The sequence below is a fragment of the Aulostomus chinensis genome, chromosome 4 (genome assembly GCF_037954235.1).
Source record: "Aulostomus chinensis isolate RoL2024-O1b breed Wild chromosome 4, RoL_Achi_v1.0, whole genome shotgun sequence".
Classification (NCBI taxonomy): domain Eukaryota; kingdom Metazoa; phylum Chordata; class Actinopteri; order Syngnathiformes; family Aulostomidae; genus Aulostomus; species Aulostomus chinensis.
In genome coordinates, this window is record NC_141323.1 from 7,614,452 (window position 1) to 7,686,129 (window position 71,678).

General features: G+C 47.9%; 4 protein-coding genes and 1 pseudogene across 13 annotated transcripts in view; 3 read left to right on the top strand and 2 right to left on the bottom strand.

The window, feature by feature from the left end:
* ipo8 (importin 8) overlaps nt 1-4,149 on the top strand; it is a 20,835-nt gene extending 16,686 nt beyond the window's left edge. For 2 of the 4 annotated variants that reach the window (XM_086201402.1, XM_086201403.1), the window contains exons 21-25: nt 501-721; nt 960-1,165; nt 1,709-1,945; nt 2,487-2,616; nt 3,609-4,149. In XM_086201402.1, coding sequence (XP_086057528.1) covers nt 501-721; nt 960-1,165; nt 1,709-1,945; nt 2,487-2,616; nt 3,609 — 795 coding nt within the window. In that variant the 3' untranslated portion in view covers nt 3,610-4,149. Of the gene's footprint in view, nt 1-500; nt 722-959; nt 1,166-1,708; nt 1,946-2,021; nt 2,460-2,486; nt 2,617-3,608 lie in introns of those variants that run through there. The other 2 variants (XM_086201401.1, XM_086201399.1) reach the window with 2 other exon arrangements.
* Nucleotides 4,150-6,671: 2,522 nt separating this feature from the next.
* Nucleotides 6,672-33,475, top strand: tmtc1 (transmembrane O-mannosyltransferase targeting cadherins 1). Of its 2 annotated transcripts, none has more exons than XM_086201404.1 (19): nt 6,672-7,102; nt 12,801-12,978; nt 17,726-17,799; nt 18,270-18,446; nt 18,831-18,912; nt 19,117-19,220; nt 22,115-22,304; nt 22,957-23,078; nt 24,454-24,621; nt 24,767-24,880; nt 27,556-27,699; nt 27,911-28,019; nt 28,109-28,211; nt 28,577-28,712; nt 29,863-30,007; nt 30,265-30,402; nt 30,962-31,084; nt 32,295-32,372; nt 32,639-33,475. In XM_086201404.1, exons 1-19 carry the CDS (start codon nt 6,807-6,809, stop codon nt 32,762-32,764), a joined length of 2,607 nt encoding a protein of 868 aa, XP_086057530.1. In that variant the 5' UTR covers nt 6,672-6,806; the 3' UTR covers nt 32,765-33,475. The 2 variants fall into 2 exon arrangements, with proteins under 2 accessions (XP_086057530.1, XP_086057531.1); XM_086201405.1 differs by having other exon boundaries at nt 22,115-22,193.
* A 1,543-nt stretch (nt 33,476-35,018) lies between these two features.
* On the bottom strand, nt 35,019-37,868 carry LOC147262492 (uncharacterized; annotated as a pseudogene). The gene is made up of 2 exons (XR_015112669.1): nt 37,507-37,868; nt 35,019-36,614 (listed from the first exon to the last, which is right to left on the bottom strand). The product of XR_015112669.1 is annotated as an uncharacterized LOC147262492 (transcript).
* A 2,958-nt stretch (nt 37,869-40,826) lies between these two features.
* Nucleotides 40,827-71,678, top strand: part of cog5 (component of oligomeric golgi complex 5) — a 60,562-nt gene continuing 29,710 nt past the window's right edge. The window contains exons 1-8 of the mRNA XM_086201412.1: nt 40,827-41,201; nt 41,393-41,558; nt 60,411-60,599; nt 60,786-60,925; nt 61,375-61,432; nt 62,055-62,109; nt 64,192-64,261; nt 64,351-64,471. Of these exons, the coding sequence (XP_086057538.1) occupies nt 60,476-60,599; nt 60,786-60,925; nt 61,375-61,432; nt 62,055-62,109; nt 64,192-64,261; nt 64,351-64,471 (568 nt within the window). The 5' untranslated portion in view covers nt 40,827-41,201; nt 41,393-41,558; nt 60,411-60,475. The remainder of the gene's footprint in view (nt 41,202-41,392; nt 41,559-60,410; nt 60,600-60,785; nt 60,926-61,374; nt 61,433-62,054; nt 62,110-64,191; nt 64,262-64,350; nt 64,472-71,678) is intronic.
* Nucleotides 68,600-71,678, bottom strand: part of LOC147262494 (G protein-coupled receptor 22-like) — an 11,855-nt gene continuing 8,776 nt past the window's right edge. For all 5 annotated transcript variants that reach the window (XM_086201411.1, XM_086201409.1, XM_086201408.1 and 2 more), the window contains one exon: nt 68,600-70,750. In XM_086201411.1, coding sequence (XP_086057537.1) covers nt 69,698-70,750 — 1,053 coding nt within the window. In that variant the 3' untranslated portion in view covers nt 68,600-69,697. The remainder of the gene's footprint in view (nt 70,751-71,678) is intronic.

A 71,678-nucleotide genomic window follows, 5' to 3' on the forward strand; every position in this document is an offset into this window, starting at 1 on the left:
TGACTGGTAGTTGGTTGGATTTTAAAAAAGCAAACAACAAAAAAACGTCCTCTAACTTTGTCACACAGTTTGATGTGAAAATCAAAATAAAAGCTGAAACAGATGAGGGCACATTAAAGAACCCCTGCACACTTGTATTGAAATGAACAATATTCAATAACGTGACACAAATTCAAGCATGACTATAAAAGAGTTCCATGGGGGCGATGCTAGGAAAGTCTCCTGTTATTTTTAGAGCAGGAGGCTGGAAGGATTCATTGTCAGTCCCTCGCATCATCACACTGAAACGTTTTCTTCTTGTTTTGGAACGACAAACAAACCTAAGTGACTCCAGAACGGTGAATTCTCCATCATCTTGTGTTGATTTGCGTTGTCTGAGCGTCGTCCTCCACCGGACCGGCAGACGATGTTGTGTCACACTCCTTCAGAGGGCGTTTACGTCGGGAAGCCTGAACGTTCTCCTTGGTGATCAGCTGTCGTTTCTCTGGTTTCTCCTGCAGTGCATCCCTCTGTTCGTGGAGGCGGCGCTGGAGCGTTTGATGCGTGGCGTGAAGTCCAGCGAGCTCAGGACCATGTGTCTGCAGGTGGCTATCGCTGCTCTCTACTACAATCCCACCCTGCTCATCCACACTCTGGACAACATGCACTTCCCCCACAACCCACAGCCCATCACAGCCCACTTCATCAACCAGTGGATGAATGACACCGAGTTCTTCCTGGGGTGAGAGGAACCACATGACAGACTCGTCATTCTCTCTGTTGTGTGTCTGTGGGATGCACTATCATATCGACACATCATCAAAACCTAGAATGTAGCGCTATCGCTGCAACGGCAGATTCTTCTCGGCCCAGTGTAGATGAGGCGACAGTAAATACGAGGTGTGGGGCGGTGCGCCGCTCCAGTGGTCAGGGGTGAGTGTCCTGTCTCTGGGTAACACCGCTCTCTGATGCGCTCTCAGGCTCCACGACCGCAAGATGTGCATCATTGGCCTGAGCGTGCTGATGGAGCTGCCCAGCCGGCCGCCGGCGCTGGAGGGAGTCGCCGCCCAGATCGTCCCCTCCATCCTGCTCCTCTTCCTGGGACTCAAACACCTCTACGCCTCCCGTCTCATCAACAAACCAGACCTACTGGCCCACGCTGGGGCTCAGGATGAGGATCAGAATGGTGAGAGGTGAACAGAGAAGAGGCAAGGCAGTTTATCTGTCAAAGGGGAAGGAATGTAGAGCAGAACCAGGCTCAAGTTAGTCACATGTAGCTATGAGGCAGAAGGAGAGAGGCCCAGTGCATCATGGGAGATCCCCGCCAGTCTAGGCCTATATCAGCAGAGCTAGGGGGTGGGGCTAGCCTGATCCCCCTTAACTCTCAGCTTTATCAGAAAGGGAGGTCTGAGTCTGGGTCCTGGACTGAAACTGGGAGACGGCTCCACAGGAGGGGAGCCTGATAGCTGAAGGCTCTGGCTCCATTCTACTGTTAGAACTCTAGGAACCAGCAGGAACCCTGCATCCTGGGAGTGAAGGGTTCTAGCTGGATCATAGGGGACTAGGAGCTCTGTCAGGGATGAAGGAGCCGGATTGTTGAGGACTTTGATGGTAGAAGGAGAGTCTAGAATCCTGTTGTGGACCTGACAGGGATCCAGGGCAGAGAAGCAGTCCAGGAGAGACATGGTCTGGTCGACTGGCTCTGTTTCTGTTACACTGTTGTTTGTAGAGGAGATTCCCAGTGATGAGGATGAGGTTAACGAGAGCAGCGACGCCATGCAGCAGCAGTCTGGTGTGCCGATGGGCCTGGGAGACGACGACGACGACGAAGACGACGACGACGATGATAAGGACAACTACTGGGATGAGGACGGTTTTGAGGGGACACCGCTGGAGGAGTACAGCACACCTCTGGACTACGACAACGGTGAAGACGAGTATCAGTTCTTCACGGCCGCCCTGCTCAGTGAGTCTTTAGAAGTGATTTCAAATGACGCCACAGCCCCAGCCAGAAAAACCCTAATACTCCCAAAATCCTTCAGGTTCCAGTGGCAGTAAAACCGACCAGTCAAGCAGCCGCTGCAGTCACGCTGTGTGGCGTGAACCCGCTACACCACAGCATCAATATCAGACGTGGACTATCAGTCAGAGAAATGCAAACCACCACGACAGCACCAGCTGTTATTGTTGGGATATGTAATATGTTTCATTGGGGTCAAGCAGTGAGACATATGTGGTCCCAGGTCTAAAGCCCGGTCCAAATGTTTCTGAAGATCAGTTAGGAGAACATCACTTTTGATCCAGACTCAGCTCAGCTCCCCTGATTAGCCTCCTGATAAGTGTCTGAGTTTCTGGCCCATCTCCAAACTTAAAGCACAGCACTCATCTTCTCCAGAACCCTCTAGAACTTAACGGTTGTTAATGAATGATGAATAGATGATAAATTACTAGGATCAGTGCCCTGTAACCCCTTACTCTCCTGCTGATTGTGTGTGTGCGTGTGTCAGGGGTCCAGAACACTGATGCTGCCTGGTACCAGCTCCTAACAGCGCCACTCAGTGACGATCAGAAGAAACAACTCCAGGAGATCTACAGCATCTCCCAGCAGAGGAGGAGCACCGCCACCAAGGGCCAGTGGTGAGGGACCCACACACACACACACTCACACACACAGGGTTGGGGGGGGGGAGTTAGGACGATTCTAAGGGCCCATGACTGACAGGGGGCCCAAAGAAAAAAAATAAGATATTTTTTAAAGTCTATAATTAATATTTTATTCAAAATAAAATAATGAAACCAACAATGCCTTTGTCTTCTTAAAATGTATATCAGAGGTCTCTACTTTATTTGGGCAAATTCATATCCATCCACCAACCCCCCCATCTGCATGAAATGGTACAGCCCTGCCTGAGTGGTGCTCGTCAGCTGTGCCGCTGCTGCAACAGTCAGACAGGAGATGCACACCGAGATGTCTTCAAAAACAAAGTCTGGGTCAAAGAAAAGGAGGGGAAGAAAGGAGAGAGGAGGGAGAGGAGGGCGCCGCGACGTCCCAGGCTCCTCTCCCTCCTCTCCAGGAACAGGGGTTCAATCTGTGAGGGGTTGAAAGACTCCTGTTTGCTGGTTTCATGTCCACAATGAGATGAACTTCGTTTTAGCTAATTATACTAAATGGGTCGTCCCCACCCGCCCTACCAGACAGCCGCTGATGTGCTGCCTCCCCACAACTCCCCCAACACAATGATCCACAACAAGGAGGTGAGCAGGTGGCGTGCAGGTAGCCTTGTTGAAGGAGGTCTGTGGGAGCAGGGAGAGGTAAAAGGCAGAGCTGTGTGAAGCTGGGAGTGAGTCGACTGGACCCTGGAGATGTGCTTGCAACCGTAGTGGCCTTGGTGATGGGACCCAATGTGACATTGTTTCATGGGGCCCAAAATCCCTGGCGGCATCCCTGCACACACACGCACACGCACACGCACACGCACACACACACACACACACACACACACACACACACACACACACACACACACACACACACAAGGCTGTATTTCTACTCATCAAGATTTGCATTTGACAAAGTCTTGTAAACATTTCTGAGCCCTGAGAGACCAAATGGATCCTGGTGTTTTCAGAGCGGTAAGGAAGAAGAGGAGGAGGAGGAGGAAGAAGAAGAAGAGGAGGAGGAGGAGGAAGACGAGCTGGTCTGACCTGATCGAATCTGAGTCGTCTAGTAATCTCAGCCCAGATGAGACCACGTCAGCGAGGGTGAGGCAGGACGACGCCATCACTGATGCACTGTAGACTGGAAGCTTCACCAGGACAGGACCACTGGCCTGTGTGTGTGTGTGTGTGTGTGTGTGTGTGTGTGTGTGTGTGTGTGTGTGTGTGTGTGTGTGTGTGTGTGTGTGTGTGTGTGATGTCCTGTAAATTCTTAGTCTCTATAGCAAAACACTTTCATCTCATGAAGTGTGGGCCTTCTTCATTTCTGTTCGGGGGGTCTTGTGTACAGACTGAAGATGGACAGGAAGGTCAAAGGTCAGAGACTTGTGGCCTGTGACATCACACATGAAATGTAAATGAGAGAGGGATCCCAGGAGCTTTCTGATTCCCTGGGTTTGTTTTTGTAATGGTTTTCAGAACTAATTTAAGAAAATCATAAAAGTTCATGTAACATTTCCTGACTTGATGTGTTTTCCTTCTTGATTTCTTCTACTGTAGTTTCTTCGAGCAGTAGTGGTGGTACTAGTGTGAGTTCTTTTTATAGTATTCACCATGACACCCATCAGCCAGAGCTGTAAAATCACAAACAGGTTTGACATCACTTCATTATTACGATGTCCTTTTTGAGGCTGTATTTCTACTGTAGTTGCACTTTTGAACGCTACAGGCTTTAAGTGGCAGCTGCTCCCACGACCATGACACCTCCTGGGATGGCGTGTAACTATGAAGGTCAGTGGGGTGCAGGACTCACATAACGTAAGGGATAAGTACCAAGGTTGCTTGGACTGAACTACGAACATCACTCTGAGAGTACTACGAACATAACTGGGTGTACTACGAACATAACTGGGTGTACTAAGAACATAACTGGGTGTACTACGAACATAACTGGGTGTACTACGAACATAACTCTGGGTGTACTATGAACATAACTGGGTGTACTATGAACATAACTCTGGGTGTACTAAGAACATAACTGGGTGTACTACGAACATAACTGGGTGTACTACGAACATAACTGGGTGAATTAGCAATTCTAAATCTGGGTGTACTACAAAGCAAATCTGTTCTGGATTCAAACCTGTTGATCTGATACATTAACGCCAAACAACACCGCGCAAAAACTGTAGTACAAATTGGGATGAAGGTACTGTGCAGTATCAGACTCTGGATGGTCCTGATTTACTGCCAAGTCTGTTCACACTGCTGCTGAAGCTACAGGGTTAGAACAGGAACACGCCTGTTAAACCCAATATTCAAGAGAGAGATCTATAGATCCAAGAATCTCTATATATGTAGAGAGAGAGCTAGATTGATCTCTCTAGTGTAGAGAGAGAGAGAGAGATTTCTGAAGTCATTCTTATGTATAACTACACATAAAACTGCAGAGGAGCTTTTCCCATCCAGGACCGCACGCGCCAAACCGGCCACATGATGCACACCGGAACTTTCAGGTCTGAACAAAGTTTGCTTTGGAGAAACTTTGTTCTTCTCTAAGTGAACAGACAGCGGAGTCCAACTGGACGCTTTCCTTCGCCTTGAGGGTCCTGACTGACGTTCAGTGACGTCTGCCTGTGCCGATCTATGGTGCGGATATTCAGCGGAGATAACGGTTGCTCCTGCGCATGCGTCAGTAGGCGGGTCCTCTGTGCTTCTGATGCCTTCCCTATCACTAGAGAAACTCGTACATTATAAAACTTCAATGTCAGTTACCACCCATCATCCACCCATCCATCCCTCCATCATCCATCATCCCTCCATGTTCTCCCCCTCCTCCTGTTGAGGGTGGTGGGGGTGGAGCCTATCCCAGCAGCCTTCCCCCTGGACAGGTCACCAGTCCATGGCAGGGCCAACACATAGAGACAGACAACCATTGGCTCTCCCAGCCACGCCTACGGTCAATTTAGAGTCTGGATTAACCTGGTCCCTCTTGATGTCTTTGGACTGTGGAGGAAGCTGGAGTACCAGAGAGAACCCAGCAGGAACAGGGAGAACATGGAGACTCACCCAGAAAGACCCCGTGCGGCAGCCGGGGCTCCACCCACAACCTTCTTGCTGGGGGCCACAGTGAGGACCGCTGCTCCACCCACAACCTTCTTGCTGGGGGCCACAGTGAGGACCGCTGCTCCACCGGGCCGCACCATCCACCTGTACAGGCTCCACCAGACTAACCCAACATAGATGTTTCTCAGTTAGTTACTGCCAGCTGACGCCCGTCATCAGTGCTCATTGCTGAGAGTTCAAGTCCATGCAGATGGAGGAAGATCCTTCAGCTGATCAGATATCCAGGACTCAGACCAGGATCACGTGATCTGGATCACACACAGAAGATCCGATATGAGGAAGCAGCTGATTCACAGGAGAATCTCTGCCTCTCTGACTGCTGTCTCAGTTGTCACACACACGCTGAAGAGAGACGGGCGTCTTCATCCTCTGGTTGTTGGACTCCTTGTCATGAGATTAATGGCCATTGGTGACCACATGTGTCAACAAAGGAAGAGTCAGTGGATCAGTCTCAGCTACCTGAGAGCTGAGTGCTGCAGTCCAGGGGAGCTGCTGTCTCATCCTGACCTGGGTGTCGGCGCCACAGAGGTCCTTTCTCCCAGTGGCAATAAAACTGTACAACACTTGTCAGTGATTGGACTGTCGACCATCCACACCCACTGTTCTGTCTCCATTCATGTCAGCTCTGATTGTTCTTAGTTTTGCTCTTTGTGAATCGTTTTGTCTGTCACGATGAACTGAGCCTGGTTCTCTCTTCATTCACTGTTGGTTGTTGTTGACAGGAGCGCTGTTGGGAACAGAATTTCCCCTGGGGAGGAATAAGGGATTCTGATTCTGGTTCTGATGTAACTGCGGGAATGGGAGATTTAAACTCAGCACCTAAAACAACTGTCAGTGGACCTGCAGCCCTCGAGCTGAGGCTCAATGTCTGTATTACCGACGTTCTCCAGCAGCACCTGAACGCGGCACAGCCGCCAGACATAGAACGGTCCCCGCAGTTCTCCGCGGTCACACAGCCCCTACCTGTACGGCGGAATGGACGCGTTCCGCGGTGTCCCCGGCTCTAACCTCGGCCCGCCAGAGCCGCGGGTGAAGCCCGGGCCAACATGACAGCCCTTGGCCGGGAGAAGAAAGGCCGCCCGCAGCCGCGGGAGGGCGTTCGGCCGGGGACGGCGCGGGCTGCGGGTCGCTACGCCGCGCTGGCCGCCCTTTGCGTCCTGTGCTACGGGAACTCGCTCGGCGGGGAGCTGGTGCACGACGACGTGTGGGCGATTGTCAACAACCCGGACGTCCGCCCGGGCTCCAGCCTCCGGAGCGTCTTCACCGACGACTTCTGGGGCAAGAAGATGTCGGACAACACCAGTCACAAGTCCTACCGGCCGCTGTGCATCCTCTCCTTCAGGTGAGCCCCGAGTCCCGGACTCTCGGATGCGCGGTTCCTCGCTAACCGTCCCCGGGTGGGCGCCGCAGCCTGGGCTGACGTCATGCAGCTGTCACCGGACGGCAAGAAGCAACTTTAGAGTTGTACTCCACCATGACAGTTCTCCATGTAGTGCTCTAATGAGTCGAATACTGCCAACGGTTACTAGAGGATTCTTTCCCGGTACTGCTCGGGCTAACATGGTGGGCTTCCGGTGACAGGAGTGAAGTTTCAGGAGGAATACATTGGTGTGTGTCTGTATGTCACACAGAGAGAGAGAGAGAACCCACCCTTGGTCCTCACAACATGAAAGTGCTGGTTGAAGTCAGGTTTTGGTTTTGGGGTCAAGGGGTCATGGCCAGGCCTCAGGTTGCTTTTCAAAGATAGAAACACAAGTGAGTACGTGTGTTAGACCGCTGTAATCAGTTATGGTGATTGTTTGGGTGGGGGGTTCTGGTTCCGTTTGTGCCGGTGGGAGCATGGCAGCGGTCCAGAACTTCGGGAGGGACTGAGTTCCAAATGTGTGTGTGTGTGTGTGGTGTGCCCTCATCCTCCCTCACCCAGCGTCAGTGGTCCTGTGATAGTCAGGGAGGGTGTTTGCTGGATTTCAGGGCTGTTGGCCATCAGCGTCTCCCGGGTGCGTCGCTCACATGACTTGCTGACATGTCTGATGTCAGCAGCCAGGCCTGATCAGATAATCTGGGGGATAATCTGAGAGTCGGCTGAGGTGTCGCGGGTTGATTAAGGTCGCCTTCAGCCAGATTTCCCTCCTCACGCTTCCTCTAAGCCTGATTGTAGGAAATGATCAGTTACTCCCAATAATCTGAGTGCAACCTATCAAATATTGGTCTGACAAACTAACGACACACAGACTTGAACTCGTCTCCTGATGTCCTGAACTGCCGGCGTGAGACTCGGGTTCATGAGTGTCATCGTCACTCACTGACTGACAGCTGATAGCGGCAAGCAAGTCAGAGCTCGGCCGGCCGGGAGCTTCCAAAGATCAATACACACACATAATCCCAGCATGTGGGATGATTCTATTGATCACTTACAGGCCATAATTCTACAGATCAGATTAAGAAGAGCATGTGTTCATAGGTGTGAGGCAGTCAGAAGTGCCGATCAGTTAATCCATTGTCTGATCAGCTCCTCATCTGCAGATAAACAGCTGTTATTGATCAGATGAAATCACTCACTTCAGTGATGGTGTCATGTCAAACAACACTGACCATTTAACCCAGTATAACCCAGTATAACCCAGCTGTGGCCTGTTGGGCTGGTTGTGTTCATTGTGCTGCACAACTGCAGTGGCGCTTGGATGAGAATGCAGGCTTCCTTCCTCATAAACTGCGTTTCCATCATTGATGGAGGTTTGAAACACAAATGTTCAGATGAAAGTGACAGAAAGTCATCGATCGATCAGTTATCAGCTCCTTCTGCTCCTTGCTCGTTACTGCACACCTGGCAGAAGTAAAGATACTTCGGAATCGCAGACTATGATCTTGGAAATAAAAGCACATGAAGACCAGTTTCCTCCTGGTCATCCCTCTGTCACCAGACTCACGTCTGAGCACACGCGTGTCCTGGTCATCCCTCTGTCACCAGACTCACGTCTGAGCACACGCGTGTCCTGGTCATCCCTCTGTCACCAGACTCACGTCTGAGCACACGCGTGTCCTGGTCATCCCTCTGTCACCAGACTCACGTCTGAGCACACGCGTGTCCTGGTCATCCCTCTGTCACCAGACTCACGTCTGAGCACACGCGTGTCCTGGTCATCCCTCTGTCACCAGACTCACGTCTGAGCACACGCGTGTCCTGGTCATCCCTTTGTCACCAGACTCACGTCTGAGCACACGCGTGTCCTGGTCATCCCTCTGTCACCAGACTCACGTCTGAGCACACGCGTGTCCTGGTCATCCCTCTGTCACCAGACTCACGTCTGAGCACACGCGTGTCCTGGTCATCCCTCTGTCACCAGACTCACGTCTGAGCACACGCGTGTCCTGGTCATCCCTCTGTCACCAGACTCACGTCTGAGCACACGCGTGTCCTGGTCATCCCTCTGTCACCAGACTCACGTCTGAGCACACGCGTGTCCTGGTCATCCCTCTGTCACCAGACTCACGTCTGAGCACACGCATGTCCGTCACTCTACATACAGACTGACACTCTGGACACGTGCCCTGTTACAGCTTGTCAAGGATTCCTGGAGTCGTCACGCCACTGCTGCAGTGTCACTTCTATATGTTTGTGTTACATACAGAGACACACACACACAGACATACAGAGACACACACACACAGACATACAGAGACACACACACACAGACATACAGAGACACACACACACACAGACATACAGACACACTCACACACAGACATACAGAGACACACACACACAGACATACAGAGACACACACACACACAGACATACAGAGACACTCACACACAGACATACAGAGACACACACACACACACAGACATACAGAGACACACACACACAGACATACAGAGACACTCACACACAGACATACAGAGAGACACTCACACAGACATACAGAGACACACACACACAGACATACAGAGACACACTCACACACAGACATACAGAGACACTCACACACAGACATACAGAGACACACTCACACACAGACATACAGACACACTCACACACAGACATACAGAGACACACACACACAGACATACAGAGACACACACACACAGACATACAGACACACTCACACACAGACATACAGAGACACACACACAGACATACAGAGACACACACACACAGACATACAGAGACACACACACACAGACATACAGAGACACTCACACACAGACATACAGAGAGACACTCACACAGACATACAGAGACACACACACACAGACATACAGAGACACACTCACACAGACATACAGAGACACTCACACACAGACATACAGAGAGACACTCACACAGACATACAGAGACACACTCACACACAGACATACAGAGACACTCACACACAGACATACAGACACACTCACACACAGACATACAGAGACACACTCACACACAGACATACAGAGACACACTCACACACAGACATACAGACACACTCACACACAGACATACAGAGACACACTCACACACAGACATACAGAGACACACACACACAGACATACAGACACACTCACACACAGACATACAGAGACACACACACACAGACATACAGAGACACACACACACAGACATACAGAGACACACACACACAGACATACAGAGACACACACACAGACATACAGAGACACTCACACACAGACATACAGAGACACACACACACAGACATACAGAGACACACACACACACAGACATACAGAGACACACACACACACAGACATACAGAGACACACACACACAGACATACAGAGACACACTCACACACAGACATACAGAGACACACTCACACACAGACATACACACACACACAGACATACAGAGACACACACACACAGACATACAGAGACACTCACACACAGACATACAGAGAGACACTCACACAGACATACAGAGACACACACACACAGACATACAGAGACACACTCACACACAGACATACAGAGACACACACACACAGACATACAGAGACACACTCACACACAGACATACAGAGACACACACAGACATACAGAGACACTCACACGCAGACATACAGAGACACACTCACACAGACATACAGAGACACACACACACAGACATACAGAGACACACACACACAGACATACAGAGACACACTCACACACAGACATACAGACACACACAGACATACAGACACACACAGACATACAGAGACACACAGACATACAGAGACACTCACACACAGACATACAGAGACACACTCACACAGACATACAGAGACACACTCACACACAGACATACAGAGACACACACACACACAGACATACAGAGACACACACACACAGACATACAGAGACACACAGACATACAGAGACACACACTCACAAATACGCAAACAGATACTCACACGCATACGCATTCACACACACTCACACATACGTATACTCACACTTATGCACACACACTCTCAGACAAACACACACACATGGTGGTGCTGAAAGTGCAGTCAGAGCCTGTCCTGTCTGCCGTGAACCCTCCAGAGCTCCAGAAAGTGGTGCCAGTGAAGGACGCGCAGGAACGGAGAAGACAACCTCACGTGTCCTCATGACCATCCCGTCCTGATTGTGGTGATGGTCAACAGAGTAGAGGTCAAGGGTCAAGGTCACCATGACCTCATGAAACGGTGATTATAACAAAGTAAATGGAAGCGATAGATCAGTTAGACTGGTGGTGAGATCACGGGAGGGCCGGTGAGTGGAACTGAGAGGGAGGACCTGGGACGGGAGGACAGGGGACGGGACGGGAGATGAAGAGGCAATGATGAAGAGCAGCCGGCCAGGAGCCGGTTCCTCTGGCCTACAGCGTTCAGCCCAGCCTGGTTCTCCTCGTCGCTCAAACACATCAGCGCAGTGGTGAGATACTCGTCCGATGTTCCTCCGAATAATTAACCTATTTTTAGAAGGCATACAACCCTCCTTGGGGTCATAGCCCAGTCCCGGGTGCAGCAGGAGGACTGGAAGAGGCTCCACCCACTGCTCGGGGGGGCTCAGGTCTGTTACATGGGTTTTCACCACATAGTGGGTTGACATTTAGAGATAAAGTTACTTTCTTTAGTATTAGGAGGCGTAAACCTGTTCAAGAGTGCTTGGTCCTGCAGGACTCGGACTGGTGGCGGTCCACGCCACAGATGTGGCACGAGGAAGCTGCTTTACAATCTGATCAACAGGGTTTGATCAGATTGTAAACGTGGTTCAGGTCTACAATGGACCGGCCTGTCCAACTTGAGCCTCTTCATGGTTGTGTTCCTGGCCGGGGCCTTCATTGATCCACATCCTGCTCTGTCAGGAGGCGCCGTGCAGGAGCAGGTTCTGCGTGTTCTCTTCACCTGAGCACCGCCTCAGGTTCAGGCACACCTGGACTCAGAACCCTTCCAATCAAAAAAGTTCAATTCTAGTAGAATACAGCGACATGTACTTGTACTTGTCAGTATCATCAGAAGTACTGCTGTTATAACACACGTGACACGATACAGTATTATCACCATGTGTTGCAGTACTACAGCCTGGAATTACAACCATGGAAGTATATGAAGTATCATGGAAAGATACTGCAATACACTGCTGTGCTGATTTGACCGAGCAGACGAAGCCCAGTTGGAAAACGTTAAAGAAACTCTTCGCTTTTGAAATCAGAATTAAAAAGATTTGAACTTTTCCCTCACCGGCTGGTCTTTTCCAAAGAAGAAGCAACTGTAGTCCAAAAATACTACATATCAGCACAGAATAAAGTATTTTGTAGGTAGTTCAGGAACATCAAACTGAAGGAAGGAGGAAAAGATCTTTAAATATTGGACTGTTGTTAATTTTGTTAAAGTCTCAGCCTGGAACCCAAGGGTGGAACGTGTCTCTTGACTCCTCCCTGCAGGAGGAGGAGCGGCGGTGTCCCCGATACTGAAGCTGAGATTCAGTTTAGTGATGTCACATAAAAGTTATTTACTTGATGAGGTTGGAGAAATGGTGCCTGCTAACATCTTCCTCCTGTGTGACTGCGGCAGGTTGAACATCCTGCTAGGTGGAATGGCGCCTCTGCACTTCCACGTGGTCAACATGTGTTTGCACGTGGTGGTGACCTGCCTGCTCCTGCACACGTGCGAACGCTGCGTGTTCAAAGAATCCCACCTGGCCTTCGTCACAGCTCTCCTGTTTGCAGTGCACCCGGTCCACACCGAGGCTGTAAGTTACACACACACACACACACACACACACACACACACACACACACACACACACACACACACACAAAAACCTCAGGTGGACCCTGAGCCAGGAGTTCTTTAGTGGGACCAGACCAGACAAACAAACCTGGGTCCCCTTCAGCAGGGGATGCGGTAGCTACTAGATACCACAAGTTGTGCTGTTCTGGTTCTGAACCTGGGACCAGTTTAATGAAGAATTTTCCCAAAGGGAAAACTGAGGGTTGTGAACATCGGGCCGCACGAGGCGCTGAGAGAATCGAGCACTGACACGTGGCCCGGAGCTCATTGGAGTCCATGAGGACGTCGGTCCGGCCTTGTCAGCCATCATGATTCTGTTTCTGTTGTGAGATGGTGTGAACAGGAAGTCAAGTTCTGCCTGACCTTAATCGGGCTCTGCTGCCTCCGTGTGCTGCTGTTTCCTGTCAGGAACACGCAGACGCCTTGTGTGTGTGCGTGACTGCCAGGAGTTGACGTTTGCCACCCATCCATCCATCATCCTTCCATCCATCATCCCTCCATCCATCATCCCTCCATCCATCATCCTTCCATCCATCATCCCTCCATCCATCATCCCTCCATCCATCATCCCTCCTTCCATCATCCCTCCATCCATCATCCCTCCTTCCATCATCCCTCCATCCATCATCCCTCCATCCATCATCCCTCCATCCATCATCCCTCCATCCAACCCTCCATCCATCATCCTTCCATCCATCATCCCTCCTTCCATCATCCCTCCATCCATCATCCCTCCATCCATCATCCCTCCATCCAACCCTCCATCCATCATCCCTCCATCCATCATCCCTCCATCCATCATCCCTCCATCCATCATCCCTCCATCCAACCCTCCATCCATCCCTCCATCCATCATTCCTCCATCCATCATCCCTCCTTTCATCATCCCTCCATCCATCATCCCTCCATCCAACTGTCCATCCATCCCTCCATCCATCATCCCTTCATCCATCATCCCTCCATCATCCAACCCTCCATCCATCCATCATCCCTCCATCCAACTGTCCATCCATCCCTCCATCCATCATCCCTCCATCCATCCATCATCCCTCCATCCAACTGTCCATCCATCCCTCCATCCATCATCCCTCCATCCATCATCCCTCCATCATCCAACCCTCCATCCATCCATCATCCCTCCATCCATCCCTCCATCCATCATCCCTCCATCCATCATCCCTCCATCCATCATCCCTCCATCCATCATCCATCCATCATCCATCCCTCCATCCAACTGTCCATCCATCCCTCCATCCAACCCTCCATCCATCCATCATCCCTCCATCCAACTGTCCATCCATCCCTCCATCCATCATCCCTCCATCCATCATCCCTCCATCATCCAACCCTCCATCCATCCATCATCCCTCCATCCAACTGTCCATCCATCCCTCCATCCATCATCCATCCATCCATCATCCCTCCATCCCTCCATGTTCTCCCTCTCCTCCTGTTGAGGGTGGTGTGGGTGGAGCCTATCCAGCAGCCTTCCCCCTGGACAGGTCACCAGTCCATGGCAGGGCCAACACATAGAGACAGACAACCATTGGCTCTCCCAGCCACGCCTACGGTCAATTTAGAGTCTGGATTAACCTGGTCCCTCTTGATGTCTTTGGACTGTGGAGGAAGCTGGAGTACCAGAGAGAACCCAGCAGGAACAGGGAGAACATGGAGACTCACCCAGAAAGACCCCGTGCTGCAGCCGGGGCTCCACCCACAACCTTCTTGCTGGGGGGCCACAGGGAGGACCACTGCTCCACCCACAACCTTCTTGCTGGGGGCCACAGTGAGGACCACTGCTCCACCCACAACCTTCTTGCTGGGGGGCCACAGGGAGGACCACTGCTCCACCCACAACCTTCTTGCTGGGGGCCACAGGGAGGACCACTGCTCCACCGTGGAGTTGACGTTTGTTCATGTTTTATTCACAGGACCAGTGAGGAGGATCAGGTGACATATAGCGCCCCAAACAAGGATCTCTGTGTGCTTCACGTCATGTAACACATGTAACATGCAAGTGTTACAAGTGTGTTAATGATGGGCTGAAGGGGTCCAACATGCGAAATGACAGCAAAGGGCTCAGATGTTCACTGCAGCTGAGATGAAAGAGAATTTATCAAGGGGGGATGTGAGTGAGCCCACATCCAACTCCTGTCCCCAGATGTCTCCACCAGTTTGTCCACCAGCACAACCAGGAAGTCCTCTTTCACTTCTTGTGTCAGTACTTTGTTGGATAAGTTTGTAGTGCTGTGATGTGACTGGAGGACAAGGCTTGTAAACTCAGGATGTCTTTGTCAATGTTATGCAAATGAGCATCTCTGCTTGGACAAATGCTCCAGCTCATAGCAGCCCCTCCCCCAGAACTCCACTGACCTTTCACACACATTCCCCCTGCACACTCCCACATAAACCTGGCAACTCTGCTATTTAGAGTTTCCCCCTTTTATATTTCCAGGTTTGTCACATTCAGCAACAGAAACACAGCCACCTCGTGGACAGAAGTGATGGGTGATGTCACCATGCGTGATGTCACCATGCGTGATGTCACCATGCGGGATGTCACCATGCGGGATGTCATCATGCGTGATGTCAAGCAGAATATCCTGGGCTTGTAGACCACCTCAGGTAGCAGCATGGAGGACAGGGACGAGTTTCTGTCACCCTGTTTTTCAGTCTCAGCAGCGACTGAATGATGTCAGAGTGTCGCTGCTGGAACGGCGTCATGGGTGCGACCAGCTGTCTTCCTCCACGGATGCTGTTGATGGTGGAGCTCCGCCCACTCCTCGCACGTGTCTGAGAGCGAAGGCGGCTGCAGGCCGCCATGTTCACCTTAGTTTAGTCCTCCCATCGATGCACAGATACCTGTAGGTGCAGGGTCACATGACCCGGGACCGGCTGCTGATACTGCTGCTCCTACTGCAGGTTTTGGGGCCAGTGGGGGGGCTGTCCTTGTCCACGGTCTCTCTCTCTCTGTCCCTCTCTTTTCTGTCCCTTCTCCATCTTTGTCTCTGTCCCTGTCTTCCAGTAGGTCAAAGCAGACCTCTGTCCCCATGAGCCTGCGTCTGCTCCACCTTCCTGCGTGGTAGGGCAGGTTCCTGCTGCAGCACCAACACACACACATTCTGCTTCTAGACAAGTGTGACATCAGTGGAAGTTTGCTTCACTCCTCAGCTGCAGCGCTGAGGCTCTTTGTTGCCAGAGGGGATGATTGTATTCACCTCTCGCTGCTGATCATCAGCGGCTGGGGGCTCAGGCCGCTCTGCCTGTTTTCTGTGTCCAATATGGCAGCCGGTCTTTCTGTCTTTCCCTCTCCTCATACACAGTGAAAGGGGGTCCTGTTTCAGAGATGAAAAGCCCCCATTCATCCGCCCCTTCTCTTGTTTCTGCTGATAGCATGCAGGCCATGTGTGGATGCCATCAGCCATAAGTGCTACACACACACACACACACACACACACACACACACACACACACACACACCTCTTTGCCAGTGTAGTCAAGGAGAGATGATGGAGATACACAACCCCTCACACACAGGGAGTGTCTCTGAGTGTTTTTTGGGGGGGGCACTGCAGCTCAGATTCCTGCTGAAATATGGAACGAGCCTGGATGAGCGAGAGGAGGGGTTGCAGCGACTCATCATGTAACGCTGGCTGATCCTGAGAGAAAAGCATTGCTTTATCACCATCTTCACCTCTGCCACTGGATGGATGGATGGATGGATGGAGGGATGGAGGGATGGAAAATGCTCTTTAACGACTCCAGTCCCCCTCCTGTTCCCTACTCCACGCTGTTACTGTAGCGCCACCTATGTACAAACCATAGTCAAACACAGGCCTCTGCCTGTCAGTGAATTCTAAGTCGTCCGTGTGCTGGTGTGGTCGTTGTGGACTTGATGCTCCACCACGTCTGGCAGAAATGTTGTGATTCTGCTTCCACACAGACAGACCACCAGAGGTGTTAGCAGAACCTTCCACCCTGCAGGAGTGGCAGAGGTGAAGATGGTGGTAAAGCAATGCTTTTCTCTCAGGGTCAGCCAGCGTTACATGATGAGCTGCTACAGGGGTTACGTCCTTCGTCGCACTCATTGAACCAATGTGGAACCTTTTAGTCCACGAATAATTGGCTCAATTATAAAGCAGATCCTCCCTGATCACATTAAAGGGGGCTTCCTGCCAGACCTGTTGCTCCTGGACTGGAGCCAACAGCACCAGGTTTGGACCAGGCGTTCACATCTTCATGTAGTTGGTTCTCTCACTGCTGGAGTTGCTCTGACTGCAGCCTCCAGCTGTCTCGCATCCCTGCCAGGTCAATGTCCAACATGACTTCCCCTACTGGGTTTCACAGTAGTTCTAAGCCTGGTTCTAATATCCAACTATAGATCTGCTCCCAGAACCGGTAAGGATGCTTTGATCAGTGTTTGGATAAGAGTGACGGATCTGCGAAGCAGCACTGTACAGTACTTGACTAGATCACCTCGTATTAGAACCTCAGCTTGAGTGCAGCATTGGGCCCATCATGAGACTGTTTGGTTAGACCATGTTGACAGCTGTATTACCCTCATCCCACCAGCAGGGTGGCCTCAGAAGGAGCTCTGGAGCCACTCTTAAGAGCAGAGCTGCATCTCCCCGAGGATATGCAGCACTCAAGTTGAGCGTCTGTCTGTAGCGTAGCAGCTTTCTCTAAACTGTGTGTGTGTTTTGCAGGTGTCTGGTATCGTGGGCAGGGCTGATGTCTTGGCCTGTTTGCTGTTCTTGCTGACATTCCTCTCCTATATTAGGTAAGATGACTCCGCCCCCACACCTTGTGCACACGCGTAAAAGACGGTGATGGATGAAATAACACACAGCTGTCATGCACAGCCCTGAACAGCAGCTTTTCCTTTTGGCTGAGGACTCTGATTCATGTGATCATGTGTGTGTGACCACTATTTAATTTCCCAATATGTGGTCCTTCCTCTCAGTCATGATCTCAGTTAAGGAGAGAGACCCTTCACCAGGGAGCCGAGACCCAGGCTAGTTAGCTTAGCCCAATGGCTAGTAGTGGGTGGGAAGTGTTAGCATCAGCTAGCTCATGTCCAGGCTAGTTAGCTTAGCCCAATGTCTGGTAGTGGGTGGAAGTGTTAGCATCAGCTAGCTCAGGTCTAGAATGCTGGTGTGTCCAGCAGGAATCCTCCTCCTCCTCATGATCAGAAGCAGCAGTCGCTCTTCTAGTCTGAGAGCTCATCTGTCCTCTCTATCTGTCCACCAGGAGTGTGGGTCTGGACATTTCTGAGGACTCGCTCCCCTCCACCGTCTCAGTCGCGTCTCTACTGGCCAGTCTGCTGCTGGGCACCTGTGCCATGCTGGTGAAGGAGACGGGCATCACTGTGCTGGGAGTGTGCGTGCTGTATGACACACTGGTGCTCTGCCGCAAGCCTCTCTTCCAGTAGGAACTCTGACTGCTCTTCATTTATGTTCCTCATGATCCACACACACACACACACACTCACTCACACACACACACGGTCACTGTGTGTGTGAACCAGTGTGGTCTGATATTAGATCAGACTGTCAGACTAGTAAGTACACTGGTTCCAAGGTAATTATGAAAACGTGTGTGTGTGCGTGCGTGTGTGTGTGTGTGTGTGTGTGTCTCTCTCTCTCTCTCTCTCTCACACACACACACACACACACACACACACACACACAGGTAGCTTCATCCACCTCTCCATCAAGAACGGAGCTCATCCGCTCCCACACTGGACACTATGTTTGTGTGTTGACGTTCCGGCTGACCTGACCTTGACTGTGTCCCTCTGTCCATCCTCAGTCAGCTTCCTGGATCCCGACTCAGACGTCTCGTCCACACCTGCAGGCCCCTGATCAAACGAGCCGCCGTCGTCTCTGCATATGTGAGGATTCTCTCCATGACTGCTGGTTTGATTCTCAGTCCTGATGTACTAATACTGCTCCTCTTGATGTACTGATGTACTAATACTGCTCCTCTTGATGTACTGATGTACTCATACTGCTACACTTGATGTACTGATGTACTAATACTGCTACTCTTGATGTACTGATGTACTAATACTGCTACTCTTGATGTACTGGTGCAGGTTGTGGTCATCATGTCAGTCAGACTCTGGCTGATGGGAGGATCCATGCCTCTCTTCTCAGAGCAGGACAACCCCGCCTCCTTCTCACCTCACCTGCTCACCAGGTCAGTCTGACACGCACACACATGCGCACACACACACACACACACACACACACACACACACACACTCACAGTCACAGGAGGGGTAACAGAGTGTTGAATGAAAGACTGATGTGAGGTGTGTGTGAGAGAGCGAGAGATCATCAATGAATCTGAACTGTGCTGGAGGGCCGAACCAGCACTAACCTGAGCTTAGTTCTGCTCAATATTAGTTTTCTCCCATGTTAGAAGCAGTAAATCATATACTTTGATTAGCTGCTACCAGTAATCAGAAGTACAAGAATATTCTGTCAATATTCATGTCAACTTATGCATTGGGTTGTAGGTCGAAGAGTAAAATAATCCTATAAAAGGAATAAACAGTTTTTATTACATTTTATTTTTAATTTGCAAATCTTCATAAAAACTGACAGGTGATGTGCAGTTTGTCCAAGAGAAACTGATCAACTTCATCAAACAGCAGCAAGTGCTTTGATGTTCTCAGGTCTGTTCACTTGTGCGGTGAGAAAAATCCAGTCTGTGGCGTTGCAGCGGTTCAGATCGAACCTCAAACACAGCGACTTGTGGACCAAACGAAGAGCACGGCTTTACCTTTGACCTCTGGAAAGACATGTTCAGCAGTCCGTGTCTCGTTGAAAGGTGGCATTCAGAGTCAACCCCTTGTTTTATCGTGAGCCAACATTTTTAAGGAGTGAGGGGTCGCTGGCTCACATCACCAGTCGCTATGCAGACAGACACATATACATGCGCCCATACGCATTAATAAAAACGGCAGGCGTTTCAAAGTAAAAGCAGCACAGCTGATTCGGATGCACAGCATAAATACTTGTTCATTTGTGTTTATGACTGACGCACCGCGGGCCATGAAATGCCCAGGTCTGGTCTAGAGTGTGACAGTTTGGTGCTGTGTCTCCATACATGTTCCCATACGTGTTCACATACATGTTCCCATACGTGTTCTACCATCTGCATGACAGGGGTGAACAAGATTTGGATCCACAGACATACAGGCCTGTCCTAAGATCGCTAACAGTGACAGCATCATGGCACCGTAACATCAAATACAGAAGCAGCTGTATGGACCCAGTTCTTCTCCAGCTGACCCAGTTCTTCTCTAGCTGACCCAGTTCTTCTCCAGCTGACCCAGTTCTTCTCTAGCTGACCCAGTTCTTCTCTAGCTGACCCTGTACTGTTCTCTCTGACCCTGTACTGCCCTCTCTGAACCTGTACTGCCCTCTCTGACCCTGTACTGCCCTCTCTGACCCTGTACTGCCCTCTCTGAACCTGTACTGCCCTCTCTGACCCTGTACTGCCCTCTCTGACCCTGTACTGCCCTCTCTGAACCTGTACTGCCCTCTCTGAACCTGTACTGCTCTCTCTGACCCAGTTCTTCTCTAGCTGACCCAGTTCTTCTCTAGCTGACCCTGTACTGCTCTCTCTGACCCAGTTCTTCTCTAGCTGACCCTGTACTGCCCTGGACACTGTACTGCCCTCTCTGACCCAGTTCTTCTCTAGCTGACCCAGTTCTTCTCTAGCTGACCCAGTTCTTCTCTAGCTGACCCTGTACTGCCCTCTCTGACCCAGTTCTTCTCTCTCTGAACCTGTACTGCCCTCTCTGACCCTGTACTGCTCTCTCTGACCCAGTTCTTCTCTAGCTGACCCAGTTCTTCTCTAGCTGACCCTGTACTGCTCTCTCTGACCCAGTTCTTCTCTAGCTGACCCAGTTCTTCTCTAGCTGACCCTGTACTGCCCTGGACACTGTACTGCCCTCTCTGACCCAGTTCTTCTCTAGCTGACCCAGTTCTTCTCTAGCTGACCCTGTACTGCCCTCTCTGACCCAGTTCTTCTCTCTGACCCTGTACTGCCCTCTCTGACCCTGTACTGCCCTCTCTGACCCTGTACTGCTCTCTCTGACCCAGTTCTTCTCTAGCTGACCCAGTTCTTCTCTAGCTGACCCTGTACTGCTCTCTCTGACCCAGTTCTTCTCTAGCTGACCCAGTTCTTCTCTAGCTGACCCTGTACTGCCCTGGACACTGTACTGCCCTCTCTGACCCAGTTCTTCTCTAGCTGACCCAGTTCTTCTCTAGCTGACCCTGTACTGCCCTCTCTGACCCAGTTCTTCTCTCTCTGACCCTGTACAGCCCTCTCTGACCCAGTTCTTCTCTCTCTGACCCTGTACTGCCCTCTCTGATCCAGTTCTTCTCTAGCTAAGCCTGTACTGCCCTCTCTGACCCAGTTCTTCTCTCTCTGACCCTGTACTGCCCTCCCTGACCCAGTTCTTCTCTCTCTGACCCTGTACTGCCCTCTCTGACCCTGTACTGTTCTCTCTGACCCAGTTCTTCTCTCTGACCCTGTACTGCCCTCTCTGACCCTGTACTGCCCTCTCTGACCCAGTTCTTCTCTCTCTGACCCTGTACTGCCCTCTCTGACATTGTACTGCTCTCTCTGACCCAGTTCTTCTCTAGCTGACCCAGTTCTTCTCTAGCTGACCCTGTACTGCCTTCTCTGACCCAGTTCTTCTCTAGCTGACCCTGTACTGCCCTGGACACTGTACTGCCCTCTCTGACCCAGTTCTTCTCTCTCTGACCCTGTACTGCCCTCTCTGACTCTGTACTGTTCTCTCTGACCCTGTACTGCTCCCTCTGACCCTGTACTGCTCCCTCTGACCCTGTACTGCTCCCTCTGACCCTGTACTGCTCTGTCTGACCCTGTACTGCTCTCTCTGATCCAGACCTGAAGGACTGATGCCAGTGTAGATAAATCCCTCCTGCTCCAGGCGTGACCTTGAGAACCTCCTTCTCTCCTCAGCTCCTATCCTGAGGAGTTCTGGCACTTGCCGATGACACAGTTTGAGTAATAGTTGTCTGTCTCTCCCCTCTATCATCTCTCTGTCTCAGGTTTTTGACCTACTCCTTCCTGTTGTCCTTTAACGCCTGGCTCCTGCTGGCTCCGGCCGTGCTGTGTTATGACTGGCAGGTGGGCAGCATTCCTCTGGTTGAGTCGCTGGGTGATATTCGCAACATGGCCACATTGTTGTTGGCGACGGTGATGGTTGCCCTCTGCATCCAATGCATTCTGTCACTGCAGGTAAGACCAAGACTGCGGCCTCAGCTGGAGGGTGTCTGAGACCACATTTCCCATGAACCCATCTGGTTCATGATGCTTGAACTGGTCTGAAGGGTACCCCTCCTCGACCTTAGCATGCAGTAAAGTTTTGACGTGGCGTTATTGACCTCACGGCGAGTTCTGAACTGTGGTAGGTCCTGCTACTATGTACAGGAACCGCTAAGAGAGATGTGTGTTTGTGTGTGTTTGGCCCGTTCACACCTGAGTGACCCAATCACTAGTGGTCAACCTCAATAGCAGGTGTAAACACACTCAAACCATCCGCTGGTCTGATTGCTAAACCACATTCAGAGCTGGTCTGGACCATCTGGAGACGTTCTCCCAGTGTTGAGAACACTAACGTGTCCTGGGGCACGTTGAAGGAGCCTCATCAGCAGGTGAGGAGGAAATACCACCACTGAGTAGGCGAACGGCGGTGGATCACTCCAAGGCCTCGGCGGGTTGGTTGGCTAGAAACGAGCATCGCTGTGCTTTCTCTCTTTTCTGCATGTCTCCAGCTGCACTGCCTGCTCTCCTATCAAAGGGTTAATGTCTCTGACCCATCAGCTGATATCCCTCCCTCTCCCTCTCTCCCCCTCTCTCCCTGTTCCTCTCCCCCTCTCGCCCTCTCCAGAGGCAGGAGAGCAGGGAGGTGCTGGTGGGAATGTTGTTTCTGGTGTTTCCCTTCATTCCTGCCAGTAACCTTTTCTTCAGGGTGGGCTTCGTGGTGGCTGAGCGGGTTCTCTACATGCCCAGGTGAGTGTGTGGGGACGTGGAGGTGAACCTGGATCAAAGTCTCCAGATGTTTCATACAACACACTCATGACACAAATGGAGCAGGGCCACAGTGTCTAATTCATTTTGTTTGGAGAGACCCAACAATTGAGCAGGAATACCTGAGACAGCAGTGATGACATGAGGGCGGCCATCTGCCTCGACCAGTTGGCCTGAGGGAGAGACGGGAGACTTAGCCTGACAACAACGAGCTAGGCATAGTTGGGGGCGTGGCCTCCTTGAGATGCTACAGTTTTCGTCTCCATCTCAACCACTTATGGCTACCTGCTTTTCTCCACAACCATTGAATGATGTCACACTAGCTCCACCCACTTCCTCTACATATACGGTCTTAGTGAAAATCTTGTGATTCATTCTGAAGAGTTCTCTCACTTTAACCACCCCTGCATGTTTTCCCTCTTTAGTTTCACTGAAATATATTTTCTTTGACGTTGTTTTATTTTGGGGATCAAACTCGTGAATGGAAGGCTTCGTCAGACGCCTTGTGGAAAGGGTGAGGTGTTCTCTAACGTGTGTACATCCCGTTTACACATTTGTGAGCCCAGGTCACTTTTCCTGACGAAATTACAAATTCCGTTGTCTTTTTTATTTCCACTGTTAATTTCAGTGACTATTTCACATGTTGTCATCATACTTTGTAGATGAATATGTCATTTTTATCCTTCAGTGTTTTAGTTGAGGTCAAATTTTGTTTCAGTTTCCATCCATCCATTTTCTATACCGCTTATCCATGAAGGGTCGCAGGTTTGTTCGTTACAGTCTAGTTTAGTCAAATTATAGTTAGTTAGTCAAGAGAAGTTATTTCATGAAGGCGACTGTCTACTGACTGAAATCACTGTTGTGCCAATGTAGGCTGTTGAATGTTTGACATTTAGTTTAAGACAGTTGTTGTTCATTAATGGTGTAACAAAACCAGGTGAGCTTCGTCCTCGGGGCTAACGAACCAGACAGGAGAGCAGAGGGCACACCACTAAAAGGATAGACAGTGAAGAGCCAGAGTTTTTACAAGTGGCAGACGACACGAGAACTTGACTTGAGTCTTGAGGAGTTTTAGTATTTATTTACCTACTAACAGCCTAAATGGAGCTGGTACCTGGACAGGTACTGCTCAAGTGTGGGAGTGGGGCGGGGGGGTCGTCGATCAGGACGACCAGGCATTAAAACAGCAACCCTTTGTGTCAGAAGGTCACTTTCGCCATGAAGTGACAACTTTCCTGGCATCATAACTCAGGAACACACTAGGCAGATCTCAAACCTATGAAGTGTTTGAGTATGTTGTTCTGCGGTATCAGCTAATAAGGAGCTCCGTCCTCACCTGTGTCCTCTGCTCCTGCAGCATGGGTTTCTGTATCCTGGTGGTTCACGGCCTGAGTCGCTTGGGCTCGGTGGTGGGCCGTTGGGGGACCACACTCCTCAGTGTGTCCGTGCTGCTGCTGCTGCTGCTCTTTTCCTGGAAGACAGTTCAGCAGAACCAGGTCTGGCTCTCCAGAGAGGCTCTCTTCAGGTGTGTTTCAGTATGTGACCCTCCTACCAACACCGCTGTCTTGGTGCTAAATGACTCATGAATCAACGAGATCTTCGTCACACCATTAATACATCACCTCTCATATCAAGTCTGTTCCTCTCCCTCCTCTTCCTCCTGATTTTAGATCTGGTATCCAGACTCTTCCTCACAATGCCAAAGTCCACTACAACTACGCCAACTTCCTGAAGGACAGCGGTCGGCACACAGAGGCCATTCACCACTACAGCACAGCGCTCAGGTCCGACTGCTCCCAGGCTCTCAGTTGTTACTGAACTGAGACAGAAAAGAGAGGGATAGAGACAGAGAGCAAGAGGAAGGAGGAGAGAATGATGGACAGACGGGGACACGAACAGACTGGAAGGAGAAAGGCGGCATACAACAACAACTCGCTACCAATAACCACATCTACAGGTTCAAAACAAGCAATCAGTTCCAGCATAGCATGAGCAGTTCTATGGTAGCGAGCACAATGCTGAAGCTAATGCTAATACAGTACTGAGAATACTGATATAAATACTACTTGTACTAATACTAAAACTGGAGTTACGGGTGGCAGCTGGAGCCTCTTCAGGTCTGGAGCCTCCTCCAGCAGCACCAGGATCTGGGAAGAGGGGAGAAGAAGAGGAGTTGGTAACACGTATGAGGACAGGAGGAGGAGAGAGAAGCCCAGTGCATCATGGGAGATCCCAGCAGTCTGAGCCTATCGCAGCAGATCTAAGGGCCAGCCTAAGCAGTCCTGACTATAAGCCTGATCAACAAGGAGGTCTTAAGTCTGCTCTTAAACCTAGAGAGGGGGTCTGGGTCCTGGACTGAAACTGGGAGACGGTTCCACAGGAGGGGAGCCTGATAGCTGAAGGCTCTGGCTCCATTCTACTGTTAGAACTCTAGGAACCAGCAGGAACCCTGCATCCTGGGAGTGAAGGGTTCTAGCTGGATCATAGGGGACTAGGAGCTCTGTCAGGGATGAAGGAGCCTGATTGTTGAGGACTTTGATGGTAGAAGAAGAATTTTAAATTCTGTTCTGAATCTGACAGGGAGCCATGCAGAGAAGCAGTCCAGGAGAGACCTGGTCTCTGCTACCAGTTCTAGTCAGGGGGGCAGCAGAGAGAGACAGAGACAGAGAGGCACAATGTGGGGAACCTACAAGGTCCTGTCTGACCGTGCAGCAATAGTCACATTCCTATTTGTTTGGTAGTTAAAAAGAAAAATCCCCATCTGATAGATTCTGAAGTCAGCATTTCTTTAGACTCACAGTTTTATTGGACTGTTTGTCCCAGCAGCGCCAGATGTGTTGCATTGTTTGTGGGCCTTTTGAGGGTCTTGGTTGAATGAGTGCAGCTTCAGAATGTTCCCAGGGTTCGCTGCCATCCTGCAGCAGCAGGGCTACCGAGGGGCTTCTGCTCATCCAGCAGCTTTCATCCAGCTTGTAAAACCCAAACCCACCAAAACTACGGCGATTCTCTTTAAATACCCAGCCTCTGCATCTTTTCTGCCTCTTGTTTTCGGTCCCCGAGAAAGGCAGTGAGTGTCAGGTGTCCCTCCCTACTCCTCTTATTGCAGAGTGTTGTGTCGATTCCCAAAGTTCCTCCTCTCGTCAGTGTTGTTTGCTGCAGCTGTAGCAGCACAAGCAGAGGGCCGGCTGTGACAGTCAGGGCAGCGTGCCTCCTCTAGGTGGCGTCATCCTGAGCAGCAACGTGCGGATTGTCTCATTGGGGTTTGTTGCTGTGTGAGTTCAGGTTCTGCGATGATCCGTCCAACATTCGTCAGGGACATAAGTGGCACATCTGGCTCCTCAGGCACCGAGGCTTTGAGCTCCTGCTGCAGACACAGATCAGGCTTGACCTCTGACCTCCAGGTCAGGATCAAAGGGCATGTGGCGCTGGCAGGAACCACAAACACAAATCAACACACACTCACAATCACACACACTCACAACCACACTCACAATCACACACACAATCACACTCACAGTCACACACACACTCACAATCACACACACTGACAATCACACTCACAAACACACTCACAACCACACACACACTCACAATCACACTGACAATCACACACTGACAATCACACTCACAATCACACACACTGACAATCACACTCACAATCACACTCACAAACACACTCACGATCACACACACACTCACAATCACACACACTCACAATCACACTCACAATCACACTCACAAACACACTCACAATCACACTCACAATCACACACACTGACAATCACACTCACAATCACACACACTGACAATCACACTCACAATCACACAATCACACTCACAATCACACACACTCACAATCACACTCACAATCACACACTCACAATCACAATCACACACACATACAATCACAATCACACACACACAATCACACTCACAATCACACACTCACAATCACACTCACAATCACACACAATCACAATCGCACACACTCACAATCACACACACAATCACAATCACACACACACAATCACACTCACAATCACACACAATCACAATCGCACACACTCACAATCACACACACAATCACAATCACACACTCACAATCACACTCACAATCACACACACTCACAATCACACACAATCACAATCACACACACTCACAATCACACTCACAATCACACACACACACACACACACACACACACACAGTGGCTCCTGGGTTGAGCTGGCAGCCCAGTAGGACTTAGTCCAGATCTCTGTGTGCTGGCTGCCAAGGTTTTGATCTCAGAGACACAGAGGTGAGGCTGAGGTGGTGTAAAGAAGAAAGAGCGAGGAGGCGCGGCAGGCAGGTCATGTGACAGCTCGTCTGGACAGGATTCAGGCGCTCTCTGATTACCAGTGCACAGTAGAGACTTTCATTTCCATTTTGAATTCAAATCATAATAACGTCTTCTCTCAGGTTATACCCCCGCCACGCTAGCGCCATGAATAACCTGGGGACGCTGACGCCCAACCCGGAGGAGGCCGAGCGCTTCTACAGGAAAGCCCTGGACATCAACCCTCAGCACAACAGAGCTCTCTTCAACCTGGGAAACCTCCTCAAGTAAGACGTCCAGCCTGCTGTCACGTCCATAGATCATCATCGCAGGTCTACAACCACTCAGTTCAGTGTCTAGAACACAAGGCCACTCCAGCCAGCTGTCTGGAGGAGGCGGGATCAAACCAGCAACACTCCCGTGGCAGTGGTTGTTCTGATGATGATATCTGTTACTCATGGGGACGACGATGCTGATGAAGATGATGTTGTGATCCAGGTCCCAGGGACACGAGGAAGAGGCAGAGAAACTGCTGAGGGACTCGATTCACTTTGGTCCATATTTTGCTGACGCATACTCCAGTCTGGCGTCTCTCTACGCTGAGCAGGTGAACCCTCTCACACACAGGAGCAGCACACCTGAGCTAACCACGCCGAGTAAGTCTTGTTTCAATCCTGCCTTTATTGTGTCCCTCAGAAACGCTTTCCTGAAGCCAATGACGTGTATGTGAAAGGGATCGAGAACTGCCCCGACAGCTCGGACCTGCACAACAACTACGGCGTGTTTCTGGTGGATACGGGTGAGTCGGAGAGTCCCGATCAGGACTGATTGATGAGGAGCTCTGTTTACCTGCTTCATTGGTTTGTTAAATGCAGGTCAGTCAAATGTCGGCCCTGACTCGGCCGTTGTTGTGGAGCAGAGGAACTCCTCATGGTAAAGCTGATTTTTAGGTGAGGCCACGCCCCCTGGCGGGCTCCCAGGCCTCTGAGCCCCATCCCATCATTCACTGCATCAGACAGAAGCTCCTGTGTCTCTCATGTACAAGGGAATTGAACGTGTGTCTAAACAAATGTGCGGATATTAAAGATGGCAGTAGAGCGGTACCGGAGCAGGTCCCCTGGGCCGGCTCGACTAACACCACCTGGGCTCATTCATGTCCTCCAGGAGAGGGGCAGCTGGCAGCCGCTCACTACCAGCAGGCTGTGAGACTCAAACCAGCACACTATGTTGCCATGGTGAACCTGGGCCGTCTCCTCCGCTCCTCCAATGAGAACAAAGAGGCTGAGTCTTGGTATAAGAGGTAAGAAAGACGTCTCGCGTTATAGTTAACACTGACCTTTGACCTTTACTGTTCCTGGTATTACCCCGTTGCCTCTGTCTGTCGGGGGGGTTGTTTTCATTTGTCAAATAAGTGCATTTACGTATTTCACTGTAAATGTTTCCAGGCTTGAGTGACTCACAGTTCCGTCCTCACTCACACGGAACAACAGAACGTACTTGAATGTGGATGCACTTCTCAAAAAGCCGGGTTTCCTGCCTCGTCTGAGCCTCATGCTGACGAGCTGAAGGCTCCTGCTCTCAGCCACAAACACCTGATCGTTGCACTCACGCACGAATGAGGATTCTTGCACTATTCCCTGTTATCACTTGCAAACATGATTATATTCTACATAGTATTTAAACGCGGTGATCATAAAGTTCAAAGTTATTGAACTGTTCTGTTAAAAGGGAGCTCAGACATTCAACTATCATTCAGTCTTCGTCTCTCAGTTCATTTCTGTTCAGGACATTTGACCACGGCCGCACACGTTTATGTGCTTTTAAAGTGTACTTTGACAAACACGAGAGAACGTGGCCGTGTTCCGGGCTACTTAAATGATAGAACCCCTTCAGTCCAGTAGGTTGGACGTGTGCACACCCGCTCCGTGCGACAGCACGTTCTCATGCGCATCCACACACGTGCTTCATGTTCACCGTCTGCAAGGAAACATCCGAGAATCTTAAAGTCCACAATAGAGACACAAGCAGGTCCACCCTCACAAATGGTGGTGACCATCTGAACTCTGGACGTAGCCTTCAAACACTGGCAGCAGCCAGAGGGCGTCCAGCTCCCCGCCGTCCTTCGCTGAGTAACGGACCTGCTGGTTTATGTCCGTGAACGGTGTTGTGTGTTCTGATGGTCTGGAGGGTTCCAGGTGTAACGCACAGACGTTTCTCTCTTATATCTCGTCATATGTGGATATTCTTGATTGTAATCATTGTTGGTTCCTCCTTGAGGAACCTCAGTGAAGTGAAGTGCTGTCATGGAGGTGTGGCTGTACAGCAGGAACCTTTCAACATTTGTTACATCTTTAAATATAAATGAAGCATCATAAGAAGGACATCCAGACAGAAATGTGAGACAAGTCACAGTAACTGCCAGAATCATGACCTTTGACCTCTGCCCACAGGGCGCTGCAGGTGACGAGGAAGGTGGACATTCTGACACCACTAGGGGCGCTGTACTATAACACAGGTCGCTACGAGGAGGCACTGCAGGTGTACAGAGAGGCTGCCGGCATGCAGCCAGACAGCACCGACATCTGGCTGGCTCTGGTGAACACACACACACACACACACACACACACACAGAGGCAGGCAGACAGACACACACTCAATCTCCATGTGTGATTGTGTGGCAACTTGCTGCCATATTCTGCTCAACCATCTGTCAAGCTTTCAGTACTTTGCCAAGTCACCAACAAATAATCTCTGTCTCTCTGTTGCACTCACGCACACATACGCGCACACACACACACACACACACACACACACACACACACACACACACACACACACACACACACACTCAGGCTCAGGTCTTAGCCATGGCTGGTCAAACCAAAGAGGCCGAGAAGATGACCATGGACATCATATCCAGAGAGGACAGCTGCATTGAATGCTACCGCCTCCTTTCTGCAATCTACAGCAAGCGTGGCAACCACACAGAGGTGTGTGTGTGTGTGTGTGTGTGTGTGTGTGTGTGTGTGTGTGTGTGTGTGTGTGTATTGTGTGTGTGGAATAGCACATTCAGATGATCACAATCAGAAATGTTAGACTAGTTGGTTTGCTCTAATGGTTACCATGGAAACGAATCTTTTCTGCTTTGCATCAGACCAGCAGCCATTAGCTGCCATCCTCCTCCTCCTGGTTTCTGTCTCCTGTGAGTGTTGTCACCAGTGGACCAGAGGTAGAGCAGAGCCACCTCTGACCTCTGACCTTTCAGAGCAAGAAGACTCCTTATAAGGGCTACTCGTCCGTAGTCATGACTTTTCTTAAGAGTGCGAAGATTCACCGACGAATCGATTCACACAACCTGAGTCGAATCATTCAGCCGCCAGATCAGTCGCTCAATCAACAACGTTCACTCTCCCCACCACCATGAGGCAGCTGTTGTTACTGTCATACCTTAGATATGCTGTTGTGCAGCTTGTGACAGTGTGTGTGTGTGTGTGTGTGTGTGTGTGTGTGTGTGTGTGTGTGTGTGTGTGTGTGTGTGGATGGTGCCAGGCTCTGGATGCTCTGGACCGGGCCCTGCAGCAGAATCCCAGTGATCTGACCGTCAGAGCTGAGTTGTATTTTTCCAAAGGGAACCAGCTACGAGAGATGAACCAGCTGGACCGGGCCTTCGAGGTACACCTCAAAACGTTACACACTGATACTTCTTCCGTGTGTTTCCAAAGTAAGAAGACATGGAAGTTCTGTCGGCCCTGTTTCTGTTTGTCATGTTTGGCCTTGAAAAGCAAGCGTTGTCATGCAGAAGCAACCCAGGAGTCAGAGTGGAACGTAGTTCCAGAGTCACGCTGCTGCACAGCTTAAGCTCTGTTTCACTCACTTCCTGCATTTCAAGATTAAAGTGATACTGCACCCCAAAAGTGTATCTTTCCTTTGAAGTACTCCATAAGAGGAGTATTTAGCTCACAAATAAGTTTTTCCTCTCTGCATCACTTCTTAGCAACTCCAGAATGTAGGAAAAAGCAGCCATGTCTATGTAGCTTAATGCTAATGGAGACTGACGGCTCACACAGCAGCTCATCCAAAGTGAGAAGTTTCGTAAGCGGATCCCACTTATAATCACAAAGAATACTTCAATAGTTTTGTACCTGCAGTATTTGGATGCAGTGAAAAGAATTTATAGACATCAGATACTCAGGAACTAAAAGTACGGGTTCCATATCTCTATTGGCACATGGGCAGTATTAAAGGAACCTACTGAGCTCTGTTGGTCTCACACAGGGAACCTCAGTAGAACAAATACTGGAGTACACACTGAACATGAGGAAACACAATGCAGCTTTGCCAGAAATCCATGGTTCCTGCAACTTGCTGTGTGTGGCTTCAGCAGCAACGTAGCGCCTGAGGCTGCAGGCAGCAGCAGATGAGAAGAAAACATGGAGGAATCATGCAGGGACTCATTTACTTCTCTTCGTTCGTTTACTTGTTGGAGCAAAAGACAAAAACTACAGCACAGATTTGATCTGGATCAACCTGTGAATGTCCATGTAGTTGAAGTCGACTCGGAACAGTTGAGGTTTGGGTTACGAATCCTCTGACAAATGCACTCTCACTCTTAGAGGCCTCGCTCTTTCAAACCAGCAGGAATACTGCAGTAGTCTGAGTATGTGTGTGTTTGTATTCCCTGCCGACTTTTGAGTTTAGCCAAAACTACTGAAACTCCGTAGACATTCTTCCCTCCTCGTACTGTAGCTGTGCCGAGGATCCCGTTCACGTCTTGTGAGAGTTCCATGACCGTCCCTAAGCACCACCTTGTGGCGGTCCTGGAACCGGGAGGTGAAAGTGAGATTGTAACATCAGACTAAGCAGGAGCCATTGTCTCCCCCAGAGCTATAAAGTGGCTGTGGATCTGAAGCCGGACCAGTCCCAGGCCTGGATGAACATGGGGGGGATCCAGCACATCAAGGTAACTTTCGTGGTGCATTCATTCTCTGCTCCGGAAGACGGGATCTGCTCTTGTACTGGTACTAGTACTGGTACCGGTACCAGTACTAGTACCAGTACCAGTACTCACTACATGTGTGTAGGGGGAGGAATAAGGAACAGCTCCTGGTCACCAGTGAAAGAAGTCAGTAATGATCACGTCTCGTGTGTTGTATGGAAGGTCATTCACTTTGAGACTTAACAAAAAGGCAAATGTGTGTGTGTGTGCGTGTGCGCGCGCGTCTGCAGGGAGACTACGCAGCAGCCAGGATGTACTACCAGAGAGCTCTTCTCCTCAGCCCTGGTTCCAAACTTCTGAAAGAAAATCTGGCCAAGCTGGACCGGCTGGAGCGGAAGCTGACTGGGGGGGCATAGACCACTTGGACGCGACGTCCTGGAACCCTGATGGAAGCAGGTGTCCGAGGACAATCTGAGCTGGTTACTGATTGGCAGCAGAGGTGGAGACTGGATGAGGACCAGCTCGCGCTCGCCATCAGCTCTGACACGCATGTCTGTGAGGGACGACAGACTTTGATTTCTTTTTAGACTCATTTAACATGGAACAGAATAGTCGAGGTTTATTGAGCCTCCCACCCATCACGCGGTCCCTTTCAGCGAGGTCTGCTGATGATCATGTGATCATGGCCACAGAGTCATCGAGTTGTGAGTTATGTTTGCAGTTCTGGTGATGAGACTGATGACACTGCGTCTTCGACCCCTCTCACAAACACTTGACCTTCCATATAGAGGCCGTGATGTCATAAGCAAGTCAGCGAAGACGACCAGGAGATGCAGCTGAAGGCTGCAGAGCTGCAACGAAGCTGTTTGACATCGCTGGTTTGATGGCGTTTCCTTCCTCTTGTCATTTCTGAGATGTAGTCAGACGCCGTATGAGGTTGTGGAGGCTCGACCGCAGCGCAGCACCTGAGGCCCCGTCAGCAGAGTGAGGAGCAGCACACTGTACCTGTCCAGGTTGTGGTCGCTGCTCGTTGTGGTTTTGTGACATTGTGACTGAATTGTGTTGTGGGATGAAAATGAAGTGACGACTGCAATGACTGAGTTGCACCGACAAAATAAAGTCTATGTTTTATTAAAAGGTGTGTGGACGGCTGCTTACGCTTCAATTCAGCTGTAGAAGAAGAAGAAGACCTTCATTGTGAAAATTCCTCCTGTGTGTTACAGCCGCCCCTCCCGAGCGGTCAGGGACCAACTTCAGTCCTGGTCCCGATGCGTCGGAAACCCAACCAATCTGTTGCACAGCAAGTGTGTGTTTCAGCGACGGCCAGCAGCACAGCGCCCTGCTTGAGCCGGACCACTGTGTGTGTAGGAGCCGGTACTGAGCAAATACTGAGAGTATACTACTACTAAAGGTACTACACCAGGGGCTCCAGCTGTCAGCTGATGGAGAAAATTTCTCCATCAGCTGACGAGAGCACTGATATCAGAGGCTCCGCCCACTTACTTATTTTCACATATTTATAAGATAAATCATTGTGTTTGATCAGTGACTGGTACCAAGTGGATCTCTTCACTGGGATTTCAGAATCCCCCAGATTGACTCATCCAGTTAAAACTGTTCAGATTATCACCGTATTTCGGCAGGTGTGTCTCATGCCGCCTTCTAATTGGCTGATGAGTGGCCCCTCCCTCCCTGACTGGACCCCAGCAACCCCAAGTCCAAAAAAAAGCTCAAATTTTGTGCAACAAATGTGAAGTCCACATCAAAATACATGTACATTTTTTTGACAATTGTAGCCTGACACCGAGTTCACGACTCGAAATTTATGAGAGCTGCTATTCTCATTACGTTGTTCCACCCCGGTCCACACATCAATCACCCACAGGTCGTAGTCCAGTGGTGCTTCGGTCCAGAACGCCACAGCATCAGAGCGCGCACCATCAACCTGTGTGTGTGTGCAACTTCGGCTTCATTTCCACTCATTTCCATTTCCCCACAAATAAAATAACAACACAACAATCAATGTAGTGTCAACCATGCGGGCTCTAAGTGTCTGCTGTAAGATCTTATAATATACAAGTTAGAGCCGTTTTAAATTTGTGACAGTAGACACAGAAAAATAAGATCAGCCCTCAAACTGTTGATCTGTGTTTCTTGCTGCATTTTTTCTTCTGTTTACAATCACTTTTTAAAACTGGAGCCTGGAGCCAAGACCCAGCACTCAGTGACTATGTAGCACTAACTGGGTTGTGTCATGTTGTATGTTTGTCAAAAAAAAAAAAAAAAAAGGGAGGGGGGGGGGCGACACTTCTTCTGCCACTAGATGGCAGTACCTGTGACCAAATCACAACTGAAGCACTTTTGTGCTACGATGGGTTTTTCCTTAATTAAGTCTAAATTCTTGCTTGTGTTGTACGTCGCTTTGGACAAAAGCGTCTGCTAAATGAAATTGTAGAATTGTAGCCTTCTGGTTTGACCTCAACCACCATAGTTGATTTCAGTTTCTTCTCCCCTTGAGTCACACCAACATAGAATACACATGAAATTCTTTTTACATACTAGGCAAAGGAAGATTCACCATTGTGTCGTCTTGTTTTCCTTATCTGAAAAGCTTTTGCAACGAACTCAGCAAGACGAATGTCTCTCAAGTGTGTGTTTTCACGTGTGTTCTCATAATTCTTCTTCGTGTAAATTTTTTACCACAAACTGAGCAGGAAAAAGGTTTCTCTCCAGTGTGTTTTCTTGTGTGTGAAATAAGGGATCCCTTTTGTGAGAATGTTTCACCACAAACTGAGCAGGGAAAAGGCTTTTCCCCAGTATGTATTCGCATGTGTGTTTCCATAATTACTTTTCGTGCAAATTTCTCACCACAAACAGAGCAGGGGAATGGTTTCTCCCCTGTATGTGTTCTCATATGTGTTCCAATATTTGCTTTAGCAGAGAACCTTTCACCACAAACTGAGCAAGAGAAAGGTTTCTCGCCATTGTGTGTCCTCATATGTCTTATCATGCTCCTCTTATGCAGGAATTTGACATTACATATCGAGCATGGGAATGGTTTCTCTCCAGTGTGAATTCTCATGTGAATTACCACGCTACTTTTCCGTGTGAATTTTTCACCACAAACTGAGCAGGGGAAAACTTTCTTTGAGCTGTGAGTTCTCATGTGTGTTTTAAGGGCTGCATCCTGTGAGAAGACTTCCCCACAAACTGAGCAAGTGACACTTGTTTCCTTATTGTGGATTTTCATGTGAATTTTCATGCTTAATTTGCGGTTAAATGTTTTACCACTAACTGAGCAGGGGAACGGTTTCTCCCCACTATGTGTTCTTGTGTGAGCTATCATGTTGGCTTTTCGTGTGAATTTTTCACCACAAACTGAGCAGGAGAAAGGTTTCTCTCCGGTGTGCGTTGTCAAGTGTTTTTTCAGATTTCCTCTATGTGAGGATCGTTCACTACATATTGAGCAGGGGAATGGTTTCTCCCCAGTGTGCGTTCTCATGTGTCTTCTTGTGTTTGCCTCATGTGAGTATCTCTTGCCACAAACTGAGCAGGGGAACGGTTTCTCCCCAGTGTGTGTTCTCACGTGTATAACCAAACTCCTTCTGTAACTAAAACCTTCACTGCATGTTGAGCACCTAAAGGGACGCTCATCCTCACTGACTTCTGTCTGAGACTCAGAAGGACCAAAGGTCACGTTCCTGATGACTTCTGATTCTCTTTCAGCGTTTAGCTTTTGGTCTTTGGAGCTGCAATGAGTCACTTCCTGTCCTGGGCTCTTTTTCTGAGGCAAATTCCTCCTTGAGCAAAAGGGTTCCTTGTGCTCAGAGGTGGCCGTGTTATCAGGTCTGACCCAATCATCCTCACTGACTTCAGTCTCAGCGTCAGAAGAGTCTGACATCTGGTCGTCAGTCTGGGGTTGCACAAGTGGATCTGGATCTACGTTGCCGGCTGGTTCTGGTTCTGGCTCTGGTTCTGGTTCTGGTCCCCCACACTCGTTTCCATCACCTTCTGTTTTGAGATGATGAATCAACTCTGCTTTGTTCTCCTCAGATGGACTCTGATGAAGCTGTGGCAACTGAGGTTTCTCTTCATCATCTTCACTCTTCACAGGGACCAGAGTGAAGGGGAACGTGGTGATATCAGCCTCCCTCCGCCCTTGAAGCTGCGCTCCCTCCTCACTGGTCCAGAGCTCCACCCACTCCTCTTTAATATGTGGGGGCTCTGGGTCCTGCAGCTCAGGGGGAACCAGCAGCTGCTCCACATCTGCAGGACACAAACAGAACAGAAATAAACAAAATGAAAGATACATCCTGCCACTGACCACAAGTCAGCAAACTGGGACTAGAAAAACTGGCTTCAAGTGCTTGGATCAAGGATGTGTCACCCATGTCAAAGGTCGTAGGTCCCCTCCGCTGAATGTTTTTGCCCAGTCATGATCACATCTGGCCATCGGAATTTTAATTTCTATAATGTGATCCTGTAAGTGATTATTGGGTTTAAGCTACACAGTTTTTTTTTAACTCAAATTTTATTGAACTTTTACGCTTAGCACAAGACAACCTCAACAAGGAACTCCACACATGGACAGACAGACTCCAGGTGACAGACAGACACTTGATAAAGAAGCAGTAAACCCACACATCCAAGTAAGAGTACCCAAACATTCATATCTGCAACAAAACATAGAAAAGTTACGTAAGGTTTTATCTGATCCTCCTGTATGAGCATGCCCAAGAACTCTGGCGCAGCCTGCACTGCTGCCCTGTTGGAGCAGGAGGTGCAGAGGGCAGAGCTGTGGCTGGGACCAAGTTCATAACAGGCACAGAACTCTCAAGTAGCGTGTTACTCCATGTTACTTAGTTTCAGTGTTTCTCTTCCATACAAATACTCAAAAGCAGTTAAAAAACAAAAACAAAAAAACGGTGAACGGGTTGGAGGGCCCGAGCAAGATGGCAGCGGCAGAGACGCATCCCGGAAACCTGGCGCCACCTACTTGTTGGCCAGGAGAAGCCACCGGTGTTCCACTCCTGGTCAGACGGTCGGAACACAATGACCCGGATTACGGACACAACCAGACCGGAGACACTTGCTGGCTAGCATTAACATGAGTGCCTTCCGCCACCCCCGGTTCTCCTGGTCAGTGTGCTGGACTCACCTGCTCTGTCCAGCCTGACTCGGGGCTTCAGCACGGTATCGAGCAGCAACCTCTGCCGGCGGTTCTCCCGCTCGTACTCCGCCACGGTTTCCTCCAGCAGAGCCACGATCTGCTCCGCGGCCGCCGCCAGCCGCTCGGCGAGCAGCGCTCTCAGCACCGGGACTCCAGCCGCTGAGTCTCCTTCTCCCAGCTGCAGCAGGAAGTCTTCAGCGGCGGCGAGGATCCGCTCCTGGACCGACACCCGCAGCAGCTGCGCGGCGCACATGGTGCGGCTCTAGGGTCTTCTTCTGTCTGTCTGTCTGTCTGTCTGTCTGTCTGCCTTTCTTTCTGTATTTCTTTCTTTCCTTCTTCTTCTTCTTCTTCTCAAGCGCCATCTACTGGATTGATAATGTGGTTGAAGGTTGCATGAAGGAGCTTCGAGACAAATCGTTTTTATCCTGGAGTTTTGTTCGAGACTCTGGGGGCTGTGGGTGGAATCTCTCTATCTATCCATCTATCATCCATCTATCTATCTATCATCTATCTATCATCCATCCATCTATCTATCCATCTATCTATCTATCTATCTATCTATCATCTATCCATCTATCCATCTATCATCCATCCATCTATCATCCATCTATCAATCTATCATCTATCCATCTATCTATCTATCATCTATCTATCATCCATCTATCTATCTATCATCCATCCATCTATCTATCCATCTATCATCCATCTATCATCCATCCATCTATCTATCCATCTATCATCCATCTATCATCTATCTATCATCTATCATCTATCATCTATCTATCTATCATCCATCCATCTATCATCTATCTATCATCTATCATCTATCTATCTATCATCCATCCATCCATCTATCATCTATCTATCATCCATCCATCTATCCATCTATCCATCTATCCATCTATCATCTATCTATCTATCTATCCATCCATCTATCCATCTATCCATCTATCATCTATCTATCTATCCATCTATCATCTATCATCTATCTATCATCCATCCATCTATCCATCTATCCATCTATCCATCTATCATCTATCTATCTATCCATCTATCATCTATCATCTATCTATCATCCATCCATCTATCCATCTATCCATCTATACATCTATCTATCTATCATCTATCTATCATCCATCTATCTATCTATCCATCTATCTATCCATCTATCTATCTATCTATCTATCATCTATCTATCATCTATCTATCTATCTATCTATCTATCCATCTATCATCTATCTATCTATCATCCATCTATCTATCTATCATCTATCTATCATCCATCTATCTATCTATCTATCATCTATCTATCATCTATCTATCTATCATCCATCCATCTATCTATCTATCTATCTATCAATCCATCTATCTATCCATCTATCATCCATCTATCTATCTATCATCCATCCATCTATCTATCCATCTATCTATCTATCTATCATCTATCATCTATCTATCTATCTATCATCCATCCATCTATCTATCTATCTATCTATCTATCCATCTATCTATCCATCTATCATCCATCTATCATCCATCCATCCATCTATCATCTATCTATCTATCTATCCATCTATCTATCTATCTATCTATCTATCTATCATCTATCTATCATCCATCTATCTATCTATCATCCATCCATCCATCTATCATCTATCTATCTATCTATCCATCTATCTATCTATCTATCCATCTATCATCCATTCATCTATATCATCTATCTATCTATCATCCATCTATCATCTATCTATCATCCATCTATCATCCATCTATCTATCTATCTATCTATCTATCTATCATCTATCTATCTATATCCATCTATCATCTATCTATCATCCATCCATCCATCTATCATCTATCTATCTATCATCTATCTATCCATCCATCTATCATCTATCTATCATCTATCTATCTATCATCCATCTATCATCCATCTATCATCTATCTATCTATCATCCATCTATCATCCATCTATCATCTATCTATCATCCATCTATCATCTATCTATCCATCTATCATCTATCTATCTATCTATCATCCATCTATCATCTATCTATCATCCATCTATCATCTATCTATCATCCATCCATCCATCATCTATCTATCTATCATCTGTCTATCATCCATCTATCATCTATCTATCATCCATCCATCCATCATCTATCTATCTATCATCTATCTATCATCTATCTATCATCTATCTATCCATCTATCTGTCCATCCATCTATCTTCTTTCTATCAATCTATCTATCTATCATCCATCCATCTATCTTCTATCAATCTGTCTATCTATCATCTATCCATCTATCTGTCCATCCATCTATCTTCTATCTATCCATCTATCATCAATCCATCCTTCTATCATCTATCATCTATCCATCTATCTATCCATCCTTCTATCATCTATCCATCTATCATCTATCCATCTATCTGTCCATCCATTTATCTTCTATCTATCTATCTATCTATCATCTATCCATCTATCTGTCCATCCATCTATCTTCTATCTATCTATCCATCTATCATCAATCCATCCATCTATCATCTATCCATCTATCTGTCCATCCATTTATCTTCTATCTATCTATCCATCTATCATCAATCCATCCATCTATCATCTATCCATCTATCTGTCCATCCATTTATCTTCTATCTATCTATCTATCATCCATCTATCATCTATCTATCATCCATCTATCATCTATCTATCATCCATCCATCCATCATCTATCTATCTATCATCTGTCTATCATCCATCTATCATCTATCTATCATCCATCCATCCATCATCTATCTATCTATCATCTATCTATCATCTATCTATCATCTATCTATCTATCTATGTATCTATCTATCTATCATCCATCTATCCATCTATCTGTCCATCCATCTATCTTCTTTCTATCAATCTGTCTATCTATCATCTATCCATCTATCTGTCCATCCATCTATCTTCTATCTATCCATCTATCATCAATCCATCCTTCTATCATCTATCATCTATCCATCTATCTATCCATCCTTCTATCATCTATCCATCTATCATCTATCCATCTATCTGTCCATCCATTTATCTTCTATCTATCTATCTATCATCTATCCATCTATCTGTCCATCCATCTATCTTCTATCTATCTATCTATCTATCTATCATCTATCTATCATCTATCTATCTATCATCTATCTATCTATCTATCTATCAATCATCTATCTATCATCAATCCATCCATCTATCATCTATCCATCTATCTGTCCATCCATTTATCTTCTATCTATCTATCTATCTATCATCTATCCATCTATCTGTCCATCCATCTATCTTCTATCTATCAATCTATCTATCTATCTATCATCTATCCATCTATCTGTCCATCCATCTGTCTTCTATCTATCAATCTATCTATCTATCCATCTATCATCTATCCATCCTTCTATCATCTATCCATCTATCCATCTATCTATCCATCCTTCTATCATCTATCCATCTATCATCTATCCATCTATCATCTATCTATCTATCTATCTATCTATCTATCTATCTATCATCTATCCATCCTTCTATCATCTATCTATCTATCTCTCCATCCATCCATCTGTCCATCACAGTTGGTGCTCTGGAGGAATGAGATGTTCCACTGAAGGAACGTTGAGAGTGAAGGAGCCGCATCCCCAGAATGTCCAGGTAAACTTGAGTGTGCGCTCTTGTCATCCTCTGATGTTGAGCACGTTCAAATGCTTTACTTTGTGTCGTTCCATGCAGTCCCGTGTGTTCACTGTCGGCTACGTACTGAGCGCTATGTTGTCAACAATGCATTATGTTACACAGGGAAAGTTCTCACAATTGTGTTTTTTCTGTGTGGCCCGGTGGAGCAGTGGTCCTCACTGTGGCCCCCCCAGCAAGAAGGTTGTGGGTGGAGCAGTGGTCCTCACTGTGGCCCCCCCAGCAAGAAGGTTGTGGGTGGAGCAGTGGTCCTCACTGTGGCCCCCCCAGCAAGAAGGTTGTGGGTGGAGCCCCAGCTGCAGCACGGGGTCTTTCTGGGTGAGTCTCCATGTTCTCCCTGTTCCTGCTGGGTTCTCTCTGGTACTCCAGCTTCCTCCACAGTCCAAAGACATCAAGAGGGACCAGGTTAATCCAGACTCTAAATTGACCGTAGGCGTGGCTGGGAGAGCCAATGGTTGTCTGTCTCTATGTGTTGGCCCTGCCATGGACTGGTGACCTGTCCAGGGGGAAGGCTGCTGGGATAGGCTCCACCCCCACCACCCTCAACAGGAGAAGAGGCAGAACATGGAGGGAGGGAGGGATGGATGGATGAATAATGGATGGATGGGTCTGTGGGTGTGTGGCTTGATGGGTGTATTTTTGGATGGGTGGAGGATGGATGGATGGATGGGTGTGTGGGTGTATTGATGGATGGGTGGATTTTTTTTTCTCTCCCTCTCTTCTGGGATCATGCGTGTACTGGAGCTGGAGGCCAGGGAACCACTGCACACTTCCATTACATCCATGAGGCAGGTTTCAGTCCGGCCAAAGGCAGAAGGAGTGGGAGAAACAGAACTGGACCGACAGCAACGATCGATGTCCCAGGCCAAGGAGGGGGGTGTCACAATGTGTGCAGCTATCTCGGAAAACGGTGTCCTCACCCCCAACCCCCTTCTCGGTCCTTACAACACACAACATCTTCTTCCTTTTCTCGACAGTCCACAGAGCCCTCACCCTGAGCATGAGAGGGGTCTCACTGGAGACCATCTGAGTGAGTGTGTTGTTGTGTGGGATCATGTGATCTTTCACCACTCACATCTGGTGGCAGAGTGGTGGTTGAATATCTCCCCCCCTACTCCCCATTCCTTCATCCAATAGAAGAGATTTTTTCTGCCTGGAGGTGGAAGGTTGATGACCAGCGTCCTCATGCCCCAGTGGCCCTGCTCGCAGCCATGGATGCTGCATGTGATGACATCACAGCGGAGTCCTGCAGAGGGTGGATTCGCCACAAAAGGAGACACTTTCCTCATTGCCTTGCAAGGGAAGACAATCCGCTGTGATGATGTAGATGAAAACATGTGGCCAGACAGACAGGAACGTGTGGGTGTGCAGGAATAACTGATGTTCCGTTGACAGTCATATGTCATCTTCTATTTCTTTTTTTACATGTTTATTTATTTGGAAATGACAAACATTGACAATACAATATGCATTTCACATTATTAGGCCACAATGACCTTTCATTTCCAGTTTACATGTTTATACAAAAATACAAACATTCCCAACCCACCCCCCAACCACGCCAATACTAAAATAAAGGGGGGGGGGAAGAAAAAAGAAGAAAAAAAAAGTACTAGGGACAGAAGGAGAAAGTAGGAAAGAGAAAGAGAGAGGGGGGAGAGGGCCAATCAGCTAATCAGTAGGCAGGGTTTGTAAGGAATTGAAGTATTTTATGAAAGGGTTCCATTTTCGGAAAAACTTGCTACAGGACCCTTGTACTGTTAAGTTTATTTTTTCCAGTTTAATGAAGGACATGACATCTCTGAGCCACAGCGACGTGGACGGAGGTTTAGGAGACTTCCATGACAGCAGAATACGGCGTCTAGCCAGAAGGGAAGTGAAGGCCAACACTTGCATCTGCAAGGGGGTTAATTTAAGTTTTTCATTTGAGATTCCAAATATGGCCACAAGAGGGTCCATCTTTATTTGGGTTCGTAGAACCTCTGTCAATATCATAAAGAAATCTGACCATAATTTGTGTAGACTGGGACAAACGAAAAACATGTGGCTCAAATTACAGGGAGAAGAGTGGCATCTATCACATTGATCTACAATGTCAGGGTATATTTCAGATAGCCTGGACTTACTGAAATGGGCTCTATGTAACACCTTGAACTGTATAAGTTGTAGCCTGGCACAGGGAGTAGATAAGCGTATAGTATCTATGGCTTTATCCCACCATTGTTCTGTTAAATTTATTGCTAGCTCGTGCTCCCAAGCATTTTTAGCCTTGGCAACTGAGTGACCACCAAGCGTCATAAGTTTGTTATAAATCTTAGATACTAATGATTTCTGATGGAGCTCCAAGGTTGGAAAATCATCCCAAGGTTGATCAATGATGGAGGGAAAACATGGAAAGAGAGAAGACGCGCAGTGTCTAACTTGAAAGAACATAAAGAGATTTGATATAGGCAAATTGAAATCTGAGCGTAAATCTGAGAAATTAACAAAAGTACCATCTTTGTCGAGGTCACGAAAAACCCTAATGCCTAGATTTTGCCAGAGCGTGTATGAGGTATTGTTGACGGATGGAAGGAATAGATGATTATTAAGTATGGGCATCAAGAGAGAAGCTGACAGAAATCTAAAGTGCCGCCTAAATTGATAAAAAATCTTAAGTGTGGAAAGCGTCACTGGGTTCTTAGTGAACTTAGAAGGATTGGTGGGCAGTGGAGATGTGAGTAGGGCAGCGGGTGAGGATGAGACACATGAATGCGTCTCTATCCTGCACCATATCGGTTGTGCAGATTGAAGCCAGTAATTCAATTTATGGATATGTGCTGACCAATAGTATAGAAGAAAATTAGGTAAGGCAAGGCCGCCGTTTGATGTAAATCTTTGAAGTAACGATTTCCCTAGTCTAGGGGTTTTGCCAGCCCATAAAAAGGAAGTAAGAGTCTAATCTAAAGATTTGAAAAAATGTTTGGGCAAAAATAAAGGAATGCACTGAAACAGAAAAAGAAATCTGGGCAAAATATTCATTTTCACAACATTAATTCTACCTATCAATGAGAGAGGGAGAGAGTTCCACCTTTGGATTTCCTCCTTAACCTGGGCAATCAGGGGTATGAAATTGGCGGAATAAAGAGATGGTAAGGTGCGTGTTACATTGATCCCCAAATACTTAAAACCTGAGGGATTAAACTTGAAGGGAATATCAGACTGTTTAAGTGTTAGAGCTAAAGAATTTATAGGATAACATCCACTTTTAGAGAGATTAACTTTATATCCTGAAAAAGAGCCAAACCTTTTCAATATAGATAGAATTGGTGGAATACTTGTCAGTGCGTCTGATACAAACAGGAGAAGGTCATCGGCATATAGGGATCATTTTAATTCAATGTCAGAGCGAAGGATACCGTGAAAGGGAGGGAGTGATCTTAATGCGATTGATAGGGGCTCTATGGCCAAGGCAAATAGCAGGGGAGAGAGAGGACAGCCCTGTCTGGTGCCCCGTGCTAGCATAAAGTAGGAGGAATAAGAATTATTTGTGTGAACACTCGCTTGCGGGGAGGTGTAGAGAAGTTGGATCCAGGAAATGAATCTCTCACCAAAGCCAAACCTTCTAAGTATGTCAAAAAGGTAATGCCATTCAACTCGATCAAATGCTTTCTCTGCGTCAATCGAAATTACGACCTCAGGGGTTGAGGAGGAGTGTCCAGAAAAGATTACATTAAGAAGTGTTCTAACATTGAAAAACAGCTGACGACCTTTGATAAAGCCATTCTGTTCCTCTGATATAATTGAAGGAAGAACCTTTTCAAGGCGAGTTGCAAGTACTTTAGCCAGAATCTTGACGTCAACATTAAGAAGTGATACAGGCCTATATGAGGTACAGGATGCAGGATCCTTATCCTTTTTTAACAGAAGGGATACTGAAGCCTGAGTGAGAGTGAGAGGGAGTGAACCAAGTTCTAGGGATTCATTATAAACAGACCTGAGAAGAGGAGCTAATTTATTTATAAATTTCTTATAGAACTCGACAGGGTAACCATCTGGGCCGGGTGCCTTTTTGTTCTGCATGGCTTTGATAGAGAGCGTAATTTCTTCCAGACTTAAAGGCGCATCAAGCTTATTGGTGGCAGAGAGGTCGATCGTTGGGATATCAATATTCTGAAGAAAAGAGGTCATTTCAGCTAAGTCCGATGATAAAGATTCTGATTCATAAAGGGAGGAGTAAAAATTCCTGAAAGTGTCATTGATAGAGGTGGGGTCCGATACAAGTTTACCAGATGGATCCCTAATTTGAGAAATTAATCAAGAGGCGGTTTGACTTTTTAATTGGTGAGCGAGAAGCCTACTTGGTTTGTCACCGTGTTCATAAAAAGTAGCACGAGAACGTGCCAGAAGCCTCTCCGCCTCTGACGTTGTAAGGAGATCCAATTCCGCCTGGAGGTCATGTCGTTGTTTCATTAAACTTTGGCATGGGTTAACAGCATTTTGTTTATCGATATCTAGAATTTTGTTTAGAAGTTCTTGGATCTATAATTTACGGCTTCTCTGCTGATGTACTGAATAAGAAATTATTTGACCACGTAAATATGCTTTTAGTGATTCCCATAATAATGAATAAGATATAGAATCGTTTTTGTTAATAGCTATGAAGTCATCAGTTGAAGAAGTAATAAAGGCGTTAAACTTATCATCAGATAATAAAAGAGTGTTGAACCTCCAAGGAGAGGAAAAACGAGGAATGTTTGGGAAGCAAATATTAAGACTGACGGGAGCGTGATCAGAAATAACAGTTGAGTGATATTCAGCAGAAGTCACTTTTGGTACTAGGGAGCCATCAATAAAGAAATAGTCAATACGAGAGTAAGTCTGATGGACATGAGAGAAAAAAGAATATAACCTAGTCTGAGGATTGTGGTGTCTCCAAGGATCTACAAACCCGTTTTGTAGCATAAAATCTGAAATTGTTTTAGCCATGGAAGATTGGTTTAGCGTGCGCGGATTAGAGCGGTCCAGAGAAGGGTTCATAACACAGTTCAAGTCTCCTGCCAGAATTAACAAATGAGTATCCAAGAAAGGGAGGGTACTGAACAGTCTACTCATAAAGTCTGGGTGGTCAAAATTCGGAGCGTAAACATTTACTAATAATACGGGATTATGGCATAACTGGCCTGCAATAATTAAGTATCTGCCATTTCTATCAGCTATAATTTTAGAGGTAGTAAAATGAAGCTTTTTATTAACCAGAATAGCCACTCCCCTGGCCTTCGAGTCAAAGGTTGAGTGAAAAACATCACCCAACCATGGACATTTAAGTTTAACCTGATCCTTGTTGCGTATATGTGTCTCTTGTAAAAAGATTATGTCAGCTGTTAAACGTTTTAAGTGAGAGAATATTCTTGATCGCTTCATAGGATTATTGATACCTTTAACATTCCAACTCAAAAATTTTATAGAATTATTGTCTGAATTTGGGCAGTTGGTTTCCATCATCTGGACTTATTTTCTAATGGAGATATGGAATACCCCCTCCACCCCTCGGGGCAAGAGAAGAAATAGATAAGGGAGGAGACGAGAAAGAAGAAGAAGAAAAAAAAACAAAAAAAGGGGGGAAATCACCCAAACCCTCTCAAACCCACCATGGCCCTGCACATCAAGTGTACCCATCCCCAAACGATGAGAACAACCGTGCTGACTTCAACAGAAGCCAAACTAAGAGGGATGCTTGCGATGTAGCTAACACTCAAACTACCCAGCAGAGCCCTGCAGAGTGAAAAACTTTAAATGAAAGGCACCGAGAATAACTTCTGTATTGGCAGAAAAGCAACTGGCAATGCATATCAATACGCATATGTGCATATATAACCATTGCCAGTATTTGTATTTAGTGAAAATAATAAAAAAAATAAAAAAGAAATAAAAATACCTTTCAGGAGAAATTATGAAATTCTAAATCTAATATCAAAAGAGAAAAAGGGCACAAGTGGTAAATAAGTGAAATACGTGCATGTAAATCACCAAGAGTCCAAATAGTGTTGTGCAATCCTGGACATGTAATTGAGTCCTTCCATATAACAAAAAAAAAAAAAATAAAAAAATAATAATAATAAAATAAAAATTTGAGGCACACCGAAATGAATGTGTGGACTGTGTGCATTCAGAAATGTCTGCAGTCCTGGTGCCTCAACTTGCTAATGTCCATTAACAAGACGACAAAACATATTTTGCGTACTCATTATTTTACCAGGACATTAGCATTATTGGAAAAGCATCAAAACTATCACATACACCATAGTCGTTACTTGGTCAGTGTTTTAACAAATGTCTTAGCCTCCTCAGCTGACGTAAAGTCGCGTTGCACACCGTTAAGCCTGATTTATGCTTCTGCGTCATGGCGACGCCGTACCTACGCCGTAGCCCCTACGTCGTCATTGTGCATTTATAGTTCTGCGTCGAGGGAACGCGTTGCTCTGTAATTCACCGCCAAGCCACTAGAGGGGTGTGGCTTTATCTTCGTATGGTTTTGGGGGACTCTTGTCGAATTCCTTAGTTTTCTTCCGGTCATAGCACATGGGTCAGAGACAGAGACAACAATGGAAGTTGTAAAGGTGGTCATACCTGCGAACCTCCTCGATAACTCTTTCTTCGGCTTGGTCCATTTTTATTTTTGCGTGTTGCTCTCACCACAGAAACTTTAAAAATGGCGGTGTTGTTGTGCTGAACTGGAAACATTGTGTGAGCGGACCAATCACAGTCCGTTGACGTTCACGTCACTACGCGTAGTAGTGGAGCCTCAATCCGCAATGCGGCCTACGCCATTTTTTGCTAAACCGGAAGTCCGTCATCTTCTATTTCTGACGTTTGTTCGTAATAAGTGACTGTGTATTGTTTTTGCTCGATGCTGCAGAATTGCAAAGAGCATATGCAGTAAATATGTCAAACATAAATATGTGTCCTGTACTCAGTTGTGTAACTTTACTGTCGTTCTCAAATGGCTGTATGGGGCATTTTCAGGTCGTGTCACCAAGATCTGACTTGTTTGCATTGGAAAACACAGAGAGAGTGAAGTGTCATCATGAAAGCATGACAAAGCCATTCATCACCAATGGACTCAGGACTTCTGACTGTCATGGACACTTTCATTGACATGAATACTTGCTTTTGAGGAATCAACCATTCATTTTGAGCAAGTGGCGCCCTTCTGCCGGTCATCCACTCGGTGCTGAGAAAAACTACATGTGCTGAGTCCAGGCAGGACTGTGTTCCAAATCACACCAACAGCTGACAGCCTGAGGAAGTCTGGTATCAGCACGACATTTATAGGTGCCAGCTCATCAATCAATCAATCAATCAATCCTTTAATATTTGTCCCCAGTGGTGCAATTGCTGTACAACACTGGGGACAACACACAAGTCCACATTATTGGTTCACTATCATAAATACATGAATAGAACCAGAATCCTCCATCAGTATGGATCAAATCATACATACAGGTGTAGATGGGGGGGGGGGGGGCAGCACTCAGCCCAAGTCCCAGAGGAAGAGCTGGGCCTGAACGCCTCCTCCTCCTGGACTTCAGCAGGGAGGCTGCTGAGGGTACGAAGAACATTTCCATCTTGTGGAAGTGGAAGAAGGGAGCCAGACGGAAGGAAGGAAACTGCTGATGAGAGGATGAGAACAAGAGGGAGTCTGCTTTCTGAGAGTGTGAACACTGCAGCAGTCAGGAGACGTGGAGCAGGCCAGCACGGGCTCTCCTCCAGCAAGACAGACCAACTAAGAGAAACTAAACAACTCCATGACAACCAGGTGACATAAAATTTACGTGAAATACTGCGAAGAGAATCTGGTGAAATATGTTTTCTTTTTATGTTTTCTTTTTTTGAAGAATACTGGGTTACTGCGCTGCACTCTGACCCCAAGTACCGCCAACAAGATGGCCACTGGCCACTTGTCCTACACCGAGTGTACGCCTGTATTTCCTGAATATGCTGCTACTATATTTATACCCTATTCTTGCTATGATTCATCCTGTATGTACCACAATTTTTGCAAAGTACTTCTCACTCATTAATGTAATTATCTATTGTGCAATACATCTACTGCACTACTACCTCTGCTGCACTACTACCTCTACTGCACTACTACCTCTACTGCGCTACTACATTTACTGCGCTACTACATTTACTGCACTACTACCTCTACTGCACTACTACCTCTGCTGCACTAGTACCTCTACTGCACGACTACCTCTGCTGCACTACTACCTCTGCTGCACTACTACCTCTACTGCGCTACTACATTTACTGCACTACTACCTCTACTGCACTACCCCTCTACTGCACTAGTACCTCTACTGCACTACTACCTCTACTGCACGACTACCTCTGCTGCACTACTACCTCTACTGCGCTACTACATTTACTGCACTACTACCTCTACTGCACTACCCCTCTACTGCACTAGTACCTCTACTGCACTACTACCTCTACTGCACTAGTACCTCTACTGCACTACTACCTCTGCTGCACTAGTACCTCTACTGCACTACTACCTCTGCTGCACTACTACCTCTGCTGCACTACCCCTCTACTGCACTAGTACCTCTACTGCACTACTACCTCTGCTGCACTACCCCTCTACTGCACTAGTACCTCTACTGCACTACTACCTCTGCTGCACCAACCCTTTACTGCACTACTACCTCTGCTGCACGACTACCTCCGCTGCACTACTACCTCTGCTGCACTACTACCTCTGCTGCACTACCCCTCTACTGCACTAGTACCTCTACTGCACTACTACCTCTGCTGCACTACTACCTCTGCTGCACTACTACCTCTACTGCGCTACTACATTTACTGCACTACTACCTCTACTGCACTACCCCTCTACTGCACTAGTACCTCTACTGCACTACTACCTCTACTGCACTAGTACCTCTACTGCACTACTACCTCTGCTGCACTAGTACCTCTACTGCACTACTACCTCTGCTGCACTACTACCTCTGCTGCACTACCCCTCTACTGCACTAGTACCTCTACTGCACTACTACCTCTGCTGCACTACCCCTCTACTGCACTAGTACCTCTACTGCACTACTACCTCTGCTGCACTACTACCTCTGCTGCACTACTACCTCTGCTGCACTACTACCTCTGCTGCACCAACCCTTTACTGCACTACTACCTCTGCTGCACGACTACCTCCGCTGCACTACTACCTCTGCTGCACTACTACCTCTGCTGCACTACCCCTCTACTGCACTAGTACCTCTACTGCACTACTACCTCTGCTGCACTACCCCTCTACTGCACTAGTACCTCTACTGCACTACTACCTCTGCTGCACTACTACCTCTGCTGCACTACCCCTCTACTGCACTACTACCTCTGCTGCACTACTACCTCTGCTGCACTAGTACCTCTACTGCACTACTACCTCTACTGCACTACTACCTCTGCTGCACCAACCCTTTACTGCACTACTACCTCTGCTGCACGACTACCTCTACTGCACTACTACCTTTACTGCACTACTACCTCTACTGTACTACTACCTTTATTTCACTACTACCTCTACTGCACTACTACCTTTACTTCACGACTACCTTTACTGCACGACTACCTCTACTGCACTACTTCCTTTACTGCACGACTACCTCTACTGCACTACTTCCTTTACTGTACTACTACCTCTGCTGCACTACTACCTCTACTGCACTCCTACCTCTACTGCACTACTACTATTACTGCACTACTACCTCGACTGCACTACTACCTTTACTTCACTACTACCTCTACTGCACTACTACCTCTACTGCACTACTACCTCTGCTGCACTACCCCTCTACTGCACTACGACCTCTACTGCACTACTACCTCTACTGCACTACTACCTCTGCTGCACTACCCCTCTACTGCACTATGACCTCTGCTGCACTACTACCTCTACTGCACTACTACCTCTGCTGCACTACCCCTCTACTGCACTACTACCTCTACTGCACTACTACCTCTGCTGCACTACTACCTCTGCTGCACTACCCCTCTACTGCACTATGACCTCTGCTGCACTACTACCTCTACTGCACTACTACCTCTGCTGCACTACCCCTCGACTGCACTACTACCTCTACTGCACTACTACCTCTACTGCACTACTACCTCTGCTGCACTACCCCTCTACTGCACTACTACCTCTACTGCACTACTACCTCTACTGCACTACTACCTCTGCTGCACTACTACCTCTGCTGCACTACCCCTCTACTGCACTATGACCTCTGCTGCACTACTACCTCGACTGCACTACTACCTCTGCTGCACTACTACCTCTGCTGCACTACCCCTCTACTGCACTACGACCTCTACTGCACTACTACCTCTACTGCACTACTACCTCTGCTGCACTACCCCTCTACTGCACTATGACCTCTGCTGCACTACTACCTCTACTGCACTACTACCTCTGCTGCACTACCCCTCTACTGCACTACTACCTCTACTGCACTACTACCTCTGCTGCACTACTACCTCTGCTGCACTACCCCTCTACTGCACTATGACCTCTGCTGCACTACTACCTCTACTGCACTACTACCTCTGCTGCACTACCCCTCGACTGCACTACTACCTCTGCTGCACTACTACCTCTGCTGCACTACTACCTCTGCTGCACTACTACCTCTGCTGCACTACCCCTCGACTGCACTACTACCTCTGCTGCACTACTACCTCTGCTGCACTACTACCTCTGCTGCACTACTTCCTCTGCTGCACTACTACCTCTGCTGCACTACTTCCTCTGCTGCACTACTTCCTCTGCTGCACTACCCCTTGTAGGAATTTTTCAACAAGTCATCATTAATCAATCAGAAGGACCCACAGAGTCTATGTATTGCGCTGTTCCAAATCTGGAGAGGACACCTTCCAGTTGGTTCAAAAGAATTTATTCAGATTAACAGGAAAGAATCCAGAGCTCTGGAGATGGTCTTCCCCTATGCTGGAGTCAGCATACGCAGATGCGTCATCCCTGGCGTTGGGGCAAGAAGTCCCACGATCTCACTCTCTCTCCAGTTTTATGTGTTACAGGGAGGTGCTGATGTGATCGCTTCTGCGTGCAAGTATGTATTTTTGATCTTCATGTCTGTTGCAGGATCTTCTGTCTGACCCCATGCCAGTCCCTTCTGGTCCATCGTGGCCTTCTTGTTGCAGCTGTGAAGATCAAAAACTCTCTTTCCCTGATTCACGACCTTGCTCTTATCTACTTCTGACTCCCTCTACTTCATCCTTTCTACCATAGAAATTCTGTGGACTCTGTTCTGACTTAATTAGTTTGAGGGAGTGATGCTAGCCATGAGCTACACTCCTGCTATTCCCTGTTGTGACCTTTTCACCTGTGTCCTCTCTTATACAATCTGGTCTGTGCTTCGCTGCCTTGTGTTTCCTGCACTCTATTTTAAGTAAATATATGTATAAATTTAACTACAGTTTAAGCAAATATATATGTATGGATTAATCTACAGTTAAAGCCAACATATGAATACATTTATCTACATTTCCCCTTGTTGAGCACTACTAAGTGCTCACTTTTTCAGCTGGATAAATTTATAGCTGATCATCCAATTGTGGGGTCTCATCAGTGTACTCATCTACCCAGACGAGCTCAAGTCCATACTCATCCAGGGAAGGAGCTGAGGGTTCAGTGGTGGTCAGCATCTGGTATGCTGGCGGAGGCCCATTCTGCATATTAACTTTCTTCTCCACTGCTGCTGAAATGACACGCTCACACATAGATCTGATTAGTGGGATACAACAACAACCAACAATAATCAATAATGCAAACGCAACCAAAATACCAGAGAGAACACTCTTAATCATTCCCGACCATTTGCCGAACATATTTTCAAGCCAGCCTGTGAATGGATCATCAATTCCTGAATGCTCCTTTAATTCTATCGACAACGCCCTCAGTCCATCTAATGCTCTAGTCACTGATCCGTCTGGGGCAGTGTTGTTGGTCATGTTGGTCTCTGTTGTCATCATTTGGTATGTTGGGGAAAACCCTGCTGCTTGCTTTGCAGCCATATCTGCAGCTTGATTTCCCTTAGCTACTATAGTTCTGCTCGTATCATGTCCCTTGCACTTCACGACTGCAACCGTTTCTGGGAGCACGAGTGCTTCCTCTAGTTCTCTCATCATGGTCTCATGTCTGATTGGTGTGCCTGTGGAGGTGCAGTAGCCTCCTCTTCTCCATTCTGGGAGTTGCACATGCGTTGTGTTAACCGCGTATGCTGAGTCCGTGTATATGTTCACTTTCTGTCCCTTCCCTAATTTGCATGCCTCAGTGAGTCCCACAATTTCTGCCTTCTGTGCTGAGGGGCCATCTATCACTTGCCCTGTTGCGAGGGTTTCATAGGTTCCATCTGCAGATAGTTTCACTACCGCCCATGCTGCGGAAAGTGAACCATCATGTTTTCTAAAACAACATCCATCAGAAAACAATGTGCATGTGGCGTCATGATTAGGTGTTGCCGTCAGGTCCTCTCTCAGTTTGGAGTCTTTTATGGCTCTCGGGGCGCACTCGTGCGGTTCCCCTTCTGTCATGTGATCTGCCATATTTATCCCCTCGTGGGTGTAAGTCAAATTAGGTGCCAACAGAGCTTTCTCTATTCTGGACTGTCTTGTTCCTGTCAGAGTAAATGCCTCAGAGGATACCAACCCCACAACTCCATGAGAGGTCAAGATTGTACATGGGTGTCCTGCTATGAGATGTTCACTTTTGTGTAGTAATTTAGTCAATCCTGCTGCGTATCTTACGCAAGGTGGTTGTTTGGTTTCGACTGTGTCTAATGCTACACTCAAATACTTTAACACTGCTCACCTACCACCCCCTGTTTTCTGGAAAAGAACACCATTCATGGTGTTGCCTTTTTCAGAAACATCAAGGTAAAAAGTCTGAGAGTAATTTGGTGCTGTAAGAGCGGCTGCTGTCGCTAGTTCTTGTTTCACTTGAACAAATGAGTCCTCTGCTTCTGGTGTCCACACCAAGGGATTAAACCTATTCTTCAGTCCCTGTTCGTTAACTAGGTGGCGAAGCGGGGTCGTCTTATGAGTGTAGTCGCTAATATGATGACGGCTGTAGCCTGTGAGGCCCAGAAATGACATCATGTCACGAACTGTTTGAGGCTTGGGATATCTCAGAATAGCGTTACGATGCTCTGCAGAAATGGAAGTGCCGTTACCGGCGACTAGTCTTCCCAAAAATGTTACTTGGGAGCGCGCACATTGTAATTTGGATTTTGACGCTTTAAAGCCTCCTAAGGCTAGGGATTTCAAGCACGCCTGGGTGGCTTGTAGACACTCAGATTCAGTGGGTGCGGCAATGAGAAGATCGTCTACATACTGTAGTAACATACAATCTGGCGGGAGGTGGAGGGTTTTAGATAAATGTTCATGTAGCGCACGATTGAACAGGCCAGGTGAGAGAGAGAATCCCTGAGGTAGAACGGTGTACTGATATCTGTGTTCGTTCCATGTGAATGCAAAGTACTTGCGCAGTTCAACTGGCAGAGGTATTGAAAAAAATGCATTTGCTAAATCAATCACTGTAAAAAACTGTTGTGTTGGAGATAGTTGAGACAGGGCAGTGTGCGGATTTGGAACCGGGATAGGAGGCGTGATTACACGTGCATTAACAGCTCTCAAGTCATGAGCCATTCTCCAATCTCCGTTGGGTTTCCCTACAGGTAGAATAGGAGTGTTCCAGGTAGAGGTGGAAGCCTCCAGAACACCTTTTTGTTCAAGGTCCTTGATAATCTGAGTGATGGGCCCGACAGCACCGGGCTTAGGTGGATATTGTGATATCCAAACGGGCGGTCCGGGAGACACTTCAAATGTTACTGGTGTTTCAGGGTCACAGTGTCCTACATCTGTTCTACCTCCTGACCACACCGAAGACCGTATGGTACTGAGGAGTTCTGTAGTCATGTCACTATCTGAATTTTCACGTCCATGTTGTCTGGTCAACTCACACTAAGGCAACACCGATGGGGTCACAGTGTGATGAGTGATGCGATAAGTCTCTAGGGAGGCTGAATATGTTAAGCCTTCCACCTGTGTCTGTTTCCAGTCGGTCGCTAAATGGGCCGCTTTGGTCATTGGTCCGAGATCCTTAGCATCCACTCTAACTCCCACCAACAGTGAGATATGTGGGACTGAGGTATCTCCAAACCATTCATCTTGTTCGGGGGTCAACACCACATGGGCTGTCACTCCTGTTTTATTTACATATATACAATCCGACTGCAGCATCCAGTGTGAACCAGTCACTTGACCAAACGCCTCTTCATATACCTCATTAGTCTGATATCGATCATAGAGGAGAGTACAATGATACGGATCAGTAGGAGGATCATAGGGGTGCATGGAGTTAATCCATGGGCGCCATTGATGGAAAAGAGTCATCAGACTTTGGGGACCAGGTTCATCTAGACACAGGTCTGCCCAGTAGATGGTAGCGTTCACATTCTCTTTAACTTCAGGTTGATGCATCAACCATTGTCCAGTCACTGAGGAGGTCAGCACCGAGTTGGTAGGTGTCATCTTTATTCCATCAGTGAAAGATATCTCCAGTCCCGTTTCACCACACAAAATAGAAGCATTGCATTTAGTCAACAAGTCTCTTCCCATCAGGGGAATAGGACAGGATGGAGAGTACACAAACCGATGCTGCAAAGTTTGTCCACTGACTGCTGTTCGGAGGGGGTGGGTAAATGGGATGGCAGTTGGCTGTCCATTAAAACCCACTCGTTCCACTTTTTTGTCAGAGATAAGAGCTTCTGGGAGGCTATGATTTATAGTAGAATATTTTGCTCCTGTATCCACCAGCATGTCAACAGCTACTTCCTCTACTCTCACTCTTAACAGGAGGTCAGCCAATCCCCCTGCTGTTGGAACCGGGCACCCCTATTGTGGCGGCAGGTACCAGTCCTCCCTTTCCCACTGAGGCATCTGGTATCGTTGTGGAGTCAGGTGTTGTTGTGGTGCCCGATGGTCCTGTGGTGGTCCTCCCTGACCACGCCCACGTCCCCTCTGGAATGGAGGTTTATTAGGACAGTTTCGTGCCCAGTGATCTAGTGCCCCGCAGACATAACATCCCTCCCCCTGCGGCGGCCCCTGGTTACCGTTTCCACCTCCCCGACCACTGCCTCCTCCTCTCTGTTGAGAGTAACCACGCCCTCTGCCTCCTCCCCCTCGTTGGAGAGGGGCCTGATAATGCTGAGGCTGGGGTCCAGGTGGAGCCCACTGGTACTGCAGTGGATAGTACGGTAAAGCTGGTACCACAGGTGCAGGCATTACTGGTGCCGGTGGTGCAGATGTAGCCTGCTGTTGCACCATCTGTTTCTCTGCTTTGGCAGATTTCTTAGCACCGGTTGCTTGTTCTCTAGCTTGTGCTAGTTGGAGTTTAGTCAGTTGCATCTTCAAGTCCTCTAATTCTTTATTAGATTTAGCTGAGTCGCTGTCTTCCTGTCTGAGTCTGTGAGTAAACACTCTGCACCACTGTGCCAAGTTATCTCCACTGCAATGAGGATCATTTTCCATCTCACTGCGCACCTTCTGTGACACTCCTGTTAACAGAGCCATTTTAAATTGAGTGGCTGCTAGCGGGGAATGAGTTGGTCTTTCACCTGTTCTGTTCTCCCACTCATCCTCACATCTGTTTATGAAGGAGGAGGGAGACTCACCAGGCTGTCTGGAAAACACTGTGTGAGGGGCTGTGCATGAGGGCGGAAACGCCCTTCTCAGTGCATTTCCCCACACTCTCGCTATTTGTGTGTAAGGCATGTTATCAGGTACACCGTTAGTGTCAGCTTCTGTGTCGATGTCTAGTACACGTGATACTGAAGTACACGCTCCTACCAGGGCTCTCATGTCCCCTATGGAGAGTGTAGTCCCCGCTGTCAGGGAGTGTAACTTTGTCAGCCAGGGTCCTGCACCCTCATCCCATAAACTGGGGAGGCGTCTAACCAACGTGTCTCTGTCAGCGAGTGGCCACGGTTTGTATATCACTTCCCCACCCCCCGGTTGTTTTATCAGCGACATAGCGAACGTCGTTGTTTTGCTACTCCTGCCTGTAGATTTACTGCGTGTGTGATCAGACACAGGGCTAGCAGAACGGCTTCCTGGTCTACTGGGTGCTCGACTGGGTGGACGGCTTTTTCGTGCTGACATGTCATCATCAAAATCTTCGCGCTCAAACACAATGTCACATCTCAGTTTTCCTGGCACAGATTTGTGACCTTTATCACGTGGTTTTGGTGTCATTGAAGGTCTATCAAGTAACATCTCTCTGGGATCCCATCCTCTGGAGTGAGGCGAGTGATATTCTACTCCTGTTCTTGTCTGTAGTTTTCTGACTGACATCCATCTTTCCTCAGTACTGGGCTTTGCACACTTTTTAGGGGGCTCAGATCTGCTTTTCTTTTTCGTAGGGGCGGGTTTGTCAGCTGCGTCATGGTCACTCTTGTCCTTCTGTGGTTTGTCACCATTATTCTCTAGTAGTCCACCATCTTCTTCTTCTGTGTCTCTATATGCTTGCTCATCTCTCTCTCTCTTCTCCCTGTCCTCTCTACTTTCCCTGTTTCCACCTTCATTTCTCAGTCCCTCTTCTTCTAGTCTCCTTCTGGCTTCTTCTAACTGCCCTCTCACCTCATTGTACTCTGACTGTCCCTGTCCACCAGAGGCCTCATCCTCCTCTTCCTCAAACTCCACCTGTACATCTCCCTTCACCGATATAACAGGCATCTGCAACACTGCAGGAGGCGCTGGAGGTGCCGACAGACCTGAGTACGGAGGAGGTTTCTCCTGCGTCCCTTTCAGCGTCTGTATATGACACCTGGTTCCGGCTGCCATGGCTATCAAATGCAACATTGCTCTCCACTCATCTTTCTTCTGACCTGCTTTAGCATGCTTCTTCCGGCTCAATCTGCCGGGTTTCACTTTGTCATGATCCATCACTTCATCATACGCCGCCTTCTCATCCACACACAATCTGTCCCTAATACACTGGAGTCCACCGACTCCCCACCACTTCTGTCCTTTGCATTGTTTCGTGTATTCATCAAGGTTCTGTCTCAGTGTTTTCTTTCCCTTGTCATCACCACAATAGCCAGATATCGCCTGCGATATTAGGCCTTTCCACCACAACTCCCACTGTTCACAGTTAAGTTTATCATTGTTTGCCATGGTCTTTCACAATTAGGATCACACAACACAGTTCAAATGTGGCCACACACACTTATAGAGGTGTCAGTGGATCTTGTCCTCCTCAGTTGTCTCTCCTCATATGCTTCTACGCTATCCAAGGTAGTGCGATGAGGAAACATAGGTCTGAGAATTTTACTGACTCCTCACCAAGTGTCCAATCCCAAAATTCCCACAGACCCCAGAGACACACAGACTGGGTAAGTAATTGTAATCAGAGAGGTTGCAGTTTTCCCAACAAGCTTCTACCACTCGATTTTACTGAGGGGCGGATGTTACTCACTGCAACAGTCTCATTACTTATTCTTCCCACTTCGTCTGTTTTGGATGCCTCAGAAACCACCCACACAAATCCCCGTGCACGTTTTTTTTTTTTTTTTGGACGTCTTTTACTTCTCTTATTCTTCTGTGACTTCTTCTTTATGAGTTATTAACTCAATGGACTCCGACACTTAAGCCCGCCAAGCCCGTGGCGCCAATTTACCGCTGTCCAATTAATATTCGGGGGACTCTAATGCCCCGGGCCTTGCACCCACTAGCGCCGTTTGTCACTATATTGGACCCTCACTCCAATATTTCAAATCGGACCCTCTCTCCGATTAATTCAAAGTCGAACCCTCTCTTCGATCTTTGATTATTTCTTTTCTGTTAATCTTTGATGTGTCCAATTCACTATGAATGACGGTGGTCTTCACAATTCTCTTAATTTGGATTGTCCAATGGCAGTACTTCGATACAACAGGTGACTGCTTACCTTATTTTATGTGGCGCGCCAGAGAATTGAGAAGTCCGAAGTCACTCGGGATGGTCCTCAATCGACCGAGTTACCAATGTCTCTCCTCCAGATCACGTCGGGGTCACCAAGTTTCTGTAGGAATTTTTCAACAAGTCATCATTAATCAATCAGAAGGACCCACAGAGTCTATGTATTGCGCTGTTCCAAATCTGGAGAGGACACCTTCCAGTTGGTTCAAAAGATTTTATTCAGATTAACAGGAAAGAATCCAGAGCTCTGGAGATGGTCTTCCCCTATGCTGGAGTCAGCATACGCAGATGCGTCGTCCCTGGCGTTGGGGCAAGAAGTCCCACGATCTCACTCTCTCTCCAGTTTTATGTGTTACAAGGAGGTGCTGATGTGATCGCTTCTGCGTGCAAGTATGTATTTTTGATCTTCATGTCTGTTGCAGGATCTTCTGTCTGACCCCATGCCAGTCCCTTCTGGTCCATCGTGGCCTTGTTGTTGCAGCTGTGAAGATTAAAACCTCTCTTTCCCTGATTCACGACCTTGCTCTTATCTACTTCTGACTCCCTCTACTTCATCCTTTCTACCATAGAAATTCTGTGGACTCTGTTCTGACTTAATTAGTTTGAGGGAGTGATGCTAGCATGAGCTACACTCCTGCTATTCCCTGTTGTGACCTTTTCACCTGTGTCCTCTCTTATACAATCTGGTCTGTGCTTCGCTGCCTTGTGTTTCCTGCACTCTATTTTAAGTAAATATATGTATAAATTTAACTACAGTTTAAGCAAATATATATGTGTGGATTAATCTACAGTTAAAGCCAATATATGAATAAATTTATCTACACCCTCTACTGCACTACTACCTCTGCTGCACTACTACCTCTGCTGCACTACTACCTCTACTGCACTACTACATCTATTGCACTACTACTTCTACTGCAGTACTACCTCTACTGCACTACTACCTTTACTGCACTAGTACATCTACTGCACTACTACTTCTACTGCAGTACTACCTCTACTGTACTACCCCCTCTGCTGCACTACCACTTCTATCATGCACTTCACAAAGTCGATGCCACTAACCCTGGGAGGTGGAGATTTGCCTCATGTGTGTGATTGTTGTGTTACCAACTGTGCCGCTCTCTGCGCCCCCGCTCTAAATAGCTTTCCGAATCTGAATCGGAGTCCAGGAGCGTGTAGGTTGACCTCCCGTCCAGCTGGTGGCGGTAATGCGCCAAAAGCTGGTTGACAACCGCCAGTCAAATGAGAGAGGAAGAAGAGGCTACGCCATACACGGAAGTGTCAACATGGAGGACGGGAGGGAAGCGACTGCTAGCCCCCTTCTGAAGGACGGTAAGCTCGGTTTCATGAGTGTGTCTTCATTATCAGGACGCGTTCTGTGATAGTTTAGAATTTGCTGCCAACATTTTAAGAACGTAAACATTCGTCCCGACCGGTACAGTCACCGTTTCCAAGCTCGTAGTTGAGGTTGTTGGAGCTGCAGCATCCTGCTGAGGACGTGGCGGGTTCTGTCCGCAGGCTGCTACGCCGATTTCCTGGCGCAGGAGTTCGATGTGAAGACCTACACGGCTCAGGCGATCCACCACGCAGTCATCGCCGAGCAGCTGGCCAAGCTGGCCCAAGGCATCAGTCAGCTTGACAAGGAGCTGCACAGCCAGGTAGGAACCAGTCCTGCTGTCGTTCAGTCCCAGTTTGAACCAGGGAGCCGTGGCTCGGCTCAGCAGCCTGGGCTTGAAGGTCCACACCAGTCTGTAGACTGGCCCTGGAGGGAGGCTTGCTGTGGGACTGTGGCCACTGTGCCACGTAGCACATCAACACGTTTATTTAGTTTGAAGGGACAGTTCACATCATGGACATGTCAGCTCATAGCAGCACAACCAGGCACACACACCCATGTGTGGGTCCCAGATCCAAAGCTGGTGACCTGCTCAAACACATGATGGTGACGCTCACATCAAGCTGCAGCAACATGCAACAACGTAAAACTATACAGCGCAAAACACACTGCACGGACTATGTTGGCGTGAGGGGCCACAAAGCAGCATCACGGAAGTGTGAGGTGCTGTGTGATGCGTAATGTTCCTCTGTTCTGTTTCCCTTCCTGCAGGTCGTGGCCCGACATGAAGACTTGCTGGCTCAGGCCACTGGGATCGAGTCTCTAGAAGGTACAGTACACTGTACCTGTACACTTAGCTATCGTTCATGAAACCGTCAGAACTGAAGAAGCTTTCCAGACAGCTGGGGGCTAAAGAAGTGAACTGGTGCTAACTTGTCTGGCACCTGTTCATTTACTGGTCTGTGCCAAACAATATAGCTGATGAATCCTGCTATGTAATGCACCTGTGCACATGACGAGCTTAATCCCTCAACACCCTTAATTGATTAAGTTCAAGTTTCAGCCTAGTTACCATCATGTCAGGTTTGAGCCATTGGAACCCCAAGACCTGGACCCACATCTGTGATATTGTTGTTCTGGTTCACTTTCATTTATTGATTCTGTTTCCTTTCACACATCAAACGAGCTGCACCAGAGTTCATTCCGAGGTGAAGCGAGTTTTGTTTCCTCTGAGGGCTCACATCCACTCAGATAAATCATCCAGGCTTGATCTGCCTGCCTGTCTGTGTCTATCCTTCCTCCCCAGCAGCACAATAATAATGATGTACTACAACTGATGTATTGCCATGAAAACACCACTGCAGTTCTTGTGTTCAACCACAAGAGGGTGCAAATGTGTCCCAGATGAAGTGGGCTAACAAACATAACAGGAAGTGACTTGTTGTTTACAGGTGTCCTCCAAATGATGCAGACAAGGATCAGTGCTCTACAGGCAGCTGTGGACAGGTGAGGTTGAGCTGACATGCTGGTGTCATGGACCTCTGTAGGGTTCTGTTTGAATGACGCCTGAAATCCGTGGAGGTTGTAAACACACCTCCTTCTTCCTCATCCCAGCATCATCATGTGATGAGTTGGAGAAACAAGCAACGTTTTTCCTAAATGTTTCCTTGATGTGTTTCTTAAAACAATCCTACTTCAAGGTGTCTAATTTCCCTCAGTTGTTGATGGAAGGAACCCATTCTGGTCGTGTAGGAACCCAAACATGAGGCCCTGGATGCTGACAGAACAGATTTGCAACCTCTGGAAGTTGAGAAAGGGTTAGGTAGTCGTAGGGCCCAGCTGTATGGGTTTGCTGGTGAACATGGACCCTCTGGGTTCAGTGTACACCAGTTCTAAATCCATATGACTATGTAAAGGGGGCGGCCCGGTGGAGCAGTGGTCCTCACTGTGGCCCCCATCAAGAGGGTTGTGGGTGGAGCAGTGGTCCTCACTGTGGCCCCCAGCAAGAAGGTTGTGGGTGGAGCCCCGGCTGCAGCACAGGGTCTTTCTGGGTGAGTCTCCATGTTCTCCCTGTTCCTGCTGGGTTCTCTCTGGTACTCCAGCTTCCTCCACAGTCCAAAGACATCAAGAGGGACCAGGTTAATCCAGACTCTAAATTGACCGTAGGCGTGGCTGGGAGAGCCAATGGTTTTCTGTCTCTATGTGTTGGTGTTACGGACGGCGCCCTGCGACATCCCTGCGCTGTCACCTCCTTCTCCCTCGCCTGTTTCTGCCGGCTCCTGGAGCCAACCCTGCGCCCTGATTGGCCTCCTCCCCAGCCAATCCAGTCAGCTAATGGAACCAGGGAGGCAAAAGGAGAGTGGGACCAGACGCCGTGGCGACTCTGCACGGTGGCAGACGTCGTCCCTCGCGTGGCTCCATTAAACTATAGAGCAGCAACTTCGTGTGGTCTGTGTGATCGAGTTACTGTGGTGCGGCGGTTGAGGCGAGGCTGGTGAGCCCCTCCTGTTCGTTTTGGTTTTGCTTACGCTTTTGTTTCTTTTCTGTGCTGCCCTGCGTGGCTGGTTGCTCCGGTGGAGCCGTTTTATTTTATCGTTTTTCATCCGAATCGCATTTTTGTTCGTTTGCCCTGTGTGGCTGGTCGCTCCGGTGGAGTTGTTTTATTGTCTTGTGGTTCCGGGTTTTCGTTTGGCAGGTTTTGGCCCTCTGTGGCCGCAGTTCCTTTCATTTTCTGTTACCCTGACAAAGCATGTGGCGTACCTTTGACCTTTGGGAATAAAACTGCCCGTTTTAACAGCACCGGATTTTCCCGTGTTACGTCTCCTTGTCCCTAACCGAGCTGAGTCGTAACAGTTGGCCCTGCCATGGACTGTTGAATCGTCCAGGGTGAAGGCTGCTGGGATAGGCTCCACCCCCACCACCCTGAACAGGAGAAGAGGGGGAACATGGAGGGATGGATGGAGGGATGATGGATGGATGGAGGGATATGTAAAGGTTGAAGGCTGATTTCTGCAACACATACCCTACTTTACTGACTACACTCCCTGACATCCACAGGATCTGTTCATGAATGATAAACTCAGCAGGAGCGCTGCTTCAACTCAGCTGATGCTCACGCAGGTGACGGTGCAGCGCTGCCTCTCGCTGGCATTTGACTGATGACGCATCAACCCTGTTGACCCTATCATTGATTTCCTTTCATCTCGCTTGTCAGTCTGAAACATCAGAGTAGTTGGTTCAGGTGATCAGGTGACGTGAGTCTCCAACTCAGAGAAGTTCCTCTGTTAGTTGGATAGGCACTCGTCACAAACCTACAGAGCCGTGGACGTTACTGAGCTCCGATAGAAGTGAAGAGAAATGGAACAGAAGTATAAAAATGTTCTTGAATGATCTCGCCGTGGCTGTGCGACAGGTCGTTCGCATGCTGTGATTAGTGAGGTGTGATCAGTTTCATTAGTCACATGTGAGTGGGGCTGTGCGATGATTCCTGCACTCAGATGTTGGCTAGAATGATGAATGAGGACCAATCAGGTGTGTTCATATGCGCCATCCAGGTTCCAGAAAGTCAAACTCTAAATGTGTTTGCAGGATAAGAAGCAAGATAGTGGACCCGTACAACAAGATAGTGGCCAGGATCACCCAGCTGGCCAGACTGCAGGTAACTCCTCCACTACCACTGTCCTTGTGGTATTAACCTCAATGTGTGTGAGTGCAACCTCACTGGTGAACTTCTTCTCTCTGCTCCAGGTGGCCTGCGACCTTCTGCGGAGGATAATTCGTATTTTGTACCTCAGCAAGAGGCTCCAGGTGCAGCTCCAGGGGGGCAGTAGGGAGATCACCAAAGCTGCCCAAAGCCTCAATGAACTCGGTGAGGACGTGCATGTCAACCCTACAGCTCACATTGTTTCTACTGATCCAGGATCAGTGTCCAGCACCTTTATGGCACTGTTTACCCTCTGGTTCCAGCTCCATCCCCTCATTGAATTGAGCTGCTGTGATTTCATATGATATCAGTGAGTCGTGGTCGAGCAGTGAACTTGAATTCAAAAACATTTCCATCTCCTCTCCTTATCTGAAGCAGCATCAGCTTTGTCGCTTTGTGCAGAAATGACTCGTTTTCACCGCAAGTTTACCAGCCATGTTGAACCCCGCCACCCCCCCTTTTTAGGAATTCCACTAAAAATAACTTACATGGTAACATTGTTTCTTAACAGTCCAGTTTGAGTCGGACTAACAATAAATGCATTTTCCCATGTGAACTCTCCAGGTGTTTTCACACGAAGTCATGTTTTTGCCCCCCAAATTGCTGGGGCACCTGTTTTCTTCACACTGAGCGACACGGGCTGGGGGAAAATCGCTACGCAAATTTACCCTCCTCCAACCCTTGTCTTTTTGCCAAGTTTGATATGACCGGACACAGAGTTTCTGGGTGTGGTGATGACATTGCCTATCCAGCAGGACATTAATAAACACGGTAGCACACAAAGGATAGATGAGAAAAACTTCACCTGCGAGTTCCAAGTTCAAGATACAAGTCAAGTCAATTTTATTTCTATAGCGCCAAACCCCAACCAAAGTTCTGTCCTGACTCTGTCCAAGTAGAGCAGGTCCAGCACCTCCCTCCTTCAATGAACCTCCACCCAACAGTTCTCCATCAGCAGCACATCCTGCAACAGCAGCCACCAGAACCTTCCTTTACCAGCAGGAAGGTGGAGCAGATCCAGGATCAGTGGGGACGGAGAGAGAGCAGGAGAGCAGGACAGAGACAAAGACAGAGAATGGAGGAAGACAGAGAGACAGAAGGAGAGAGAGGGACAGAGATAAAGAGGGAGAGCAAGGAGGAGAGACTGATGGACAGAGACAAAGACAGAGAATGGAGGAAGACAGAGAGACAGAAGGAGAGAGAGGGACAGAGATAAAGAGGGAGAGAAAGGAGGAGAGACTGATGGACAGAGACAAAGACAAACAATGGAGGAAGACAGAGACAGAAGGAGAGAGGGGGACAGAGATAAAGAGAGAAGGACAAGAGGAGAGACTGATGGACAGAGACAAAGACAGAGAATGGAGGAAGACAGAGAGACAGAAGGAAAGAGGGACAGAGATAAAGAGAGAGAGAAAGGAGGAGAGACTGATGGACAGAGACAAAGACAGAGAATGGAGGAGGACAGAGAGACAGAAGGAAAGAGGGACAGAGATAAAGAGAGAGAGAAAGGAGGAGAGACTGATGGACAGAGACAAAGACAGAATGGAGAAGGACAGAGAGGGACAGAGAGAAAGAGGGAGAGACAGGAGGAGAGACTGATGGACAGACGGGGACGTGAGCAGGTGGAGCTACGGGTGGCAGCTGGAGCCTCTTCAGGTCTGGAGCCTCCTCCAGCAGCACCAGGATCTGGGATGTGGGGAGAAGAAGAGGAGTTAGTAACACGTCTGAGGACAGGAGGAGGAGAGAGAAGCCCAGTGCATCATGGGAGATCCCAGCAGTCTGAGCCTATAGCAGCAGATCTAAGGGCCAACCTAAGCAGTCCTGACTATAAGCCTGATCAACAAGGAGGTCTTAAGTCTGCTCTTAAACCTAGAGAGGGGGTCTGGGTCCTGGACTGAAACTGGGAGACGGTTCCACAGGAGGGGAGCCTGATAGCTGAAGACTCTGGCTCCATTCTACTGTTAGAACTCTAGGAACCAGCAGGAACCCTGCATCCTGGGAGTGAAGGGTTCTTGCTGGATCATAGGGGACTAGGAGCTCTGTCAGGGATGAAGGAGCCTGATTGTTGAGGACTTTGATGGTAGAAGGAGAATTTTAAATTCTGTTCTGAATCTGACGGAGCCATGCAGAGAAGCAGTCCAGGAGAGACCTGGTCTCTGCTACCAGTTCTAGTCAGGGGGGCAGCAGCGTTCTGGACCAGCTGGAGAGTCTTTCGGGACTTATTAGTCCAGCCTGGTAGGAGGGAGGTGCAGTAATCCAGCCTGGAAGTGACAAAAGCAGGGACTAGTTTTTCTGCGTCTTCTTGAGCCAGGATGTGTCTGATCTTAGCGATGTTACGTAGATGGAAGAAGGCGTCCTGGAGATTTGTTGAATGTGGGAGTTAAAGGATCCTGGTCTAAGAGAACTGCTAGGTTCCTACGGTGGTGCTGGGGGCCAGGGTGGTGCCATCCAGGGTACCTGTCTCATCAGATCAGGTGGTCCTCAGGTGTTTGGGCCCAGCACGAGAACTTCAGTTTATCAGAGTTTAATAAAGGAAATGATGGTCCTCCATGTTTCCTGTCCTTCAGACAGGCCTCCAGTTCAGTCAGCTGGTTTGTTCCATGTGGATCATTGATGAGTTCAGCTGAGTGTCGTCTGCATAGCAGTGAACATTAATGGAGAGTTTCCTGATCATGTGACCTAGAGGAAGCAGGTCCAGGGTGAAGAGGACTGGTCCAAGCACAGACCCTTGTGGAACACCAGAACTGACTGTAGTGGTCTCAGAGGGGTTATCATTAGTTAGTACGAGCTGAGATCGACCTGGTAAATATGACCTGAACCAGTTTAGTGTGGTTCCTTTAATACACCGAACATTTTGGAAGAGGGCCAACTAGGGAGGCATAGAGATCCGCAGCCTCCGTGAAGAGGAGGTCGTTCACAGGAACATTTCAGGAATGGTGAAAGTCTGGCCGGGAGGATGACGGAATGTGGCTTCCCTCACAACAAGGCGCAGGTTATTTATAAACTGAAGACTTTGGACACGCCTAGCATAACATACCGTGTGACGTGTTCCCAGGACGTGCCACTAGACTCTGCCTCCTGTTGTTGGCTACGGCCCCCTGGGGAGAAACCAGGGCTCGCGTTCACATTATCTATCTGGCCCAAAGGTCACCCTGGGCTGTCGACGCTGGGTTGATCACTTCCTGTCCTTGACCAACTACTCACTTGCCCTGACCCTGTGTTTCTCTCTCCTCTCTACCTCTCCCCCTCTCTGTTCTCTCCTGCCCCATCTCTCTGCTCCCCCTCTCAACCCCAACCGGTCGAGGCAGATGGCTTTAAGCTTTTGAGGAGACCTTCTAACTGAAGGATGTGTTCAAAGGGGGGACTGGACTTCGTGGTCCTGTATCCTGAAAAGGGGGTGGGGGTTGCCGGGGTGGTGGGACTCGGGAGCGGTATGAGTGAGTCTTCCCTAACACTGCCGTAACAAAGAAGGAATCGACATCTGTAGCACAAGTAGAATCTGACATCACATGATACACCCGTGACATCACGACCGTGGTAGCTAGCTCAGCTGTCAGTGAGCCTTCAGGTGAAACTCTGTCACGACTGCTTGGGTCGGTGTAGAGGACCGTGTGACCTTGTGGTGTCACTGCAGTGAAAGTGCTATTGATGCATGGTTCCGTCTATCTGCCATTGCACTCTCCGTTATCACAAGTGGGACCCAGCACGTTCACCAGCAGCAGCTTGAGCCTGTTAGCGTGTGATACCACTTCTCATACCACATTCACTCTCACACGCTATACCAGGAATCTGGTCCTGAAGGGTGACACCACGTTGGCGTCTCTATTCATCCAGTGGCGTTGGTGCTCTGTTGTGGATCATTGTATGAGTGCTGGTCTTCTCAGCAGTGAATACACATGATAAAAAGCCCACCTCTTTCATTTCGTGGGCTGATTTGTTTACAATGTTGGGAACCTGAAAGCTGCAGCTTCCCTCTGGATTGTTTCAGAACGTCAAACTGCGAAACTTTCCGCAGGTGCAGGATGACGTTTGTGTCCATGTTTTATAGTGAGGCGTGCTTGATACGATCGGACCGATGAAGTTTAATCAGGAAGGATTTAAATTTTATACTATAATGGAACAAGGACATGAGCAGCCTTCACACACAGACACACACACACACACACACACACACACACACACTTTGCTTTGGTTCATTATCGCATGCTTGCAGCAGCTCTGGTGATCAAAGGTGGCTGAGCACAACCCACAGTGACTTGTCAATAAAATGAGAACCTCCAGAAGCTGTTTTTTAATTTGTTTTCGACAAAGAATTTTTAATCTCTTTTGAATGTTAAGTCTCTGTGGAACAATAACCCAGATGATAACATTAAAAGGCAATACATGGGAGTCACTGGTCCACCGTAAACACGGGAATCTCCTTCATACTTCAAAAATCCACAGATAGTCTGAACAATGAATAACATTAAAGAGCATTTTCAGTGAGAAAAAAAGAGTGTGGAGTGAGAAAATCAGTGTTTTGTTGTCAGCTTGAGTGGTGAAGTGGTTAAATTCCACTTTTCTTTTCCTAAACTTTACTTGAAAATTCTGGATTTGAACTGATGACTGTTTCCTGCTCTGCTCTGTCCGTGTGTGAGAAGCCCACGAGCAGAGACACTGACTCAGATTGTGCTCTTGGTTGTTTATTACAAATGGTGACGAACAGTCAGGGATTCTATGACAGTAAAAAAACTTGTGCCTCATATTTTGTTAACCAGACGACAGTCGTGACATTATTGTCCTCCATACTAGTACAGCATTCCACAATAAATGGCAATAAGCAACTCTTCATCTTCATGTCACCTATTTTGAAACAGTCCCTATAGTGAGGCAATAATTAGATGTGAAATCAGTCCTTGTACTTGTACACCTACGATTGCTTGCTGGTAGTTTCTCTTTTATCTGTGAAGCATGTTTTAATGACTCTTCTTGCATTTAAATGTGTGTTTATCTGATGTGAGATGGTTCTCTATGTGGATTTATGTCCTCCACACTTTTAGTGTTGAGTTTGACTTGCAGTTTTCATCATAGTCACATTTCTGGACACTTTCTTCAACCGCTTCCCACACACAAACCAGGAAATGTACACTTGCCATCTTTAAGTGAAATTCAGCGTTTTGAATCCATGTGGATTCTTTTATCTTAATGCTAAGCTAATATTAGGAAGGCTAAAACTGTGTTAAACAACTTGCTTTGGTGTTGATTGAGAGCATTAGACTGGTGAGACGGCTCTGTATTTGTGTAAATCAGTGTGGAGTTCTATTGTAATACTCTCTGCTTCCATCTGCCTCAGAGTAAAACCAATTCCCAATTACTTTACATATTCGACATATTTACATGAGGGGAATTCCACTACTCTGCATCGTGTGAGCACAGACATTTCTGTCTGGCCTCAGTGTCCTCAAAGGTGACTTTCTTGTTCCTCCTGGGGTCGATCCACGAGTTATGGATGACCGCGTTGTCGGGGGTGGGGTCAGCTTCAACTACAGAGACCATCCGCTTCTTCATCCTGCTCTTTAAAACCTTTTGGAACTTCTGCCTGGTGAATGCATAGAGGAGTGGGTGAAAGATAGTGGTGCCATAGGCCATGACCAGGAAGCCCAAGCGCAGGCCAACAGTCAGGTCACTGGGTCCAGAGCTGAGGATGATGGTGTTGAGCACAGTTATTGGAGTCCAGCAAAGCAAGAACGTGGAGATGATGAGAAGAGACATCCTGAAGACCCGTCTCTGCCTCTCCCGTCTCTCCCGATGACGCCTTACGGCTCTTCTAAGTGCAATAATGACTGACACCGAGGCACGCATACCCAAAGGTGCGTTCCCGCCCGCCCGGGCCCCCGTGTTGCTCTGTGATGCATCAGTTGACCCTGCTTGTGTCGCAGCACTCAAAGAGATGGTGTTTTTCATCTTGTGCTTCTTCTGTGGTAGGTTATGCTGAAAGCGAGTTCCAATACGAATATTCAGTGCCTGGAGGATCTTGTAGTATGTTACTAGCATTACTACAGCTGTGAAAAAGAATATGGGGATCTGTGCCAGCAGGTGATAGTACAGGCCCAGCTCGGTGTAGTACTCATTTGTATGAGCCACTGTAAACAATGCTGTGTGGTTGACAAGGTCCATACCAGAACTGATGAAGAAGCCTACTTCCATAAAAGGAACAAGGGAACTGAAACAGGACAGAGCCCAAATGGATCCCAGTACAGCCACGGCTCGGCCCATTGTAAGCACGCGGTTGGCTGGCCGCACTGAGATGTCATAGCGGTCCGCAGTGATGGCCAGCACATTCGCTGCAGTAGCCACACTTGCAAAGGAGACGCAGGCCTCATGGAAACAGCATATCACGGCTGTGTGTGTCTCCAAAGGAAGTAGAACCACCACAGTTGTCAGAGGAATGCAGCAAATACACACCTGGAAACAAGCAGAAATCCAGGTGACACACGAAAAAGCATAACCCATTGTTTCTTTGGACTCCCACCTAGAAGCCTTTAGTTTGATAATTGGGCCGCAGTCCTCTTGTTACTTTGCTCCCAGAGGAGACCAATATGAACCGGACTGGCTGGATCCGGCTCAGGCACTTGTCCCTTTTACCTGCCTGTTGACGGTGGGAATGCTACGTGTTGTTATTACTAGACGAGGCCCCTGCATCAACTATGAGACTGTTTTATGTAGGGGTCGTTTTTTCCTTCCCCAGTTACCTTAAACTCTTTATCAAACAGGGACAATGAGGGACATAATCGTCCAGACTAATCCTTTCTCAGTAAAGAACCCAAGTCAAGCCCGTTAAAGGTTATTAGGGTTTCTAAAACGTTTACAGCGATGCACGTTTCAGACTCTTTGATAGCTAGAAGCTATTCTGTGAATGCCTTCAATTCTGTAATCATTTTAAAATTAAAAGAGGCCAGTTTGTTATGATGTGAGGCAACATTGCTACAAATATGTTAGCATGCAACTGCCAGGGTTATCCTCCAAAAGTTACATGCTCATCCTAAGACCCTGAACCTGTCTGCAGAAGATTTATAATGAGCTTACATGCAAGAGACCTGACTTTGGAGGTGTTGACCTCAACTGTGAAGCGTTGGTGTCTAAAGAGCCACAAATACCACCAGGTTCAGTACCTCTGCCTTTTGTGAACAATAAACAAACATATTGAATATAGCACATATACCTCAAACAAATTATGATAAATGGGAGGCACAGTGTTCCCCTACAGCTCGAGTGTAGAGGTTAGCAGCGCTAAGACACACATTAGTCATTTTAAGTTGGTTTCAACCTCGTCTTTCGTAAAATGTGATGTGCCAATGTGCAAAACAATAATTGCCACTCATGGTCAGGACTC

Excerpts from the sequence above, each read along its gene's own strand:
- tmtc1 (XM_086201404.1), top strand. The coding sequence starts at position 6,807 with ATGACAGCCCTTGGCCGGGAGAAGAAAGGCCGCCCGCAGCCGCGGGAG. Across the intron at positions 12,979-17,725 it reads ACCCGGTCCACACCGAGGCT|GTGTCTGGTATCGTGGGCAG; the intron begins GTAAGTTACACA and ends TGTGTTTTGCAG. Across the intron at positions 32,373-32,638 it reads GGGGGATCCAGCACATCAAG|GGAGACTACGCAGCAGCCAG; the intron begins GTAACTTTCGTG and ends GCGCGTCTGCAG.